Here is a 72,089-nt window from a genome sequence, read left to right on the forward strand (position 1 = left end):
GTATGTATGTGTGTGTGTGTATATATATATTTACCCTCATCAGACTATGGAGGATTACCAACTGAGTGGGAAGCAACAGTCTGGGCTCCAGAGTTGGCCAGACAAGGTGAAGTCTCATGAAGCTTCAGGGTGGTCTGGGACCCTAGCTCTTTTGTAAGAGTTGTTTTGTAAGAGTTGTGTGGCATAAGGCCCAGTGAAGAGGGCCATTCGTGACTTGCCTCAAGGAACACAAAAAGGTGAACTTGCTTTTGTGATTGTCTATTGCTTTTCAACAAATAATGTATAGGAATAGATTGAAATAGATATTTCTTTGATACAGGGCTGGATGAACACCTCAGGGGCTCACGGGACCTGTTCTGGGACTTGGTGGCAATTGTTTGTGTCCACGTTCAATTGAGTTCAAGTTTAACATTTAACTTTTCCTCCACAAATTTCCCTGTCTTGCTGAATCGGCTCTGTCTAGGCAAAGGGCAAAATGAACCCCTTGGGCCATTACACAACCTCCGCCTCATGGGTTCAAGTGATTCTCCTGCCTCAGCCTTCAGAGTAGCTGGGACTACAGATGTGCACCACCACACCCAGCTAACTTTTTATATTATGAGTAGAGATGGGGTTTCACCATATTGGCCAGGCTGGTCTTGAACTCCTGACCTCAAGTGATCTTAGCCTCCCAAAGTGTTGAGATTACTGGCATGAGCTACCTGTGCCTGCCCCTAAATGATTTCTTTCTACCTCCTATAGCAGTTTGAAATTACTTAAAGGTTGTTTCAAATTGAAAAAATAAAAAGAATGTGGATAAAAATAAAATATAAATAGATTAAAAAATTACAAGGATTACAAAATATATATGTAAATCTGGAGTGGTCAAAAATGACATATTTGATTTATTTATAAGATTTTATTAAAATTAGCTTTAATAGTTAATACACTATTACCAAAGTAAAAGTTGATTTTTTCTTGAACAAAAATTTTATGTATTATTAATATGATAGCAAAAATACTTCTGTTCATCTTTGGATACATTCAGCGAGAGAGGGTAAAGAAGAGATAGGATTTTCCCATACTCTGGGGTGAGCCTGGCTCAGCTCAGGAGGGAAGCCCTGCCTGAAAAGGCTGCAGCTTAGACTGTCACTCTTTCTTCACTCCGCCCAGCATCTGATCACATCTTCTGTCACTCAGGGCCTGAAGGGGCGGGGCCTTAAGCATTATCCAGTCAGGGACGCTGGGCTGGAAACCGACCAATAGGGCACGCAGCTGGAATGAACAGGACGGCTTCCGGATTTGGCGGGGTCCTTGTCTCTTGCTGCAGCTGGAGCTCCAGGTCTGGTCTTCACTGCTCTGTGTCCTCTGCTCTTAGAGGCCCAGCTTGTGTGGCCCTGTATCCTGCAGGTATTGGGAGATCCACAGCTAAGACGCCGGGACCCCCTGGATGCCTAGAAATGGTGAGAGTGCCGGTCCAGCGTCCGGATAGAGGGGAAGAGGCTATTGGCGGTACTCAGGCCTCCCCGCAGTCAGCTCCACAATCTGCACCCCGAATTCTTCTTACCCAGCTCCACCTCAGTCCCGTTCAGCCATAAGATGGCGGTACGCTGACAACCTGGCCCCGGGCGTCATGTCGCTTCCCCGCGCAGTGATTGTGCCCCTGGCCTGGAGCGCTCTGTGGGCAGCTCTGCGGGCAGCTCTGCACCCGCAGTGCTGCGTCTCTCCCGGATTGTGCAAGGACCACCGGAGGGTGTCAGGGAAGAATCCTGACTCTCGGTGCGGGTTCGTGAATGGGAAGAACTTTGATCTGTGGGGTTCACAGTTTCTCTTTTCTGCTTACAATTGTATGGGGCCGGGCTTGGTCAAAGTGCGGCCGAGGCGGGCGGATCAGTTGAGGTCAGGAGTTGAAGACCAAGACTGACCCAAAATGGGGAAACCCCTTGTCCACTGAAAGTACAGAAATTAGTTGGGTGTGATGGCGAATGTCTGTAGTCCCAGCTTCTCGGGAGGCAGAAGTGAGAGAATCGCTTGAACCTGGGAGGCGGAGGTTGCAGTGAGCTGTGATTTCTTTCACTCCAGCCTGGGCGACGGAGCAAGACTCTGTCTAAAATAAAAAAAAAATTATGGGAGTCACTGCAAAAATATCAAACAATTTAATCAGAGTGGGTCAAGAATTGTAGAGCACCCAGCTACAGTTTGTAGTTTGTAGTCCATGGAGGGGCTTGAAGAAGAGACATTTGTGAAATGCATGAGGAAGAAAACCAAATTCAGTAATTTATTAGGTTTAGTAATGTAGTTTCTTAAGTTGTACAATCAAGGTGGAAATTTCCTGGTTATGTAATTGAGCTTAACTGGCAGTTTATAGTTGCTTAAGCCTGAATTTTGTTTCCCCTAATGTAGTAATTTACCAAAAAATGCACTTGAGCTTAGATTTTTTTTTTTTTTTTTAAGAAATAGAAATCCGAGGACTAGGGCCTCTTCAGTCTAATTGCCTGCCACTCAATTATTTTCACATCCCACAGGGGACTGATTTTCCCTGGCACTTTTCACATGTGTCCCAAGCAGGGCCTCAGGTGTACCCCATGTTCCTCAATTAATTATTATTATTATTATTTTTTGAGACAGAGTCTTGCTCTGTCGCCAGGTTAGAGTGCAGTGTCAGATCTCGGCTCACTGCAACCTCCACCTCTTGGGTTCAAGCCATTCCCCTGCTTCAACCTCTGGAGTTGTTGGGACTACAGGCACGCGCCACCACTCCCAGCTAATTTTTGTATTTTTAGTAGAGATGAGGTTTCACCATGTTTCCCAGGAATCCTAGTTACCAAGGAAAAAAATAGGGAAAATCTCTCTTCCATTTTGGCTGTGGACAATGAATGTATTTCCACAGGAAAATGTGGTAGATAGTTGATGAGTTACATAGATTCATCAACACATTAGTTCCTCTTTTTGCAGGGTAAATTTGTGACAGTGAATATCTCAGTTCTATATCCTTTTTTCTTGAGTTCTGAGTTAAATGCTAAATTATAAGTGATGAAACATGGTACCTTCTAGAAGTGTTCCCATATGACTAATTTTTTACTACATTATTTTATTTATTTACTTATTTTTTTGAAACAGACTCTCACTCTGTCACCAGGTTGGAGTGCAGTGGCGTGATCTCGGCTCACACAATCTCTGCCTCCCAGGTTCAAGCAGTTCTCCTGCCTCAGCCTCCCAAGTAGCTGGGATTACAGGTGTGCATCACCACACCTAGCCAATTTTTTTGTATTTTTAGTAAAGACAGGGTTTCACCATGTTGGCCAAAATGTTCTCAATCTTCTGACCTTGTGATCCACCCACCTTGGCCTTCCAAAGTGTTGGGATTACAGGCATGAGCCACCGTGCCCGGCCTACTTCATTATTTTTAAGATAAATAATAAAATAATACATATATTGTCTGAAAGAAGTAGATATATATGTTTTTCTTATGGAGGTATAAAATGCAAGCATCTTAGCCAGGTGCAGTGGCTCATGCCTGTAATCTCAGCACTTTGGGAGGCCTAGGCAGGTTCATTACTTGAGGTCAGGAGTTTGAGACCAGCCTGCCAACATGGTGAAACCCCATCTCTACTAAATACAAAAATTAGCCAGGTATGGTGGCGTATGCCTGTATTTCCAGCTACTTGGGAGGCTGAGGCACAAGAATGTCTTGAACCCAGGAGATGGAGGTTGCAGTGAGCTGAGATCTTTCTAGCCTGGGCCACGGAGCAAGACTGTATCTCAAAAAAAAAAAAAGAACGTAAGAACCTTAAAATTTCCTTCCCTTATGTAAACCCTGCGTTTGAGTAATTTCCCTGGATTTTTCAAACACTTAGTTTCAAAAACCAAGTGACTAATTCTGATATGGAAATTAAAGCTTGAACCTAGTGACTCCAAGCTAAGGCTAATACTAAGCCTGCAACTGGATGTTATTACATACTCAGTTTTTTCTGGGGAGCCTCCCCTGCAGGTGTCACAGCCTAATCACTCCAGCCATAGAAGGAGCCTTTATCCTGAGAGAAGCTATAGAGCCCTGGAAAGCTGGGGATCCAAAGGCAGATGCATTTGAGGTTAAGATGAAAGGAAACTGAGAGGGTCTTAGTGATGATGAAGTCGTTACGTTTTGCGGCACTTTCTATACTTTGTAAAATAAAAACATTAGATTTATTTTTAAAAAATGAATTCCAAAAAATTATTGCAACAGGAGAAGGTACCAACTAAGTATAAGATCTTTATAGCTTGCAAAGATTTCGGCAGAAAAGGGCTTTCTTTTTTAGGGAGGAGTGAACATGGTTAGAAAGGTGGGAGGCGAATGGCAAATGGAGAGTGAAAAAGTCAGATTTTAGATGAGGATGTCTTACCCTGAAATCAGCATGTTCTTAGGAAGGATGCAAAATGGGGTTGTATGTTGACTCAGACTGAGGGTAGCTCAAAGTTCAGGGAGGGAAATAAACTTAAGTAAAGTTTGATTAAGAAATATTTTAGTCCAGGCCCAGTGGCTCATGCCTGTGATCTCAACACTTTGGGAGGCTGAGGCAGGTGGATCACCTGAGGTCAGGTGTTTGAGACCAGCCTGGCCAACATGGTGAAATCTTGTCTCTACCACAAATACAAAAATTACTGGGAGGCTGAGGCGGGCGGATCACCTGAGGTTGGGAGTTTGAGACCAGCCTGACCAACATGGAGAAACCCCATCACTACTTAAAAAAAAAAAAAAAAATTCATCAGATATGGTGGTGCATGCCTGTAATCCCAGCTACTCGGGAGGCTGAGGCAGGAGAATCACTTGAACTCGGGAGGTAAAGGTTGTGGTGAGCCGAGATTGTGCCAGCACTCCAGCCTGGGCAACAAGAGTGAAACTCCATCTCAAAAAAACCAAAAAAACAAAAATTCGCCAGGTGTGGTGATGGGCACCTGTAATCCCAGCTACTTCAGAGGCAGAGGCGGGAGAATTGCTTGAACTCAGGAGGTGGAGGTTGCTGTTCGCCAAGATTGCATCACTGCACTCCAACTTGGGTGACAATGTGAAGAAATGTTTTATTTTGACCACTGAAGACAAATTCAGCTGATTTTTTTTTAAATGAGAAAAAGGAGAAAATGTGCAGAGTGTGTGTCTTGCTGTGTGATACGTAAGAAAAGAGAGCACTATCTTAGTCATAACGGGAATAGTGTTTCTTTCCATAAATTGTTCCTGGAGCACACAAAGGATGGAGAATTTTATTAATCACAAATATTTCCCAGGATTATCTATGTGTTTCATCCATCTCCATTTCTTTTGTTTGTTCTATGCATTTCTTCCATTTGGCTTTTCCTGGGCTGCATCTCACATATGAAACTGGTAAACATAACTAGTGTTTTGCTGAGTTCTGTGAGTAGCTCTACCAAATTATTAAAATTCAGAGAGGTTATGGGAGTCTCAAGTTTTTAAACAGTAGCTCAGAAGCATAGATGGACCCATGGGTTTTTTGACTGGCATCTGCAGTGAGGACAGTGTGGTGGGACTGAGCCCTGAATCAGGGTCTGTGTTGACTCTGGGTGGCGTCAGAATTCAAATGTTAGACAATAAGGTCAGGAGTTCCCGACCAGCCTGGCCAATGTGGTGAAATGCCGTCTCTACTAGTAATACAAAAATTAGCCGGGCATGGTGGTGTGCACCTGTAGTTTCAGCTACTAGGGAGGCTGAGGCAGAAGAATCACCTGAACCCAGGAGGCAGAGGTTGTAGTGAGCTGAGATGGCACCACTGCACTCCAGCCTGTGCAACAGAGTGAGACTCCATCTCAAAAAAAAAAAAAAAAAAAAAAAAAAAATTCCCTAGAAAAGCTTAAATGATTTGTTTAAATTGCATATTAGTATGTAGCATAAAGTTGACAGGGCAGTGGCTAGAAAATATTAAAATTACAGAAACTCTGGGATTTAAAGTTTTTCTTTTAGGTAACCTTTGAAAAAACAAAACTGGTGGTACTACAGTGGCATAGAGAGCAGAATTCTACATAGTGACCCCACCCTGCCCCAGACCTGTTCAGATTCACCCTTTTTGGAGGCCTTATTTTGGTCTGACCGTACCTTGGAGTCTTGCCTCAGAGAACTGATTATAAGAGATCAGAGTTTTGGCTGTGAATCCTGCTGTCTTTCTAGAGCTGGTGCTCACAATTTCCTGAAACCCAAAAGCAGGTAAGTGGGATAAATAAAGTATGTACTTTAGGGTCTTAGATTTTAAATGTTCTATTAAACCCAGTGCTTGCAGAGACATTGTATTTAGAATCTTGTTTTCTATTCCTGCGGATCCAGTAGTTGCTCCATAAGTCACAGAAAAGTAAATATAAAGAGAATAAAATTTTGTCTAAACTACATTAACTTTTCTTCCTGTATCTCCTTCATCTGTCTATATTTAGCTTTTATTCTGTACAGTTTTTAAAAAAATTGATGACAGAGGAACAGAAGAAGACATAAAGATGCTGGGCCCTTTTTCTAAATCCTGGAAATTATTAAACCCTTAGTACCAACTCCCAGGGTGTTATGAGAATTAAATCACATAATGTGTTATGTCCAGCACAGTGCTGTGTATCATACTCTTGACCACATAGTACCTACTTAATAAACATTGCATTAGTACATGTGTACATGGTGTTTTTAAAATACAGACCTACTCAGACATTGCTGCCTTCTGTTTCCTCTGTAAACTTCAAAGAGCCAGCAAAGAATATAAAACTTCAGGATGGAGATGGGTTGTCCTTGTTTGTACCAGAAGTATTTGGTTGTGACAAGAGTGCTAAGCCTAAGGGATCCTGTGCTGTGCTGGGTTTAATAATTTCCAGGATTTAGAAAAAGGGCCCAGCATCTTTATGTCTTCTTCTGTTCCTCTGTCATCAATTTTTTTTAAAATTGTACAGAATAAAAGCTAAATATAGACAGATGAAAGAGATACAGGAAGAAAGGTTAATGTGGTTTAGACAAAATTTCATTCTGTTTATATTTACTTTTTTGTGACTTATGGAGCAACTACTGGATCTGCAGGAATGGAAAACAAGATTCTAAATACAATGTCTCTGCAAGCACTGGGTTTAATAGAACATTTAAACTCTAATGTTAATAATGCACCAAGGGGAAGCAACATGAGCATTGACGGGGGCTTGTTTAAAACACCCATTCATGGACCCTTTTCAAACCTGCAGAATTACATTACATAAAGTGGAGCCAAAATTATCAAGTGATTTATAAGCTCATTAAAGCTTGAGAGGCAATGCTTAGCTTATTGATTATCAGCCCAGGCCTCTTATTAGGATCACATGGTCAATTTGCAGAAATGTGTTGTGCCCTCCCCACAGGTTCTGTTTATTGTTCTGGGTGGAAGCATCCACGCTGTTTTAATGAAGGGCCTCCTGTGACTCTAAGATGAGGCCAGAATCAAGGATGAAGGCTTCAGAATACATTCATGAGAGTTAAGTTCCACCTTTGCACTAAAGGGTGGTCATAGGGCCTATTCTGTTTGGATTTGGAAGGGACTGGTAGTTCATGCATATTTCCATTACTGTAGCAGAAATTGCTGGTGTCTGTGGCAGGGGAGGGCACCTGAGGACAGGAAAGGAGAAACTTATATTTTCATCTTCATGGAGCAGCTCATTGTTCCTGAATCTCTTCTGTTTTAAAGGACAGAAATGGGTGGATATTTTTGTTATTCTGCCAGTTGATGTCATGCTAGCAGGTAAACATGTGGTACTGACACCTTTAAAGGCATATTCTCAAGACGCAGTTGTAATTTGTCCAGAGAATCTCGTCTGAGAAGGAATTCTATAGAAGGAGGAGATAGAAAAAAAAAAAAAGGATTTTCTTCAGGTAAACATGCCTCAGCTGAAAAGCTGTGTCCACTCTGCCTCCTGGACTGCCATGCATTTAGCACTTGAAAACCTTTACTTCTCTACTTGTGTTTTTCCTCCCTAAGGAGTTTGGTTTAAGTACTTCTTAAAATTCTTATGAGAGTCAAGGGTCTCTGAAAAGTATTTCTTTCCTGTATCCCAGAGCCTTCTCTACATTCTGTACAGAATAACTTCTTATATGCCATGCAGATTTATCAACAAGAATTTATGATCTGCAATATTAAAAATGTTCCCTTTGTGGCTATTGAACATGGAAAGATGTGGATACTCAGCATTTCTATTGGGGAAAACTGTGGTCCTTAGTAAAAGGTGGAGAAAATATAATGTTGAGGCTGCATTCGTGTATTCTGTTAGCTGTATGCCGAACAGGATTAAGAAATTGCTTATTTAGGTCGGGTGCGGTGGCTCACGCCTGTAATCCCAGTCCAGGCGGGCAGATCACCTGAAGTCAGGAGTTCGATACCAACCTGGCCAACATGGTGGAACCCCATCTCTACTAAAAATACAAAAGTTAGCCTGGTGTGATGGCAGGTGCCTGTAATCCCAGCTACTTGGGAGGCTGAGGCAGGAGAACTACTTGAACCAAGGAGGTGAGGTTGCAGTGAACTGAGATCATGCCATTGCACTCCAGTCTAGGGGACAAGAGTGAGACTTCGTCTCAAAAAAAAAAAAAAAAAAAAATTGCTCATTTAAATGTGATGGCATTTATTATGAGAAATTCTGAAAAAAATTGTTAGGAGATACCTTCTCTAGGGTGCTAAATGAAGCCTACTTAAAATTACTACTAGAAACTACAGAACATGGTGTCTGCATTTTGAGGTTTGCATAAAACTTATGATGATTCTTTTTGATTAAATTCAGATTTTATTTGCTTTTTTAAAGAAGAAATATTTCAACAGTGATACTGTGTTCTTCTGTGTGCATTAGGACATCATGAAAATTTCTCCTAGTGCAGTTAATGGTTAATGATTCACTTGCTTAAATAGCTGACGATTTTTTTTTTTTTTTTTTTTACTATATAGCTAATTATTTTTCTCTTCATTATTAAGTTTCATTATGCAGCTGATGTGCATAAACAATCATATTTAATCTGGCAGCTGTTCTTTTTTCTTTTTTTTCTTCATATTTTTCATTGGAAAATGAAGGCTCTTATCTTTGTTTACAGGCCAGAAAAACTGGAAAAAACCCAGACTCTTCCGCTTACTGGATATCTGACAAAATATCCTTCTTGGGCCAAAAACATTGACATTATTGGTGAGCTTGTTAGAAATTCAAAAAAAATCAGACTTTATTCCAGATCTTCTGGAAAAAAGGGTCTTCACCTTATTATACATACTAAAATTTGAGAGGTGCCTTCTAACTCAACATGTATTTCTCATCTGAAAAATATTCACAACTCATTCCATATGATATAAATATGCATTCAAAAATGTACATGTTTGTGTTCATGCCCTTAATTTTATACTTTATTATCTATAAAAATACATGAACTGATGTGGATCTTATGCTCCTCTTTTTTCTCAGAGTTGCAGAATACTTTAGAGAATATTTCTGTGTTGAAAATTATTTTATTGGATAATTTTAATCAATCCTGTAAGTCAGAACCAGTTGTATTCACTCTCTCATTTCACCTTAAGTCAAATTAAAAATTCTACCCATAATCACTCGGTGAAAATGTGTGCATGTGTGTGTTTCAGGGGCCATTGCAATTTAGAGATGTGGCCATAGAATTCTCTCTGGAGGAGTGGCATTGCCTGGACACTGCACAGCGGAATTTATATAGGGATGTGATGTTAGAGAACTACAGAAACCTGGTCTTTCTTGGTGAGAAAAACTTTAATACATAATTCATAATATACACAAAATGTTTTATTTCTCTTTTTTGTGGAATGTTTTTTAGTAATTTATTCTTTTTATAAAAGAGTTTCAGATCCAGTTTTTCAAGAAAATCTTCAGAATTTGTTCATTTAGAAAAGAATTACTTCAGTGCCTCATGCCTGTAATCCCAGCAATTTGGGAGGGTGAGGCTGGGGGATTACCTGAGGGCAGGAGTTTGAGACCAGCCTGGCCCACATGGTGAAACACCGTCTCTCTAATAAAAGTACAAAAAATTAGTTGTGGGCTGTGGCACGCACCTGTAATCCCAGCTACTCAGGAGGGTGAGGCAGGAGAATCGCTTGAACTTAGGAGATGAAGGTTGCAGTGAGTCGAGATCATGCCATTGCACTGCAGCCTGGTGACAGAGCAAGATTCTGTCTTGAGGAAGAAAAAGAAAAAGAAAGAAAATAAAAAAATTTCTTCAAGATATTTCATCTTAATACAAACTTGCCACATTTCTGAATTAAGTTTTTTTTTTTTTTGAGACAGAGTCTCACTCTGTCACCCAAGCTGGAATGCAGTGGTGCAATCTGGGCTTACTGCAACATCCACCTCCCAGGTTCAAGCAATTCTTCAGCCTTAGCCCCCTGAGTACCTGGGACTACAGGCACACATCACCATGCTCGGCTAATTTTTGTATTTTTAGTAGAGATGGGGTTTCACCATGCTGGCCAGGCTGATCTTGAACTCCTGACCTCATGATCCGCCCACCTCGGCCTCCCAAGATGCTGGGATTACAGGCGTGAGCCACCGCACCAGGCGAATTGAAAGTATTTTCTAAATATTTAGAAATTTCTGTTACAAATTTGTATTTTGGTATTAATTTACTAAAATATTTTATCACATCATCTTTCCTGAGCACATTACTAGCTTGTAATTGGAGAATATGCGCAAGATTCATGTTATTTATTTTTAATAAAACAGGTATTATTGTCTCAAAGCCAGACCTCATCACCCGTCTGGAGCAAGGAAAAAAACCTTTGACTATGAAGAGACATGAGATGGTAGGCAAGCCCCCAGGTAGGTGCGAGTGAAAGTGAATACAACAGACAACACGGATAAGAGGCCCAAGGTCAAAGAGAAAGCCAGTTCTTAAGGTGTGATTCGGGAAGCTGTGTTCCAAAGGAACTTCCTGGACAGCTGTTTTTTTTTGTTTTTTTTGTTTTTTTTCTTTTTTAAATTTTGCTCTCACAAAGGGGGCATATTGTCTTATGCTTTTAAATTCTCTAAAAATTCTCCTTTTCTTTTGGTAAGCCTCCTTCTTGTTCACAGTGAGAGCCAAAGTCGTCTTCATGGCATATAAGAGACTGCACAATCTGGCTGATTTTTCATTGTTTTGGGGACACACAAATATCTGACTTATTTTGAGAAACTAAAACTATTTTTTAGTTCTATTTTTGCATCAGGTCTGAAATGCGTGAGAGTAGTAGTTTCTGTTGCATTTTTTTGTCCATTTTTGTGCATGGTCCATTCTATTTTTATTACTATACAGTCTTAAAATATAGTTTGAAATTATAAGTATGATATCCTGCTTTGTTCTTTTTCCTTAAAATTGCTTTGACTATTTGAAATTTATTTTAGTTTCATGTAAACTTTAGAATTGTATTTTCCATTACTTAAAAAAGAAAAAAAAACACTGCAATTTTGATAGGAAGACTATTGAATCTATAGATCACTTTGGATAATATGACACTTTAATAACATTTATTCTTTCAATCCATAGACATAAAATATTTTAAAATTAATTTTGATTTTCTAACTTTTTTATTATAAACTTTTTTTACCTCCTTAGTTAATTTTTTCTCAGAAATTTATTTAATGCTACATTAAATAAGATTTTTTCTTCCTCATCAGATACTTTAAGTGTAAGAAACCATACGTATACTTGTGTGCTTAATTTTATATTTTGCTAATTTACTGAATGTATTTATTAGTTTAGACAGGTTTTAATGTACTGTTTATGGTTTTTTAAATATAAGATTGTGTGATCGACAAACAGCAACTTTTGACTTATTTTTCTTCAATTTCAATGGATTTTTTTTATTTCTTTTTTTTTTCTTTTGAGAGGGGATTTCACTCTTTTTGCCCAGGCTAAAGTGCAGTGGTGTGACTTTGACTCACTGCAACCTTCGCCTCCTGGGTTCAAGCGGTTCTCCTGCCTTAGCCTCCTGAGTAGCTGGGATTACAGGTACTCACTATAACACCCAAGTAATTTTTTGTATTTTTTTGGTAGAGATGGGGTTTCACGCTGTTGGCAAGGCTGGTCTCCAACCCCTGACCTCAGATGATATGCCCGCCTCTGCCTCCCAAAATCTTGGGATTACAGCCATGAGCCACTGCACCTGGCTGGATTTTTTTATTTCTGTGAATAATTCTTCTGCCACATACTTCCAGTACTACATTCAAGGAGAAGCACTGACAGTGGGCACAATATAGTTTTGTATTGGTGTCTGAATTTGATGGAGCAAACACCTCTTCGAGTTTTCATAAACTGATTTTAGAAGCATTTCCTCAGGGAACGGTGTGGGTTTCTTTTTTGTTTTGTTTTGTTTTCTTTTCTTTTTGAGATGTAGTTTTGCTCCTGTTGCCCAAGATGGAGTGCAATGGTGCGATCTCGTCTCACCACAACCTCTGCCTCCTGGGTTCCAGTGATTCTCCTGCCTCAGCCTCCCAAGTAGCTGCAAATACAGGCATGCACCACCACACCTGGTAATTTTGTATTTTTAGTAGAGAAGGGGTTTCTCCATTTTGGTCACGCTGGTCTTGAACTCCTGATCTCAGGCTATCCACCCACCTCAGTCCTCCAAAGTGCTGGAATTACAGGCACCACACCCTGCCCACCCAATTGCGTAGATTTCTATGTGGGCAGAACTGACCATAAACTGTGGCTCAGGTAACTGAAACTGTCATAGAACTGCTTCAGGGACCTCAGTAAAGGCCACGGTCTGCAGGCCTGCCTACATTGTTGTAAATGGGTGCCTTCTTCCAGGTCTCTGGAATGGCAGGACCTCTACCAGACCGTGGCTGGGAAGAGTTTGGGTTGGTTACAGAGTAAGTTCAGAATTCTCAGTGGGACCAAGTTGGGTGAACCCTATCCTGGTGCATAGCCATGAATGGGGGTCCTGTAGTTTTTCACCTGACTAAGGGCCTACCTTCTGAATAGAACACTTCTCAATCTTAAGCTTTAGCAAGATTTCACAACTCCCTCCCTGGATCTCAAATCTCCCTTAGAGGTGCTTATTTTGGAGATGGTGTCTTGCTACATAACCCAGGCTATTCTCAAAATCCTGGCCTGAAGCAGTTCTCCAACCTTAATGTACCATGTAGCTGTCATTACAGATGTGAGCTATAATGCCTGGTTCTCTCATAAAAGCATTTTTGTCAGAGAGGGCTGACTTTTTTTGCTGTAAGGGAATATGAAAATAGGGAATTTTAATCTTTTCCTCTTACTGATGTCACTTTCCCTATACATTTTTACTTTCTATTTTCTCTTTCAGATTTGTCTGTAAATTTTGATTCAGATATTTGGGACAATATGTTAGAATTTGCATGGTGTGCCTGAAGTAAATTAGATAATTCATAGGGACTCATATTTACTAAAATATTTACTTATAAATTTAAGTTTGCTGCAGGCAAAAAGGAATTAAAGGATTTTCGTCTACTTTTTTAGCCTATATATAAATAATAATGTAGTTTATTTCTCAATATTTGTTTTACGTATCAGAGGGCCTAACCCTATTCTGCAAATTATATATTTTTTTATTTAACAATGTAAGGCTACTCTTTGCTTCTAAAGTTGGATTACAGCAGTTTCATTTTGTGTAAGAGTACCATATATTTAAAACATTAAAAGTAACTCTAGTTTCTTTTAAATGCTAATTTTTAAAGTTTCTCATTAGAATCTTCTATTTATACCGCATATTCTCCAAAATTTTACTGCCACACAGTGCATGCCAATGATTCAAAATACCTGCAGTTCGTGAGTACACACTAGCAATTAAATATTTCAGTTATCTAGAAACTATTTTTTTTTGAGATGGAGTCATGCTCTGTCACCCAGCCTGTGGGGTGCAGTGGTGTGATCGTGGCACACTGTAACTTCCGCCTTCTGGGTTCAAGCAATTCTCATGCCTCAGTCTCTCAGGTGCTGGAGTTACAGGCATGTGTCACCACTCCTGGCTAATTTTTGTATTTTTAGTAGAGATGGGGCTTTTCCAAGTTGGCCAAACTGGTCTAGTTGTGAGCCACCGCACACAGCCTGATAATTTTTTTAATGATACATTAATGTTGCATACTAGGTTTTATGAGTAAACATTTCTTTTATTATTGTTTTGAAGTTTTATATTAGTGTGCTTTTTCAGTGTAGGGTTTTTTTCTTTTTCTTTTTTTTTTTTTTTTTTGAGACAGAGTCTTGCTCTGTCACCCAGGCTGGAGTGCAGTGGTGTGATCTTGGCTCACTGCAACCTCTTCCTCGAGGGCTCAAGGTATTCTTCTGCCTTGACCTCCTGAGTAGCTGGGACTACTAGTGTGTGCCACCACGCCTGGCTAATTTTTGCATTTTTAGCAGAGACGGGGTTTCACGATATTGGCCAGTCTGGTCTGGAACTGCTGACCTCGTGATTTGCGTGTCTCAGCCTCCCAAAGTGCTGGGATTACAGTTGTGATCCACTGTGCCTGTCCTCAGTGTAGGTTTATTACATTAGTTTATTGGGTGTTTTGGTTTTACTTAATGTATTATAATTTTAGATAATTTGCAATTCTGCTTGTACATTTTAAGTCAATTTGAGGTTTAAGAGATAAATTATGCATGTCTATCACAATTAGATTACATATGTATGTCTGTTTATCTATAAATATGACCCAAATTTTAGTTATGGCTTATCTTATATTCTTTCTTAGCTTATTTTCCATGGTAGTTTTATCTTGTCGAAGTGAGTACTCATGGAGATAGTCTTATTTTTACCATGTGTTTAATTATTAACATATATTTACTTTTGTGAGAGAAACACTTTTGTGATTTGAAGGTAATTTTCAAAACAATATGTAATTCTGGTTTTTTCTCAGTTTTTCTTTAAAAAAATTGTCTTAAAAACACATAACATAAAATTCACCATCTTAAATCTATTGAAGTTTACATTTCAGGGCCAGGCGTGGTGGTGGCTCGGATCTGTAATCCTAGGATTTTGGGAGGCCAAGACAGGAGGATCCCTGGAGCTCAAACAGCCTGGGGAGCATATGGAGACTCTCCACTATAAAAAAAATGTAATAATAGCCAGGCATGGTGGTTTGCAGCTGTGGTTCCAACTACTTGGGAGATTGAGGGGGAGTCAAAATTGTGCCACTACACTTTAGCTTGGGTGACAGAGTGAGACCCTGTCTCAAAAAAAGCTGTTCATTTCAGGTATGTTAATTATATTCGCCTTGTTATGCAAAATACTTCTAGAAACTTTACATCTTGTAAAACTAAAACTCAATGCCCATTAAGTACCAACTGCTCATTTTAGCCTCTCTCCAGCCCTTGACAGACAAACCTTCCATTTTCTGATTTCATGATTTTGACTACTTAAGATATCTCACATAATTGGAATCATACAATATCCATAATTTTGTTACTGGATTAATTCAGGTGACATAATATTCTCAATGTTCATCTTAAAATGTGATAAGATTGTTCTTTTTAAAGTGGAATAATATTCCATTGTATGTATGTGTTACATTTTTTTATGTGTTTATAAATCATGAGATATCTGGGTGGTTCAGCCTTTTGGCTTTTTTGAATACTGGTACAAAATACATGGATTTTCAATTATCTTCCAGGTCCTGTGTTGCATATTTTTTGTGTGTGATTTGTTTCCTTCCTTCCTTCCTTCCTTCCTTCCGTGGGTGGATCACAAGTTCAGCAGATTGAGACCATCCTGGTTAACATGGTGAAACCCCATCTCTACTAAAAATCCAAAAAATTAGCCGGGCGTGGTGGCAGGAGCCTATAGTCCCAGCTACTCAGGAGGCTGAGGCAGGAGAATGGCGTGAACCCGGGAGGTGGAGCTTGCAGTGAGCAGAGATCACGCCACTGCACTCCAGCCTGGGCAACAGAGTGAACCTCCATCTCAAAATAATAATAATAAAAATAAAAATAATTTTTTTTGTCCCCTGAGCAAGAATATGTTGAAGAGTGTGATCCATATTCACATTATTTGTGAATTTGCCCATTTGGCTTTTGCTTTTAATTCCTAGTTTCATTCAGTTTTTGTTAGAAAACACACAGTATATAATTTTAGTGTTTTTAAAGTGATTGGTGGTGGTTGTTATTGAGACAAGATCTTATCATCACCCAGGCTGCAGTGCAGTGGCATAATTGTGGCTCACTGTAGCCTCAGCCTCCTGGGCTCAAGTGATTATTATTTCACCTCAATTTTTTGAGTACCTAGGACTGTAGACATGTACTACCACGTCTGGCTAATTGGTTGCTTGTTTTTAGTGTTAGGACCTCACTGTTTTGCCCAGGCCGGTCTCAAACTTTTGACCTCAGTGGATCTCCCAAAGTTTTAGAATTATAGGCAAGAGCCATGACACCCAGTAGGTATTTTTAAATTTAATAAAGCTTGGTATGTGTCCTAACAGAATATAACAGATGCAAATAAGAATATTGTGTATTATCTTGGTTTTGACGGGAGAGTTTTTTATGTGTCTGTGAAGCCTAGTTGGTCTATAATATGGTTTGGATGTCCCTGTTGTCCAAACATCAAGCTGCAATATAAATCCTCAGTGTTGGATATGGGACCTGGTGGGACATGTTTGGGTCATGGGGGTGAATTTCTCATGAATGGCTTGGTACGTACCGTTGGTAACCAAAAAGATTAGACTCTATCAATTCAAATAAGAGCTGGTTCATTAAAAGAACATGGCTTCTTCACCTCACACTTGCTGTGTCTTATCATATAATATATCCAGTTACTTGTTACTTTCCGCCATGATTTTAAGCTTCTTGAAATCCTCATTAGAAGCAGATGCTGACACGTGCTTCTTGCACAGTCTGATGAGCTGTGAGCCAAATAAACCTTTTTTCTTTATAAATTATGCACTCTCAAGTATTCCTCTAATGCAAAATAATTAATATGGTCTATAATATTGTCTCAGTTTTCTCTTATTTTTTGTCTGAATTTTCTGTTTATTATTGCAAATGGGTTTTTGATGTCTACAATTATTATGTTGCTATGTGTCCCCCTTCACTTTTGTCAATATTTGCTTATATATTTTGGAGTCTTGATGCTATATACCCGTATACATATAGATAGATAAATATTTTAGATTCCTGCGAAATCAATTTACTTTATCATAATATAATATCAATTATTGTCCCATGGTAGTACTTGACTTAAAGCATATTCTGTCTAATATAATTATGATTATCTTAATTGTTGTTACTGTTTTAATGGAATATAACTTTTTTTCATTCTGTTACTTTCAGCCTATTTGACTCAATGCTAAAATGAGTCTCTTGTAGGGAGCATAGTATATGCTTTTTGAAAAAAACCACTCAGGCATTCTATATCTTTTTTTAATACAATATTATTTACTTATTTATTTATTTATTTTATTTTATTTTATTTTTTGAGATAGCGTTTCACTCTTGTTACCCAGGCTGGAGTACAATGGTGCAATCTCAACTCACTGCAACCTTCACCTCCTGGGTTCAAGTGATTCTTCTGCCTCAGCCTCCCAAGTAGCTGGGATTACAGGCGCATGCCACCACACCTGGATAATTTCTTGTATTTTTAGTAGAGATGGGGTTTTCCCATGATGGCCAGGCTCATCTTGTACTCCTGACCTCAGGTAATCTGCCTGCATTGGCCTCCCAAAATGTTGGGATTAGAGGTGTCAGCCACTGTGCCTGGCCTCATGTATTTTTGAGATAGGGTCTCACTCTGTCAACCAGGCGTACTTGCATGGCTCATGGCTGCTCGAACCTCCCAAAATCAGATGATCCTCTTAAGTAGCTGGATTACATGAATGTGCCCGCACACCCAGCTAGCTTTTTTTGTATTTTTTGTAGAGACAGAGCTTTGCCATGTTGCCCAGGCTGATCTTGAACTTGTGGGATCAAGTAATTGGCCCACCTTGGCCGTCCAAAGTCCTAAGGTTACATTTCATTTCATTAAATAGCTTAATGAGAGATCTGTATTTTTGTATCTACTGAATGATTTGGTGACAGAAATTTGCATTGCTTTTACCTATTACCTTTCAGTAACAATGCTGCAATAATTATGCAAAAGTTAATGAATGTGCTGCCTTCTGTTTCATTAGTCTACTTTTTCAACTTTTTACTCATAACAAATTATTTTAATTCTATAGCTTTTTGATGTGTTTTGAAATCAGAAATGGTAATGCCTCCAACATTGTTCCTTTTTTTGTAGATTGTTGGGTAGTTTATTGTCTCTTTAGATTCCATATACTTTTGGATTTGTTGTTTGTATTTCTTCAACAATGCAATGAGACATTTGAAAAACATTGCATTAAATCTGTAGATTAAACTGAGCAGTACAGACATCTTCACAATATTATTTCTTTTTCAATTGTTTGTTTTTGAGATGGAGTTAAATTCACCCATGTCGGCCTCCCAAAGTGCTGGGATTACAGGTGTGAGCCACTGCACACAGCTCAGTTTTTTGAACAAGTGCATGCTCAAGAGCGTGTTTTATCATTTCTATATATTTGTAAATTTATCAATTATTTATATTATTGTTTTACACTGTAATTCCATTTTTGTCATAGAAAGTAGTCTATAAAATTTCAGTTTTAAAAAATGTGTTAAGGCTTCATTTTTGGTCTAAGAGGTGGTCTCTATAGGAGAATTCTCTATGAGCTATTGAGAAGGCTGTGTATCCTGATGTTGTTGAGGATTCTCTTTATCTTCATTAGAAATAATGGTTTTTTACTGCCTTCTAGTCCTCTGTTCCCTTATTAATATTCTGTCTTGTTTTATTATTATTACAGAAAATGAAGGATTGAAATATCCTACTATAGTTATATTGCTGTGTGTATTCAATTTTGTATTTGCTTTATATATTTGAAACTCTAATATAAGATGCATACATGCAAATACACACATGTATAAACAAATTTGTCATAGATTCCCAGTGAAAGAATGCATATGTTGTTTAATGCCTTCTTTGTCTTCTTGAAGTTTTGACTTAAAGTACATTTTATAAAATATGACAGTTTCTTAGTTAAGATGTAGCTTGCATAATATTATTTTGAGCCCTTCTGCTCTCATTTGGTTAATATTTACATGAAATTTCTACTTCCGTCTTGCCACTTTCAGGCTTTTTTTAATCATTAGATGTCAACTGACTCTTGTAAAAAGGCAAGTTGAATCTTGATTTTTAAAAATTTTTAATAATCCTTTTTATTTAAAGTGTGTCTCTTAATTGGAGAGATAATTATATATATATTTAAATAGTTTTCTGCAAAAGAAAAACTTAAGTTATTTTATTGTTTTATTTGATTCTTGTGTCTTTGTCTCTCATTTTCTTTTTCTTTTTTGTTTTTTTTTATTTTTGTATTGACATGCTTTCAGTTTCTTTCTTATTTTCTTTTGTGTATCTGTACAGACATTTTCTAAGTGATACCTTCTGAGTTTACATAAAACCTCTAAAAGATCCAACAATATATTTAAATGTGGTAAAAAATCAACTTAAGTTTCATACAAAATATTTTCATCATTACATCTGCCTTCACTTTGTTATTGATTTGGCTAATTATATTTTTTATGTTTGTATATTCATTAACAGATGTTTGTAATAATTTCTATTTTTTTAATTAATAATTAAAAATGTTTTCTGCACCATTATGGTAATGTTAAGTAAGAAATTCCATTTTTGTGTATGTGCATATCTTTCCCAGAAAGTTACATGTTTTCATATGATTATGTGTTGTTTTCTTGCATTATGTTGTTTTCAGTGGAAGAAACTCCTTTCAGTATCTTTGATATATAGGGCATATGCAGTGCCAATGTAGGTTCTCAGGATTTGGTTATTTTGGAAGTACTTATTCTTATTTGGTAGTACAATTGTGGTGATGGTATTATTCTGACTTGACAGCTTTTTTAAAATTATTATTATTATTTTAACTTTAACAATATCACAGTTTCCTTCTCACCTGCAAAAAATATTTTTCTAACTTGACTTGTTATCTCATGAGACTATGCTTATAAATGACACATCATTTTTATCTTACAGCTCCCAAAATTCTCTAATCTGTGATTTTTGAAATTTTGCTTATATGTATGTTTGTTATAAATATCTTTGTGTGTATCCTAGTTTGTTCAGCTTCCTCATGTTTACCTCATTTTTAAAGAAATTTTCCAGTTTTTAAATATTTTTTATATCCACAATTTTTGTTTTTTGCTATTTAAATGTTTCTGGTTGTTATTCTCATTTTTCTGATCTTTGGTAGTTGTCTGTGTTCCTACTTAACTTGCTGAATATTCAACTTATTTTATTTATTTATTTATTTTTCTGAGACGGAGTCTCTCTCTGTCGCCTCGGCTGGAGTGCAGTTGTGCAATCTTTGTTCACTGCAACCTCCATCTTCCAGGTTCAAGCAATTCTCTTGCTTCAGCCTCTCAAGTAGCTGGGATTATAGGTGCCTGCAAACACACTCGGCTAATTTTATGTATTTTTAGTACATACAAGGTTTCACCATGTTGGCCAGGCTAATCTTGAATTCCTGACCTCACATGATCCACTCACCTCAGCCTCTCAAAGTGCTGGGATTACAGGCATGAGCCACCATGCCGGCCCTATTTTATTATATTTTTCAGACAGTCTTCCTCTGTTGCCCAGGCTGGAGTGCAGAGGTATAATCTTCACTCACTGATGGGGCCATGTTGCTCTAATATTTTGTATTCACTGTAATCTTTGATTGAGATTTGGACATTAACAAAAAGCTACCTGTTAGAATCTTTAAAATATAACTATCCTGACATAGTCTGAAATCAGTTGTCATGGCTAGAGATTTTGGGAATTTCTCAAACACGTTTTTAGGATGTGTCTTGTCTAAAATTTTGTGTTTATTGTTTAGTTAAATTGGCTTATTCATATTTCCTCTTAATAGTCAGTAATTACTTGCGATACCTATTCCCTGTTTGGGGTAGGGCCGTATCTCTGCTTCTGTAACATTTATCTTTAGACGCAGCAGACTCAAACTGTTAATCCAACTTATATCACCATTTCCTTCAGCATTTTATGTCATGGGAGACATTTACCAGTGTCTAGAAAAACCCCTAAAAGCCAAAAATAAAGATGTATGTGCCAATATTTTTCTTGTTTTTTTAAAAAGAAACCAGGGTTTGGCAATTTACATTTGTGTGTGTGTGTGTGTGTGTGTGTGTGAGAGAGAGAGAGAGAGAGAGAGAGAGAGGGAGACAGAGTCTCACCCTGTTACCTATGCTGGAATTCAGAGGCATGATCTTGGTCACTACAATATCTACCATTAGAGACTCTCACTCTGTCACCCAGGTTGGAGTGCAGTGGCATGATGTCAGCTCACTGCAACCTCTGCCTCCTGAGTTCAAACAATATTCTGCCTCACTCTCCTGAGTAGCTGAGATTACAAGTGCCTGCCACCACACCTGTCTACTTTTTTGTAGTTTTAGTAGAGACAGGGTCTCACCATCTTGGCCAGGCTCCCTTTGAACTCCTGACCTCATGATCAACCCATGTCAACCTCCCAATGTGCTGAAATTACTGGCATGAGCCATCATTCCTGACCAACAATTTACTTTTAAAGGCACAATGTTATACTGGAGAGCAGGAAGAGCTCTGTTGGGTAAAAGTAACAGGCTTTTCTTTTTATTCTATGTGGCTCTTTGCATTGTGCTCACCTGGGGCCCTTCACACACTTAATTATAAATTTTTTACAAATGTATTTTGGGCAGTATGTTTGGTTAAATTTATATGTCCAGGAAAAAATTACAGCTTGTGATATTTTATTATGTCATCTTGCTTATGTAGTATGTATACTTGTATAGGTTTGATTTATTAAGTATATTTATCTGAGTCTAGCAATTGAAGTAATATGTTTTTATTGTTTCTTTCAGTTTTGTGTTCTCATTTTACCCAAGACCTTTGGCCAGAGCAGAGCATAAAAGATTCTTTCCAAAAACTGATACTGAGAAGATATGAAAAATACGGACATGACAATTTACAGTTTAAAAAAGGCTGTGAAGGTGTGGATGAGTGTAAGGTGCACAAAAGAGGTTATAGTAGACTTAACCAACGTTTGACAACTACCCAGAGCAAAATATTTCAATGTGATAAATATGGGAAAGTCTGTCATCAATTTTCAAATTCAAACAGACATAAGACAAGACATGCTGGAAAAAAAGCTTTCAAATGTATAGAATGTGGCAAAGCTTTTAACCAGTCCTCAACCCTTACTACACATAAGAAAATTCATACTGGAGAGAAACCCTACAAATGTGAAGAATGTGGCAAAGCCTTCAACTGGTCCTCACACCTTACTACACATAAGATAATTCATACTGGAGAGAAATGGTACAAATGTGAAGACTGTGGCAAAGCCTTTAACCGCTCCTCTAACCTTACTACACATAAGCAAATTCACACTGGAGAGAAACCCTACAAATGTGAAGAATGTGGCAAGGCCTTTCAGCGTTCCTCTATCCTTACTACACATAAGAGAATTCATACTGGGGAGAAACCCTATGAATGTGAAGAATGTGGCAAAACCTTTAAGTACCTTTCTTCCCTTTCTACACATAAAATAATTCATACTGGAGAGAAACCCTACAAATGTGAAGAATGTGGCAAAGCCTTTAACAACTCATCTACCGTTACTAAACATAAGAAAATTCATAATGGAGAGAAACCCTACAAATGTGATGAATGTGGGGAAGCCTTTAAGTACTCCTGTTCCCTTACTGCACATAAGATAATTCATACTGGAAAGAAGCCTTACGAATGTGAAGAATGTGGCAAAGTGTTTAAGCGTTCCTCTCCCCTTTCTAAACATAAGAGAATTCATACTGGAGAGAAACCCTACAAATGTGAAGAATGCGGCAAAGCCTTCAGTCGGTCCTCTATTCTTACTACACATAAGATAATTCATACTGGAGAGAAGCCCTACAAATGTGAAGACTGTGGCAAAGCCTTTAACCGCTCCTCTAACCTTACTACACATAAGCAAATTCACACTGGAGAGAAACCCTACAAATGTGAAGAATGTGGCAAGGCCTTTAAGCGCTCCTCTATCCTTACTACACATAAGAGAATTCATACTGGGGAGAAACCCTATGAATGTGAAGAATGTGGCAAAACCTTTAAGTACCTTTCTTCCCTTTCTACACATAAAATAATTCATACTGGAGAGAAACCCTACAAATGTGAAGAATGTGGCAAAGCCTTCAACTGGTCCTCACACCTTACTACACATAAGAGAATTCATAGTGGAGAGAAACCCTACAAATGTGAAGAATGTGGCAAAGGCTTTAAGTACTCCTCTACCCTTACTAGACATAAGAGAATTCATACTGGGGAGAAACCTTACAAATGTGAAGAATGTGGCAAAGCTTTTAACCATCCCGCAACCCTTTTTTCACATAAGAAAATTCATATTGGAGGGAAACCATACAAGTGCAATAAATGTGGCAAAGCCTTTATTTCATCCTCAAACCTTAGAAGACATGAGATAATTCATATGGGAGAGAATCCCTACAAATGTGAAAATGTGGCAAAGCCTTAAACACTCCTCTACCCTTACTAGACATAAGATAATTCATACTGGAGAGAAACCCTATGAGTTTGATGAATGTGGGAAAGTTTTTAACCAGCTATCCACTTTTACTAAATATGAGAATTTATATGGAACATAAACCCTACAAATATAAAGAATGTGACAAAGAGGGAGTTCTCAACCCTTATTACACATAATTCATATTGGACAGAAACCTTAAAGAATGTGGCCCCTGAAGAATGTGGCAAAGCCTATAACAAGTTTTCAATCAATTTTTTTTTGTTTGTTTGTTTGAGATGAAGTTTCATGCTTGTCACCCAAGCTGGAATACAATGCCACGATCTTGGCTCACTGCAACCTCCGCCTCCCGAATTCAAGTCATTCTTCTGCCTCAGCTTTTCTAGTAGCTGAGATTACAAGTGCCTACCACCATGCCCAGCCAATTTTTATATTTTTAGTAGAGATGCAATATTACCATGTTTGCCTGGGTGGTATCGAACTCCTGACCTCAGGTGATCCACTCACTTTGGCCTCCTAAAGTGCTGGGATTACAGGCATGAACCATGATGCCTGGCCACCATTTCTGAATTCTTAAAAGAGACTTGGTGATAATTCATGCTGAAGAGGAACTCCACAAACCTAAAAAAAGTGACAGTGCTTTTACCAACCCCTCCAACTTCTCTATACATAACAATAATTATTCTGGTGTGAAACCCTAGAAATATATAAAATGTGACAGAGCCTTTATATGGTGGCCACACTTGATTGTGGGTAAGATAACTCATACTGGCAAAACTCCTACAAGCGTGAAGAATGTGGCAAAACTTTTAATCAGTACTTACACCTTATTTCACAAGAAAGCTATTATCCTTGAGAAAAATTGTACAAATATAAGGAATATGGAAAACCCATTAACTCCTACTCATATCTTAACATAAAAAGGTTCCTTTTAATAAAAGCATTAAGACATTAAGAGTGTAATTACTGTCAAAAAATATTTCAGAAAGTATAAGCCTTTAAACTGAAGAAATAAGAAGACTCCTTTTTTTTTTTTTTGAGACCGAGTCTGGCTCTGTCGCCCAGGCTGGAGTGCAGTGGCCGGATCTCAGCTCACTGCAAGCTCTGCCTCCCGGGTTTACACCATTCTCCTGCCTGAGCCTCCGGAGTAGCTGGGACTACAGGCGCCCGCCACCACACCCGGCTAGTTTTTTGTATTTTTTTAGTAGAGATGGGGTTTCACCGTGTTAGCCAGTATGGTCTCCATCTCCTGACCTTGTGATCCACCTGTCTCGGCCTCCCAAAGTGCTGGGATTAGAGGCTTGAGCCACCATGCCCGGCCTGAAGACAACTATTACAACTATAAAGGGGGTTATAGCACATTTACTTATATCAGAGATCTTATTGCACACATTTTGTACTAGAGGAAAACCCTGAAGCAGTTGCTCAAGCTTTGTTCAACATCAGGAAATTTATATTGGAGATGAGTCCTGTAAATGTAATACGTTTAGAAACACTTTTTTTTTTCCAGAAACTACATCTTAGAAAACACCAGAGAGTTTATACTAAAATATAGTTTTGCAGATGCAGTAAATATAAAAACATTTAATTCAAAATAGAATGTATATAAATATCAGAGAATCTACAGTAGAATAACTAAGGCACTGACACTTGAGTATAAAAACTAATCCACAACTACAGTTTTTAGATAAATGATTTGTATGTAACTTTAAAAAGAGATTTTTGGAAGCATTGTAATTACATTGAAAGTATACTTGTTTAAAATTTTTTGAAAACTGAATAGTGATGTAATACAGCTTTCAAATTATGCTATTATTCCTATTTTGTTCACATGTGAAAGCAAGTGATCAATTATACATCAGAAATATTAGAGATTTAAAAATTACTTGGACAGTATGACCTTTTCTATAAAAGAGTAAGGACATTAAAATGTAAGATGCATAATGAAAATATAAGTGGAGAGGTTCTTTGTAGTAAACCTCTATTAAGTAATGTATAAAGTAGATGTTTAGAGCAATACTTTTCTACATTATCGTGTCACAAAGAAATAGTTAAAATTATGTTAAAATAGTATATTGTTTTACTAATTGTACTTTTATGTAATAAAATACAGTAAATTTAAAAATTGTTAGGGCTGGGCTCGATGCCTGAAATCCCAGCACACTGGGAGGTTGAGGTGGGTGGATCACCTGAGGTGGTGAATTCGAGACCAGCCTGACCAACATGGAGAAACCCCGTCTCTATTAAAATTACAAAAAATTAGCCAGCCATGGTGGTGCATGCCTGTAATCCCAGCTACTCAGGAGGCTGAGGCAGGAGAATTGCTTTAACCAGGGAGATGGAGGTTGTGGTGAGCCGAGATCATGCCATTGCACTCCAGACTGGGCAACAAGAACAAAACTCTGTGCTCCCACCCCCGCAAAAAAAAAAAAAAAAAAAAAAAAAAAAATTGTGTGTGAAGTTAATTTTATTATTTTTTAACCATGTTAAGACTATTGTGCATTTAATGAAGCATTATCATGCCACTAACTTTAAACTATCCCACCTTACTCAAGGGTGCGGCTACAAGATGGTAGCAATATATGATTTGTTGTATAGTGGAATAACATCTCTAGTAATCACTTTGCCAGTGGCTTTAAACTGCAAATGAGTTAAAGAATATTGTTTCCAGGCCGGGCGCAGTGGCTCACGCCTGTAATCCCAGCACTTTGGGAGGCCGAGGCGGGTGGATCATCTGAGGTCGGGAGTTCGAGACCAGCCTGACCAACATGGAGAAACCCCGTCTCTACTAAAAATACAAAATTAGCTGAGCCTGGTGGCACATGCCTATAATCCCAGCTACTAGGGAGGCTGAGGCAGGAGAATTGCTTGAACCTGGGAGGCGGAGGTTGCGGTGAGCCGAGATCGTGCCATTGCACTCCAGCCTGGGCAACAAGAGTAAAACTCTGCCTCAAAAAAAAAAAAAAAAAAGAATATTGTTTCCACAGATTAAATTTTTACTTTTTTCTTATTGAAATTTGTTATTTATATTTGTGGTTATATAGTATGTGTACATATTTATGCCTTATATGGCATCTTTTGACTCAGGCCTACAATATGTAGTAATTACATTAGGGTAAATATGGTATCCATAACCTCTAGCATTTATCTTTTGTATTACCAACAGTGTAATTACATGCTTTTATTTATTTTAAAATGTAAAATTAAATTGTTACTACAGGTTTTTTTATGGTCACAATAATTATACAAAAATATAAATAAAATACGTCCACGTGCAATGGCTCACTCCTGTAATTCCACCACTTTGGGAGGCCAAGGCAGGTGGAATGCTTGAGGCTAGGAGTTCAAGACCAACCTGGCCAACATGGTGAAACCCCGTCTCTACTAAAAATACAAAAATTAGCCAGGCATGGTGGTGCAGGCCTGGAAGCTGAGGCAGAAGAACTGTTCAAACCTGGGAGGTGGAGGTTGCAGTGAGTCGAGGTCGCACCACTGCACTCCAGCATGGGTGACAGAGTGAGACTCCATCTCAAAAAAAAACAAAAACAAAAACAAAACAAAAAAAACAGAAGAAGAAATAGAAACAAAGTCCATATATTTCTGAGTCCTGAAAATTTATTAATAAATTTGTTATATAGCTTTCTTTGAATGTGTGGTCTCTCTGCCTGCAAGCATATAGACTTTTAGTTTTAATTTACATAGAGTTAAATATACTCATATTACTCTGAAGATAAACCATAGGTGTATGAAAATTATGAAGTGAGTGTTTTTGTGTGAGTACAAGTTTGCACATATTTTCAGAAGATCAATTATTGCCACAAAACTAATTAGGTGACTAACAAAACTAAACACTTTGAAAATCCTGAAAGCAAATTTATACTTACGGCTTTGTATTCAATTTATTAATGTAAAATATTACACCTTATGATTTGGATTCTCCCTGGAATCTCCCTATTAAAGCACAGGCAACTTTGTCTCCAGAAACAACACTCTTGAGTACAACCCCTCTTCAAACAGAAAAAAAAAAAAAGATTTTTAACACTTATTTTCATGAATATTCAACCAAAATTGAATAATTGGATATGTTTTTATTGTTCTATGTGTATGTGAATGTATAAAATGGTGCATACAGGAAAAATGAGCGAGAAAAACAGATGTTAAGATTTGTAGTGAATAAAACTGGAAAGTACTTAATTATTATATCCAGTTGATATCTTTGTTTATGTAGATAACAAAAGTAGCAGAAAGACTTTTTATTTTTTCAAGATGGAATCTTGCTCTGTCACCCAGGCTGAGTGCAGTGGTGTGATCTAGGTTTACTGCAACCTCCACCTCCTGGGTTCAAGCAATTCTCATGCCTCAGCCATTTTAGTAGCTGAGATTACAGGTGTGTGTCACCACGCCTGACTAATTTTTGTATTTTTAGTAGAGACAGGATTTCATCATGTTGGCCAGACTGATCTCAAACTCCTGACCTCATGATCTACCTGCCTCAGCCTCCCACAGTGCTGGTATTACAGGCATGAGCCACTGTGACTGGCGAAAGACTATTTTAAAAGTTTATTTAGGTGGGTAGACAACGTTCTAAGATAATACCCTAGATTCCCAGTCTCTTGCACACCTGCTGTGTAATACTTTCCCTTGAGTGTAGAAACGTGTGACTGTGCTGGGAAATCACTCATGAAATTAGGTTACTCATGTGTTGACTTTGTCTTTATCAAAATGGAGATTATCCTGATTGTGCTAAACTTAATCAGATGTGCTTTTAAGAGAAAGAGACACACCATAGAAAAACACCCCTGCTGGCCTAAAAGTAAGTGACTTCTTGGTGGAACATGTAAGCTGCTTATGGTGGCCACGTAACAGGAAACATGTTCGTATATTGTCTTCATCCTGCCTCCTACATGTTGGTTTCAGTAAGGAGCATAAGAGGATCTTATGGCAGAGGGTAAAAAAGGGACTGTCATTCATGTAAGAAATAATCACCTCTCATCTGGGATAGCTTAAGAGAAACAGGAGACCACAACAGGACCACATTAATGGGAGGAAAAGGGTAACCTGGGTAAAAGTGCTCACTGGCATTATGGAACAATATTTAGCAAGCTGTAGTGAATGATCAGCCTCTGGGATACTGCTAGTCTACCAACAATGCTGAACTTAATTCTATTTCAATCAGCATGTCTGTACCATTCTGGTGACCCAGGTTTACACTATTCATTACAGAAATACCATGAAGACCAGTGGGTAATGTACTGGAATTGAACTTACTTCAAAAAGCATACTTAATTGTTTTCACATTTGAAAAACCTTAACGATGAATTTAAAATTTACAAATTCTACTATACTGTAATACAAGATTAAACTGTAAACACCTTAATACGAATATTTTCTGAATGCATGATTAGTTATGTAGATAGTTTCTTTCAGAGTCACAGGACCAAAGTAACAACTAGAGAAAACATTTGAAATGGGATAAAATTAACCAAAACCACATCTTTTCAATGGCTTGGTGTAATTGCCATACTTATGGAAATGGCCAGATGACTAACAAGAAACAGAAAGATTTTGGCTTTTCTCAGTGATTGTTTTTGGACTTTTGAAATAAGAAATCCTGGCTAAACTATTTTTTTTTTTTTTTTTTTGAGACGGAGTCTCGCTCTGTCACCCAGGCTGGAGTGCAGTGGCCGGATCTCAGCTCACTGCAAGCTCTGCCTCCCGGGTTCACGCCATTCTCCGGCCTCAGCCTCTTGAGTAGCTGGGACTACAGGCGCCCGCCACCTCGCCCGGCTAGTTTTTTTTGTATTTCTTAATAGAGACGGGGTTTCACTGTGTTAGCCAGGATGGTCTTGATCTCCTGACCTCGTGATCCGCCCGTCTCGGCCTCCCAAAGTGCTGGGATTACAGGCTTGAGCCACCGCGCCCGGCCGGCTAAACTATTTAAAGGGAATATTTTATAGGTGGCTTCCCAGGGTTTCCAAGTAAATGAAGGATGGATTCTCTCTGTAACCCAGGCTGCAGTGCAATGGTGTGTTCTCAGCTCACTGCTAACCCTGCCTCCCTGGTTCAAGCGATGAGTATCCGGGATAACAGGCACCCACCATTATGCCTGGATAATTTTTGTATCTTTGGTAGAGATGGGATTTTACCATGTTACCCAGGCTCATCTTGAACTGCTGACCTCAGAGTGCTTGGATTAAAGGCTTGAACCACTGTGCCCAGCTGGAAGAATTTTGATAGGCAGAAAATGCACCTCATATACACACATTGCTCTACTCTGATTTACTTCAACACTGAAAAATTGAAGGTTGTAAATGTAGTCTCAATTTAGAGTGAATTAACAAAAGATTTGTTTTTCAAACAAGCATATCTATAAAATTAATGGGTAACAGATTCCATTAGCTGATAAAAAATAGTATGACTAAATTTAGTAAGTATCTAGCTATGCAAATAGCAGTCCAATTAAGTTAAGACCCTAATAGCTGCATGTGGAAAGCATTGCTGTGCAGTGTGGTGCACCTCCACTCAGCATTTTCTTCTGCCTCTTTGCAGACATACCAATTCTTTCTGAGTTACTCAGGGTCCATACTGCTGTTAGAAATGCTTGTTCTCTGGAGCCATAAAGAAATGGCACTTGAACATAAATTTAATTTTCTTAGCAAGGCCATTTTTACTTTTTTCAGAAACGGTACACTCGCCAGCAGTTTTGCCACAAGAATACACCGAAAAAAGGAGACAGGGTCATTTATAACCTGATGCATCCTTTCTACTGATGCGTCCGGTTTTCATTGGCTGAAACAGGACCTCACATTCTGTATTTCTCCCGATTGTTTAGCAACTTAGAACTCTTTTTAAAAAGCAAAGGCAGAGGAGAACAAAGGAAGGAGGAAGTAACTTGTGGAATGCTGAGAAAGGTAAAAGCACCTTCAAATAAGGAAGAGTAACATGCTATGACCTAATGCTTGCTTGGACCAGTATAAGCATGCCAGGGCAAATATTTAGGCTAAATTGTGGGGGCTAAGAACATAAAGTACATTAATTTATTTTTATTTTTATTTTTTAAGTCTTTTTAAAATTTCTTATTTATTTTTTATTTTACTTTAAGTTCTAGGGTACATGTGCACAACGTGCAGGTTTGTTACATATGTACACATGTGCCATGCTGGTGTGCTGCACCCACTAACTCGTCATTTACATTAGGTATATCTCCTAATGCTATCCCTCCCCCGTCCCCCAACCCATGACAGGCCCCGGTGTGTGATGTTACCCACCCTGTGTCCAAATGTTCTCATTGTTCAATCCCCAACTATGAGTGAGAACATGCAGTGTTTGGTTTTCTGTTCTTGCAATAGTTTTGCTGAGAATGACGGTTTCCAGCTGCATCCTACAAAGGACATGAACTCGTCCTTTTTTATGGCTGCATAGTATTCCATGGTGTATATGTGCCACATTTTCTTAATCCAGTCTGTCATTGATGGACATTTGGGTTGGTTCCAAGTCTTTGCTGTTGTGAATAGTGCCACAATAAATATACGTGTGCATGTGTTTCTATAGCAGCATGATTTATAATTCTTTGGGTATATACCCAGTAATGGGATGGCTGGGTCAAATGGTATTTCTAGTTCTAGATCCTTGAGGAATTGCCACACTGTTTTCCACAATGGTTGAACTAGTTTACAGTCCCACCAACAGTGTAAAAGTGTTCCTATTTCTCCACATCCTCTCCAGCACCTGTTGTTTCCTGACTTTTTAATGATTGCCACTCTAACTGGTGTGAGATGGTATCTCGTTGTGGTTCTGATTTGCATTTCTCTGATGGTGAGTGATGATGAGCATTTTTTCATGTGTCTGTTGGCTGCATAAATGTCTTCTTTTAAGAAGTGTCTGTTCATATCCTTTGCCCACTTTTTGATGGGGTTGTTTGATTTTTTCTTGTAAATTTGTTTGAGTTCTTCATAGGTTCTGGATATTAGCCCTCTGTCAGATAAGTAGATTGCAAAAATTTTCTCCCATTCTATAGGTTGCCTGTTCACTCTGATGGTAGTTTCTTTTGCTGTTCAGAAGCTCTTTAGTTTAATTAGATCCCATTTGTCAATTTTGGCTTTTGTTGCCATTGCTTTTGGTGTTTTAGACATGAAGTCCTTGCCCATGCCTATGCCCTGAATGACATTTCCTAGGTTTTCTTCTAGGGTTTTTATGGTTTTAGGTCTAACATTTAAATCTCTAATCCATCTTGAATTAATTTGCATATAAGGTGTAAGGAAGGGATCCAGTTTCAGCTTTCTATGTATGGCTAGCCAGTTTTCCCAATACCATTTATTAAATAGGGAATCCTTTCCCCATTTCTTGTTTTTTTCAAGTTTGTCAAAGATCAGATGGTTGTAGATTTGTGGTATTATTTCTGAGGGCTCTGTTCTGTTCCATTGGTCTATATCTCTGTTTTGGTACCAGTACCATGCTGTTTTGGTTACTGTAGCCTTGTAGTATAGTTTGAAGTCAGGTAACGTGATACCTCCAGCTTTGTTCTTCTGGCTTGGGATTGTCTTGGCAGTGTGGGCTCTTTTTTGGTTCCATATGAACTTTAAAGTAGTTTTTTCCAATTCTGTGAAGAAAGTCATTGGTAACTTGATGGGGATGGCATTGAATCTGTAAATTACCTTGGGCAATATGGCCATTTTCATGATATTGAATCTTCTTATCCATGAGCATGGTATGTTCTTCCATTTGTTTGTGTCCTCTTGTATTTCAATGAGCAGTGGTTCGTAGTTCTCCTTGAAGAGGTCCTTCACATCCTTTGTAAGTTGGATTCCTAGGTATTTTATTCTCTTTGAAGCAATTGTGAATGGGAGTTCATTCATGATTTGGCTCTCTGTTTGTCTGTTATTGGTGTATAAGAATGCTCTGATTTTTGCACATTGATTTTATATCCTGAGACTTTGCTGAAGTTGCTTATCAGCTTAAGGAGATTTTGGGCTGAGACAAGAGGGTTTTCTAAATATACAATCATGTCATCTGCAAACAGGGACAATTTGACTTCCTCATTTCCTAATTGAGTACCTTTTATTTCTTTCTCCTGCCTTGTTGCCCTGGCCAGAACTTCCAACACTATGTTGAATAGGAGTGGTGAGAGAGGACATCCGTGTCTTGTGCCAGTTTTCAAAGGGAATGCTTCTGGTTTTTGCCCATTCAGTATGATATTGGCTGTGGGTTTGTCATAAGTAGCTCTTATTATTTTGAGATACTTTCCATCAATACGGAATTTATTGAGTTTTTAGCATGAAGGCTGTTAAATTTTGTCAAAGACATTTTCTGCATCTATTGAGATAATCATGTGGTTTTTGTCTTTGGTTCTGCTTATGTGCTGGATTACATTTATTGATTTGCGTATGTTGAACCAGGCTTGCATCCCAGGGATGAAGCCCACTTGATCATGGTGGATAAGCTTTTTGATGTGCTGCTGGATTTGGTTTGCCAGTATTTTATTGAGGATTTTTGCATCGATGTCCATCAGGGATATTGGTCTAAAATTCTCTTTTTTTGTTGTATCTCTGTCAGGCTTTGGTATCAGGATGATGTTGGCCTCATAAAATGAGTTAGGGAGGATTCCCTCTTTTTCTATTGATTGGAATAGTTTCAGAAGGAATAGTACCAACTCTGCCTTGTACCTCTGGTAGAATTCGGCTGTGAATCCGTCTGGACCTGGACTTTTTTTGGTTGGTAGACTATTAATTATTGCTTCAATTTCAGAGCCTGTTATTGGTCTGTTCAAGGATTCAACTTTTTCTTGGTTTAGTCTTGGGATAGTGTATGTGTCCAGGAATTTATCCATTTCTTCTAAGTTTTCTAGTTTATTTACATAGAGGTGTTTATAGTATTCTCTGATGGTAGTTTGTATTTCTGTGGGGTCCGTGATGATATCCCCTTTATCATTTTTTATTGCGTTTATTTGATTCTTCTCTCTTGTCTTCTTTATTTGTCTTGCTAGCGGTATATCAATTTTGTTGATCTTTTCGAAAAGAGCTCCTGGATTCATTTGATTTTTTGAAGGGTTTTTTGTATCTCTATCTCCTTCAGTTCTGCTCTCATCTTAGTTATTTCTTGCCTCTGCTAGTTTTTGAATGTGTTTGCTCTTGCTTCTCTAGTTCTTTTAATTGTGATGTTAAGGTGTCAATTTTAGATCTTTCCTGCTTTCTCTTGCGGGCATTTAGTGCTATAAATTTCCCTCTACATGCGGCTTTAAATGTGTCCCAGAGATTCTGGTATGTTGTGTCTTTGTTCTCATTGGTTTCAAAGAACATCTTTATTTCTGCCTTCATTTCATTATGTACCCAGCAGTCATTCAGGAGCAGGTTGTTCAGTTTCCATGTAGTTGAGTGGTTTTGATTGAGTTTCTTAATCCTGAGTTCTAATTTGATTGCACTGTGGTCTGAGAGACAGTTTGTTATAATTTCTGTTCTTTTACATTTGCTGAGGAGTGCTTTACTTCCAACTGTGTGGTCAATTTTGGAATAAGTGTGATGTGGTGCTGAGAAGAATGTATATTCTGTTGATTTGGGGTGGAGAGTTCTGTAAATGTCTATTAGGTCTGCTTGGTGCAGAGCTGAGTTCAATTCCTGGATATCCTTGTTAACTTTCTGTCTCGTTGATCTGTCTAATGTTGACAGTGGGGTGTCAAAGTCTCCCATTATTAACAGTGGGGTGTTAAAGTCTCCCATTATTATTGTGTGGGAGTCTAAGTCTTTTTGTAGGTCCCTAGGGACTTGCTTTATGAATCTGGATGCTCCTGTATTCAGTGCATATCTATTTAAGTTAGTTAGCTCTTCTTATTGAATTAATCCCTTACCCATTATGTAATGGCCTTCTTTGTCTCTTTTGATCTTTGTTGGTTTAAAGTCTGTTTTATCAGAGAGTAGGATTGCAACCCCTGCCTTTTTTTTGTTTTCCATTTGCTTGGTAGATCTTCCTCCATCCCTTGATTTTGAGCCTATGTGTGTCTCTGCACATGAGATGCATCTCCTGAATACAGCACACTGATGGGTCTTGACTCTTTTTCTAGTTTGCCAGTCTGTGTCTTTCAATTGGAGCATTTAGCCCATTTATATTTAAGGTTAATATTGTTATGTGTGAGCTTGATCCTGTCATTATGATGTTAGCTGGTCATTTTGCTTGTTAGTTGATGCAGTTTCTTCCTAGCATCGATGGTCTTAACATTTTGGCGTGTTTTTGCAGTGGTTGGTACTGGTTGTTCCTTTCCATGTTTAGTGCTTCCTTCAGGAGCTCTTGTAGGGCAGGCCTGGTGGTGACAAAATCTCTCAGCATTTGCTTGTCTGTAAAGGATTTTATTTCTCCTTCATTTATGACACTTAGTTTGGCTGGATATGAAATTCTGGATTGAAAATTCTTTTCTTTAAGAATGTTGAGTATTGGTCCCCACTCTCTTCTGGCTTGTAGTGTTTCTGCTGAGAGATCCGCTGGTAGTCTGATGGGCTTCCCTTTGTGGGTAACCTGACCTTTCTCTCTGGCTGCCCTTAACATTTTTTCCTTCATTTCAACTTTGGTGAATCTGATAATTACGTGTTTTGGAGTTGCTCTTCTCAAGGAGTATCTTTGTGGTGTTCTCTGTATTTCCTGAATTTGAATGTTGGCCTGCCTTGCTAGATTGGGGAATTCTGGATAATATCCTGAAGAGTGTTTTCCAACTTGGTTCCATTCTCCCCATCACTTTCAGGTACACCAATCAGATGTAGATTTGGTCTTTTCACATAATCCCATGTTTCTTGGAGGCTTTGTTCATTTCTGTTTACTCTTTTTTTCTCTGAACTTCTCACTTCATTTCATTCATTTGATCTTCAATCACTGATACCCTTTCTTCCAGTTGATCGAATCAGTTACTGAAGCTTGTGCATTTGTCACATAGTTCTTGTGCCATGGTTTTCAGCTCTATCAGGTCATTTAAGGACTTCTCTATATTGGTTATTCTAGTTAGCCATTCATCTAATCTTTTCTCAAGGTTTTTAGCTTCTTTGCGATGGGTTCGAACTTCCTCCTTTATCTCGGAGAAGTTTGGTCATCTGAAGCCTTCCTCCCTCAAGTCGTCAAAGTCATTCTCCATCCAGCTTTGTTCCAGTGCTGTTGAGGAGCTGCATTCTGTTGGAGGGGGAGAGGAGCTCTGATTTTTAGAGTTTTTAGCTTTTCTGCTCTGTTTTTTCTCATCTTTGTGGTTTTATCTACCTTTGGTCTTTAATGATGGTGACGTACAGATGGGGTTTTGGTGTGGATGTCCTTTCTGCTCATTAGTTTTCCTTCTAGCAGTCAGGACCCTCAGCTGCAGGTCTATTGGAGTTTGCTGGAGGTCCACTCGAGACCTTGTGTGCCTGGGTATCAGCAGAGGAGGCTGCAGAAGTGTGAATATTGCTGAACAGTAAATGTTGTTGCCTGATCATTCCTCTGGAAGCTTTGTCTTAGAGGGGCACCTGGCTGTGTGAGGTGTCAGTCTGCCCCTACTGGGGTGTGCCTCCCAGTTAGGCTACTTGGGGTTCAGGGACCCACTTGAGGAGGCAGTCAGTCCATTCTCAGATCTCAAACTCCATGCTGGGAGAACCACTACTCTCTTCAAAGCTGTCAGACAGGGACATTTAAATCTGCAGAGGTTTCTGCTGCCTTTTGTTTGGCTATGCCCTGTTCCCAGAGGTGGAGTCTACAGAAGCAGGTAGGCCTCCTTGAGCTGTGGTGGGCTCTACCCAGTTTGAGCTTCCCAGCGCTTTGTTTACCTCCTCAAGCCTCAGCAATGGCGGGTGGCCCTCCCCCAGCCTCGCTGCCACTGTGCAGTTAAATCTCAGGCTGCTGTGCTAGCAATGAGGGAGGCCCCATGTGCGTGTGACCCTCCGAGCCAGGCGTGGGATATAATCTACTGGTGTGCCATTTGCTAAGACCCCTGGAAAAGTGTAGTATTAGGGTGGGAGTGACCCAATTTTCCAGATGCTGTGTGTCACGGTTTCCCTTGGCTAGGAAAGGGAATTCCCTTCCCCCTTGCACTTCCTGTGTGAAGTGATGCCTTGCCCTGCTTTGGCTCTCACTTGGTGGGCTGTACCCGCTGTCCCGCACCCACTGTCTGACATGCCCCAGTGAGATGAACCCAGTACCTCAGTTGGAAATGCAGAAATCACCTGTCTTCTGTGTTGCTCATGCTGGGAGGTGTAGCCTGGAGCTGTTCTTATTCGGCCATCTTGGAATGACCTCTGTTTTTTTTTTTTTTCATTATGGCTAGCAGATATTTAGGAATGTTAGCACAGGACTTTGAATAAACTTTGCTTCTAAGAGAAGTTACTATTCCTAATTAGATGGGGAGGAAACTCTTTGAAGAGGAACCTCTGCTTTACTTTTTACCCTGGGAACTGAGAATGCTGTGTTCAGAGTGATTGCTGAAAACATGGCTAATACACATCTTCCATATGATAATAAAATGTCATAAATATTACTCTGCCTCAGAAAAGCTTTTACTAAAAGATTATCTATAGTAACCAATTTGAGTTCATGGAAAATTTCAATATTCCAGATAATTCAGACAGTTAAATGTCAATAAAATCTCAAAACATTTGAATAAGATAAAGTCTTCTTAGTGAAGAATTTTGTATTACTGGTAAATTTGGAAAAAAAATAGAAAACCAGGATGACTGCAGTGGCTCATGCCTGTAATCTCTGCACATTGGGAGGCTGAGGCAGGTGGATCACCTGTGGTCTGGAGTCCAAAACCAGCCTGGCTAACATGGTGAGACCCCATCTCTACTAAAAGTACAAAAAATTAGCCAGGCATGGTGGCAGGCACCTGTGATCCCAGCTACTGGGGAGGCTGAGGTAGAAGAATTGCTGGAACCTTAGGGGCAGAGGTTACAGTGAGCCAAGATTGTGCCATTGCACTCCAGCCTGGGCAACAAGAGCAAAACTCTGTCTCAAAAAAATAAAAATAAAAAAATAAATAAAAACCAGTACCTCAAGCCAAATAACATCGTTTCACACATGAGTAGCAACCAAACAAGTGCTATTCATGATTACATAATCAGTTTTTTGTTTGTTTGTTTGTTTGAGTCTCATGTCACCCAGGCTGGAGTGCAGTGACGTGATCTTGGCTTACTGCAACCTCTAACTTTCAGGTTTAAGCAATTCTCCTGACTCAGCCTCCCTAGTAGCTGGGAGTACAGGCACCCAACACCACACCCAGCTAATTTTTTTTTTTTTTTAGAGGAGTCTCAGTCTGTCACCTTGGCTGGAGTGCAGTGGCACAATCATGGCTCACTGCAACCTTGGCCTCTCAGGTCCCAGCAATTCTCCTGACAGCCTCTTGAGTAGCTGCGATTACAGGCACCTGCCACCACACCTGGCTAATTTTTTGTATTTTTGGTAGAGACCAGATTTCACTATGTTGCCCAGGCTGGTCTCAAACTGCTGACCTCAAGCAATCCACTGCCCTCTGCCTCCCAAACTTCTGGGATTATAGGCATGAACGATTGTGCTCCTCAATTTTTGTATTTCTAGTAGAGGTGGGGTTTCACTATATTGGTCAGGCTGGCCTCGAACTCCTGACCTTGTGATCCACCCACTTCAGCCTCTCACAGTGCTGGCAATACAGGAGTGAACCACCATGCTCGACCTGATCATTGTTAAAGTAGCAGTAGCACCATGTGCTTTCCTAGGACTTGCTGGCCTGTTTTTCACTGATACAAAGTGAAGAAGGCATTGAAATATTGCTGAGAAGTGGCTGTCCTGCCAGAAAATTGCTCTTCTCAGCTGTACCCACATTGACTAATAGTGAGTGGAAGTGAAGTGGATAAAAGGCAAATGTGTCTTCTCTGTATCTTTTTTCATCCATTGGCTAAAGAACAGGAGAATGCAGAAAATAAAAAATAATAATAATCCCTGAAAGGTCATGAAGAAACTCTCTTGACCAGACAAAAAACGTCATAGGGAATTTTTTGTTTGTTTGTTTCATTATTGTACTGTCTGCTTCTATGATTTTAAATTTTTTGTTTACACTTTACATAGAAATAGGATTATGTGGGTCGGACACAATGGCTCATGCCTGTAATCCCAACACTTTGAGAGGCCGAGGTGGGTGGATCACTTGAGGTCAGGAGTTTGAGACTAGCCTGGCCAACATGGGAAAACCCCATCTCTACTGAAAATATAAAACTTTGCTGGATGTGGTGGCATGTGCCCCTAGTCCCAGGTACTGAGGAAGCTGAGGCAAGAAGATCACTTGAACCTGGGAGGTGGAGGTTGCAGTGAGTGGAGATGGTGCCACTGCACTCCAACTTGGGTGACAAGAGCAAAACTCCATCTCAAAAAAAAAAAAAAAAATTAGGATTATGTTTTCCGCTTTTTTCTGTGTTGACTTATTTTACTTAGCATAATATCTTTCAGGTTCATGAATGTTGTTGCAAATAACAAGACTATCTTATTTTTAAGGGCTGAATAGCATTTCATTGTGTACATATTTTATTTTTCCATTCACCTATTGATGGACATTTAGGTTGATTTCATACATTAGTTATTGTGATAATGCACTTCCTTCCTTCTATTTTGTTTTTGTTTTTGTTTTGTTTTGTTTGAGACAGAGTCTCATTCTGTCGCCCATGCTGGAGTGCAGTGGCGTGATCTCTGCTCACTGAAAACTTTGCCTCCCTGGTTCAAGTAATTCTCATGCCTAAGCCTCCTGAGTAGCTGAGATTTCAGGTGTGCGTCACCACACCAGGCTAATTTTTGTAATTTTAGTAGAGGTAGGCTTTCACCATGTTCACCAGGCTGCCTTTTATTTGTTTGTATATTTCTTTCTCCCTTTCCTTTATTTCCAGAAGTATTTTAATTTTAATATATAAATTATGACTGTTAAAAACCTTCATTTCTCTGTCTTTGCATACTATTATGGCTGATTAAAAAATAAGTTTTTTGAAATTTCCTGTATAAAGTTTATTACTTCATTATTAACATAACTTGAGACAATATAGAAATGAAAATCAACATTTGTTAGTAAAATGGAAGTTATCTAGCTACTGGTAGTCATTTAGTCTCTCATTCAACATGAATGCTACATCTTGGTGTCATCCCTCCCAGTTGTATGAAAGAGGCTACTGATCAAATTGGTCAGAATAAAGTTTTGCGAAGTTTAACATATTTGTTCTGAAATTTAAGCTGATCTATTACCAGAAAAGTAGATTTTTTGATGTGTATAATTTTACTCTATTTAAATTCTTCAGAAAAATAAAACAGACAATATTTATGTAAAAGATTTTTGGAAATTAAAAATGTTTAAGAAACATTTATAGAAACTAAAAGTAAAAATAATTTTAGATTCTTAGAGAGCATCTTTAAAATACTTCAAGTTATCATCCTCTGATGGTATATATATATATATTTTTTTTCTTTTTTTTTTTTAGACAGAGTTTCACTCTTGCTCAGGTTGGAGTGCAATGGCCCAATCTCGGCTCATTGCAACCTCCACCTTCTGGGTTCAAGTGATTCTCCTGCCTCAGCCTCCCCAGTACCTGGGATTACAGGTGCCCACCACCACACCTGGATAATTTTTGTATTTTTTTACTATAAATGGGATTTCACCATGTTGGCCACACTGGTCTCGAGCTCCTGACATCAAGTGATCCCCCTGCCTCAGCCTCCCAAAGTGCTGGGATTACAGGCATGAGCCACTGGCCCGGCCAAGTGTTAAACTTTTCTGAATAAATTATCTCAGCTCGATAATTTAAATCAACCAATTAGCTTACCTCAGGGGATTCCAAGCAGCCTATTAGCACACTCCAGGAGAATCCAATCAGCAAATTAGCCTATCCCAGCTGATTAGCCCAGGTAATTTCTAACAGCCAGCTAGCTTATTCCAGGTGATACTAATCAGTCAGTTAGCTCAGCTGATGTGAATCTTATATGCCAATTACTTTAGCACAGGTGATTTTAAACCACCAAGCCTCTCAGCCCAGGTGATTTCATTGAATTAGCTCAGCCCAGGTGATTTCAATCAGCCAATTAATCAATCCAGGTGAATTTGATTAGCCAGTTAGTTCAGTACAGGTGATTCCAATCAACCAGTTATCTAAATAGCAGCTACCGATTCATTAAGGTATGCCCAAAATGGTAAATGTAAATAGCCCATGCACAGCAAGAAGAAATGCAGGGCCCTCTATGCTAACCTGGACAGTATGTACCACACAGCTTTACTGTCAGCTTATTTACTAGGCCTGAAACCTGAAGCTGAAGCTTTATGTTTACATAAACAACATTGTATGGCTATGTTTTATTCTGATATGCTATTGAGCAAAACAGAAGTCAATTAATTCTACATCTGCATTCTTAGTATAGGCTCTATATTTTAAAAAGTGGGAAAATATTGTCTGTATACATTAATATTTACATATACACATTCATATGTTTGTGTTTATCTACCATGTGTGTGCATATATTCATATATTTACCTGAGTATATATAAATATATATATATCTCTCTGAAGCTGTAACAAACTTTGTATTTATATTCAAACAGAATAAAGATGTTGAAAGTGAAAGTATTGATAGTTATTGCTACAAACAGTAACACAAAAGCTTCCATACATGTATAAAAATATTTTCCCTATAGAATACTATATCTAGAATAGTACAGAAATAGAGGAATGCTCTGATATACATTCTGCTGCACTTAGTATATTCAAAGGAAGCACTGGGCTTTGTTGTGCACTTCTGGAAGATGAAAATTTACTAAGGCCACTGGAGTTATTTACTCTATGTCAGGGTTGACTTTTCTTTTATTGTTGTACGTAGGGTCGAGATAATCCAGCCCCAGTCCAAAAGTTCTAACCTAAATATGAGAATACTTATTCTTTCTTTTTAGAACTTCCATCAAGACAAGAACTGTATGTATTTCCAAGAGTGTGTGATGTAAAATCACACTCCTGTCTTTTTGTCTTTGTGGCAGAAGTCGGGTACTTACGGTAACAAAAAAATTAGTCTAGGTCTCTTTTTAGAAGACAGATGTTGATAATGGAAGCAAATATGGTACATGGTAGTTGGCCACATTTCAAATGGGTGATAGTGAACAATCACTGAAGTGCCATAGGTGGCTCTTACTTACCGGTTAAAATCTTCTTTGTGAGGGAGGCTCAGCCCACTGATGTCAAGCATTTCTGGCAGTTCCTAGATAGATGAAAAGAACCTCAATGGGCTAGTTTAATGAGACCAGAATTAAAAACACCCAGATGCCAGGTTATTAAAGACACTTTTACATTTCTTTTAAAAAATATGATGTGGTGTGTGGCTTGGTTTGAATAAATCTTCAGAGCTCAGTAGCTGATTGAATTTACCTAACCTGTAGGGAAAGAAAATGGAAATAACCTCTGATCAAGTTTATTTTATAGGCTTCTTTCTGTACATACAGATATAAAATAGGTGGCTAGATAAATATATACACAGAAAATGAGTCACATGGGTATGTCTATGAAATGTTTATTTCTGCATATAACGTTAAAAAAAAAAAAAAGCCACAGAAATAAAGTAGGTGAGAGGACATCTCTGTATGCTACCCCTGAAGCCGAGATCAATTAAATAAGCAAATTAGCAGAAACCAGGTGATTGCAATCAGCCAATTTGCACAGCCCAGGTGATCCCAACCAGACAGGTAGCTTAGCCCAGGTGGATCCAATCATCCAATTATCTAAATGGTGACTGTGGCTTTGTCAAGACAGGCACCAAATGGTGCATGAGAACAGAACATGTACAGACATGCAGGGCGCTGAGATACTGTCCTGGACAGATGTGTTACATGACTTTCCTTTCAGCTTATTTCTGTGGCTTTGCCCTTGAAGATAGAGCTTTGTTGATATTTACATAAACAACATTGTATAACTATGTTCCATTCTGACATGCTATTTAGCAAAAGAAGAAAAAAGTAATTCTACATCAGCATCTTTAGAGCATGCTAAAAGATTAAAAATGTCTCTTGGGGAACATGTTTTGTATATACAAATATTTAGATAGAAATATTTATATAATTCTCCATGTGAGCGTTGGTCTTGCTATGTATATTTATATCTAGATGTGTCAATCTTTGTATTGATATGAAAGGCTGTGAATAGTAAGTTAAAAAGTAACTTCTGGCCGGACACTGTGGCTCACACCTGAAAGCCCAGCACTTTGAAAGGCTGAGGTGGGTGGATCACCTGAATTCAGGAGTTCAAGAACAGCCTGGCCAACATGGTGAAACCTTATCTCTACTAAAAAATACAAAAAAATTATCCAGACTTGGTGGGAGGCATCTGTAATCCCAGCTACTTGGGATACTGAGGCAGGAGAATTGTTGAACCTGGGATGCAGAGGTTGCAGTGAGCCAAGATTTCACCACTATCCTCTATCCTAATCAATAGAGCAAGATTCAATCTCAAAAAAAAAAAAAAAAATGGTACATAAAACCGTTAAAGTACTTTTATAGAATATGTAACTCTGCATAAATCTGTTAATAGATACACCATATAAAATAATTTTAATATCAATAACAAAAATATAGAAGCATAGTTTTATATTCAGTTGAAGTTATGAGAATTATATTGCTTTAACTTTAAGATGGTTGTAATCTCCAGCTATCAAGATGATTACAAAGATAATATTTATAGAAAGTATGCAAAAGGAAATCAAAAACAATCAAAGCATGCCAGTACAAAATTAAATTAAATTTAAGAAAGTAAAAAAGGAATTGAGAAAAATATACTACTAAAAACACATAAAACAAGAACAGTATAACTGGCAATAACAACTTCATTTCTTTAAGCAATCATTTTGAATATAACTTAATTAAACTACTTAATAAAATGAAATGTAATCTTAGGACTTTGTAAGGCCAAGGTAGGCTGATCAGTTGACCCCAGGAATTCAAGAACAGAATGGGCAATATGGCAAAACTCTGTCTCAACAAAGAATACAAAGAAGGTAGCTGGGTGTGATGGCACATACTTGTAATCCAGCTACTTGAGAGGCTGAAATGAGAGGATCATCTGAGTTTGGGAGGTTCGGGCAGCAAATCATCCTGGTTGACAGACTAAGACCCTATCTCCAAAATACACAAGGCTGGGTGTGGTGGCTCATGCCTGTAATCCCAGCACTTTAAGATGCTGAGGCAGGCCAACCACCTGAGGTCAGGAGTTCAAGAGCAGCCTGGCCATTATGATGAAACCCGGCCTCTACTAAAAATAGAAAAAAATTAGCCAGGCATGGTGGCAGGTGCCTGTAATCCCAGGTACCAGGGAGGCTGAGGCAGGAAAATTGCTTGAACCTGGGAGGCAGAGGTTGCAGTGAGCTGAGATTGCACCATTGCACTCCAGTCTGGGCAGCAAAAGCAAAACTCCATCTGGAAAAAGAAAAGAATATATAAATAAATACAGTTATATGAAGAAAAAAATAGAATGCCTGATTGGTTTTTTTATAAAGCAAACAATATGCTCCCTACAAGAGACTCATTTCAGCATTGAGGTTAAAAGTAATATAACAAAAAAAGTATATTCCATGAAAATACTGCCACAATTGAGAAAAGTGGTCATAATTATATTAGATATAATATGCTTTAAGTATGGCCATGAGACAATGACTGATATTATATTATGATAAAGTGAGTTGATTTAGCAGGAATCTATAACAATAATATTTATCTATCTGCATATGTGTATATAACATCAGGACTTTAAAATATATGAAGCAAATATTGCCAAAAGTGAAGCAAGACATACATAGCAACATAATAATTGCAGACATCAAGACCCCATTTGCAGTAATAAAGAGAAAATTCAGATAAAAAATAAGAAACAGAAAACTAAGACATTATAGACTTTATTAACTATTTTGCATATAGAGGAATACTTGAGAGTGCATAATTTATAAAGAAAAAAGGTTTATTTGGCTCACAGTTTGTCAGACTGTATAAGTGTGTGCCAGCATCTGCTTCTGGTGAGGATTTCAGGAAACTTAAAATCATGGTGGAAGGTAAAGAGTAACCACACATACTATATGAGAAGAGACAGAGCAGGTGTAAGGTGAAGGAGCTGAGTTCTTTTAATGAACCAGTTATCATTTGAATTAATAGAGTGTAAACTTTTTGGTTACCAAGGGGTTGTACCAAGCCATTCATGAGAAATTTGCCCCCATGACACGAACATGTCCCACCAGGTCCCATATCCAACACTGAGGATTTATATTGCAGCTCGATGTTTGGACAACAGGGACATCCAAACCATATTATAGACCAACTAGGCTTCACAGACACAAAAAAACTCTCCAGTGAAAACCAAGATAATACACAATATTCCTATTTGCATCTGGTGTATTCTGTTAGGACACATAGCAAGTTTTATTAAATTTAAAAATACTGACTGTGTGCAGTGGCTCTTGCCTATAATCCTAACACTTTGGGAGACCAAGGTAAGAGGATCCATTGGTGCAAAATGTTTGAGACCAGCCTGGACAACATTGTGAGATCCTAACACTACAAACAAGCAAACAATTAGCCAGACATGGTAGTGCATATCTGTAGTCTTAGCTACTCAGAAAACTGAGTTGAAAGGATCACTTGAGCCCATGAGGCTGAAGCTACAGTGAGCCAAAATTATGCCACTGCACTGCAGCCTGGGATGCAAGATCTTGTCTCAAAACAACAACAAATACGTTAAGAAGATTAAAATTATACACTGTGTGTTTTCTAACAAAAGTTCAATGAAACTAGGAATTAAAAGCAAAAGTCAAACTGGCAACTTCAAAACTATGTGAATATGAAGCACATTCTTCAACACATTCTTGCTGTGGTGTCAAAAAAATGTCATTTTTCAAAGATGTCAATACAACCTACCATTAAAAGCTACAGAACATAAACAGTGTGATACTGACACAAAGATTAACAGATGAAAGAACAAAATAGAGAGTTCAGAAATGAGCCCTTCTGTATATGATCAAACGATCTTCCACAAGGTTGCCATGAGCACAAAATAGAGAAAAATAATCTTTTCAAAAAATGATGTTGAAAACCGAATATCAAAACTGATAAAATAAAGTTGGATTATTTCCTTGAATAAAAAAAATATATATATATATATATATATATTTTTTTTTTTTTTTTTTTTTGAGACGGAGTCTCGCTCTGTCGCCCAGGTTGGAGTGCAGTGGCCGGATCTCAGCTCACTGCAAGCTCCACCTCCCAGGTTTACGCCATTCTCCTGCCTCAGCCTCCTGAGTAGCTGGGACTACAGGCGCCCGCCACCTAGCCCGGCTAGTTTTTTGTATTTTTAGTAGAGACGGGGTTTCACCGTGTTAGCCAGGATGGTCTCGATCTCCTGACCTTGTGATCCGCCCGTCTCGGCCTCCCAAAGTGCTGGGATTACAGGCTTGAGCCACCGCGCCCGGCCAAAAATATATTTTAAATAAAATACTTAGACATAAAAGACTAGAAAATCTTTTAGAAAAACTACAGGAAAAAGACATGACATTGGTCTTGACATCATTTTCTTAGATACAAAATGAAATGCATGAGCAGCACATGAAATAACAGAAAACTTTAACTACACTAGACTTCAAAATTTCTGCATATCAAAAAAAAAATTCAAGAGTAACAACGTCCCTTAGAAAATGGATGAAAACATTTGCAAATTACATGTGAAATAAGTTAATATTCAAAATATACAAACAACTCTAAAAACTAAACAATAAAGTTGAATAACTTGATTTAGATATGGACAAACAAAATTTTCATTTAAAAAGTACACAGATGTGAAAAAGCATTTGAAAAGACACAAAAAATTACTAACTTGTAAAGAAATGAAACATAATAATTAAAAAAACACTGACAAACAAAATCACCTCGCACCCATCAGAATGGCCACTATCTATTTTTTAAAAACAGCAAATCTGTTGATGATGCAATAAAAATGAAACCAATGTTAAACGTTGGTGGAAAACAAGGATGCAACCATTATTTTAAAAAGTCATAAATGTTCCTCATTTATAAATCTATATCCAAAATATGTAACAAAGGCCAGGCACAGTGGCTCAAACCCATAATCCTAGCAATTTGGGAGGCCAAGGGGGCAGATCACCTGAGGTCAGGAGTTTGAGACCAACCTGACCCCCATCTCTACTAAAAACACAAAAAATTAGCTGGGCATGGTGGTGTGCACCTGTAACCCCAGCTACTCAAAAGGCTGAAGTAGGAGAATTGCTTGAACCTAGGAGGCAGAGGTTGCAGTTTACTGAGATCGCAACACTGCTCTACAGCCTGGGTGACAGAGCAAGACTCCATCTGAAAACAAAAACAAAAACAAAAAAAAACCACAGGACATGGGAGGCATATTTGAAAATCCATGTCTATTGCAGCAGTATTCACAAAAGCCAAAGGGGCGAAGCCATTCAGATGTCTCTTGATTTATAAACATATCAAAAAAGGTAACATATACATACAATAGATTATTATTCCACCTTAAAAAAACCTTGTTCTATTTTAAGATGAACATTGAGAATATTATATCACCTGAATTAATCTAGTAACAAAATTATGGATACTGTATGATTACACCTATACTAGAGTCAAAATGATAAAAACAGAAAATGGAAGGTTTGTCTGTCAAAAGCTGGAGAGAGTTGGTAAAATGAGATGTTGTTACTTAATGAGTATTGAGTTTTAGTTTTGCAAGATGTAAAGTTTCTAGAAGTATTTTGCATAACAATGTAAATATACTTAATATGCCTGAAATGAAAAGCTTTTTTTTTTGAGACAGGGTCTCACTCTGTCACCTGAGCTGGAGTGTAGTGGCACAATTTTGACTCCCCCTCAATCTCCCATGTAGCTGGGACCACAGCTGCACACTGCCATACCTGGCTATTATTAATTTTTATATATATATAGAGAGAGAGAAGGGTCTCCCTATGTTGCCCAGGCTGGTCTCAAACTTTTGGGCTCCAGGGATCCTCCTGTCTTGGCCTCCCAAAATCTTGGGATTACAGATGAGAGCCACAACCATGCCTGGCCCTGAAGTATACACATCAATAAATTTAAGATAGTAAATTTTATGTTATGTGTTTTTAAAGCAATGTTTATAGAGAAAAACTTTTTTAAAATCCAGAATTATAAATCTTTTTGAAAATTGACTTTGAATCACAAAAGGGTTTCTCTCACAAAAAGAAATATATATTAATCACTAAACACATGATGAAAGTAAGACTATCTCCATGACTACTCACTTAGACAAGATAAAACTACCATCGAAAATTAGCTAATAGAGAATATGAAATAAGCCATAACTAAAATTTGGGTCATATTTATAGATTAGCACACATACACATGATTGTGATAGACATGCACAATTTATTTCTTAGTTAAAACTAAATTGACTTAAAGTATACAAACAGAATTGCAAATTGTCTAAATTATATTACATAAGTAAAACCAATAGACACAATAAACTGATGTTAGGAAACCTACACCAAGGCTGGACTCGGTGGCTCATGACTGTAATCCCAGCACTTTGGGAGGTTGAGGCAGACATATCATGAGGTCAGGAGTTTGAGACCAGCCTGGCCAATATGGTGAAACACTGTCCCTAATAATAATACAAAAATTATCTGGGCTTGGGGGTGCGTCTGTAGTCCCAGCTACTCAAGAGGCTGAAGCAGAAGAATGGCTTAAATTCGGAAGGTAGAAGTTGCCATGAGCTGAGATTGTGCCACTGAACTTTAGTCTGGGTGACAGAGACAGACTCCCTCTCAAAAAAAAAAAAAAAAAATAATAATAATAAATACATCTACAGTGAAGAAACTCGCTAACGCAGAATTTCAAAACAATAATAAGAGAAATGTTTACTCATAAAATCTGGTATACTACATTGACGTATCATCAAAAAAAATTTGTCAGGCAGGGTGTAGTGGCTCACGCCTATAATCTCAGCACTTTGGGAGGCCAAGGGGGACAGATCATCTGAGGTCAAGAGTTTAAGACCACCCTGGCTAAACTGGTGAAACCCCATCTCTACTAAAAATACAAAAATTAGCTGGGCGTGGTGGCACATACCTGTAATACCAGCTACTTGGGAGGCTGAGGCATGAGAATTGCTTAAACCCAGGAGATGAATGTTGTAGTGAGCCAAGATCACACGACTGCAATCCAGCCTGGGTGAGAAAGTGTAACTCTTCTCAAAAAGAAGAAAAGAAAAGAAAAAAATTATCTACGTAACTGCAGTATTTAACTGTTACCATGTACTCATCATATACAAACATTTTAAATCATTGGCATGCGCTCTGTGGCAGTAAAATTTCAGAGAATATGTAGTATCATTATAAATAGAAGATTCTAATGAGAAAGTTAATAAATTAGCCTTTTAAAAAAACTAGAGTTGCTTTTTATGTTTTAAATATATGCTATTCTTACACAAAATGAAACTGCTGTAATCCAACTTTAGAAGCAAAGAATAGCCTTACATTGTTAAATATAGGAAAAGATATATATTTTGCAGAATATGGTTAAACTCTCTGATATGTAAAACAAATATTAAGAAATAAACTGTTATTATTTAGACATAGACTGAAACAAGTAAATGAAAATCCTATAATTCCTTTTTGCCTGCATCAGACTTAAACATATATGTAACTATTTTAGTAAATATGAGGTGCCTACTAATTATCTCATTTACTTCTGGCATACCATGCAAATTCTAGCATATTGTCCTAAATATCTGAATCTAAAATTAGAGACAAATTTGAAATAGAAAATAGAAAGTAAAAATGTATAAGGAGAGTGACATCAGCAAGACAAAAAGATTAAAAGTACCCTATTTTCATATTCCCTTACAACAAAAAAAAAATGTCAGCCATCCCTGACAAAAATGCCTTTATGAGAGAACAGGGCATTATTGCTCACATCTGTAATGACAGCTACGTGGTACATTAAGGTTGGAGAACTGCTTCAGGCCAGGATTTTGAGACCAGCCTGGGTTATGTAGCAAGATGCCATCTCAAAAATAAGCGCCTCTAAGAGAGATTTGAGATCCAGGGCTGCAGTTGTGAAATGCTGTTAAAGCTTAAGTTTGAGAAGTGTTCTGTTCAGAAGGCAGGCTTTCATTCACTTCGGATACTACAGAACCCCTGTTTTGGTTACAGACCAGGATAGGGTTCACCCAGCTTGGTTCCTCTGAGAATTCTGAACTTACTCTGTAACCACCACAAACTCCTCCCAGCCACAGTCTGGCAGAGGTCCTGCTATTCCAGAGACCTGGAAGAAGGTGCCCATTTACAGCCATGCAGGCAGGCCTGCAGACCTTGGCCTTTACTAGGGTCACTGAAGCGGTTCAATGACTCAGTTTCAGTTACCTGAGCCACAGTTTATGGCCAGTTCTGCCTATATAGAAATTCACACAGTTACCTAAAGAAATGCTCTCTGGTACTCACTGAAAGCCATACTCATCTGCATCCTGATACAAGGCCCACCATATGCAGGCCCAGCTGCAAAAACTTGCCCTAGTGTCTGCCCTATGGAGCAAAGTCCTGAAGGACATTCAGTCTGTCCAAAAATAAAATGGGGATTACAACTACCCAAGCCCGTAACAAGCCAACTAAAGGTGGACCCTAGTGCAGACCCAGCAGCCTTGTGACCAAGCTACAATCCCTCTTCACTACAAATTCAGACGGCATCTCATCACCCTAAGGGCCCAACAAAAAGAATCTTTACCTTCTGAAATCAGTTTATGAAAACTCGAAGTGGTATTTGCTCCATCAAATTCAGACACCAATACAAAACCATATTGTGCCCATTGTCAGTGCTTCTACTTTAATGTAGCACTGGAAGTATGTGGCAGAAGAATTAGTCAAAGAAATTTTAAAAATCCATTAAAATTGAAGAAAAATAAATAAAAAATTGCTGCTTGTAGATCATATAATTTTATATTTTAAAACCCATAAAGAATACATTAAAAGCTAACTAAACTAATAAATACACTCAGTAAATTAGCAAAATATAAAATTAACATACAAGTATATGTACGGTTTTATACACTTAAACTATCTGATAAAATAGAGGAAGAAAAAATCTTATTTACTATAGCATTAAATAACAAATTTATGAGAAAAAAATTAACCAAGGAAGTAAAAAATCTTTACTAAAAAAAGAAAAAATTAGAAAAGTTGTAAATAAATTTTAAAATATTTTATGTCTATGGATTAAAAGAATAAATATTATTAAAGTGCCATGTTATTCAAAGTGATCTATAGATTCAATAAACTTCCTATTAAAATTGCAGGCTGGGCACGGTGGCTCAAGCCTGTAATCCCAGCACTTTGGGAGGCCGAGACGGGTGGATCACGAGGTCAGGAGATCGAGACCATCCTGGCTAACATGGTGAAACCCCGTCTCTACTAAAAAATACAAAAAACTAGCCGGGCGAGGTGGCGGGCGCCTGTAGTCCCAGCTACTCGGGAGGCTGAGGCAGGAGAATGGCGTGAACCCGGGAGGCGGAGCTTGCAGTGAGCTGAGATCTGGCCACTGCACTCCAGCCTGGGTGACAGAGCAAGACTCCGTCTCAAAAAAAAATAAAAATAAAAATAAAAAAAATAAAATAAAATAAAATTGCAGTGGCATCTTTCTGACAGTAATGAAAAATACAATTCTGAAATTTACATGAAACTATAATAAGCTTTGAATTGCCAAAGCAATCTTGATGAAAAGAACAGAGCAGAAAGGTATCATACTTATACTCTTGAACTCTATTTCAATATTATATAGTCATAAAACCAGAATGGACTGGGCAGAAAACTGAGCAGAAAAAATTCAACAGAAACTACTACTCAGACCTGATGCAAAAAGAGAACTTTGGGAATAGTTTTAGTTCCTCAAAATCATGCAGAGATTTGTGTGTCCCCAAAACACTGGAAAAGCAGCCAGATTATGCAGCCACTTATATGCTATGAAGTGGACTTTGGCTCTCACTGTGAACTTGAAGGAAGCTCACTGAAAGAAAAGAAGAATCCTTAAAGAATTTAAAAGCATATGACAGAAGATGTCCCTTTGTGAGAGAAAAATTAAAACAAAAATAAAAACAAAAACAGCTGCCCAGGAACTATTTCCTTTGGAATACAGCTTCCCACTTTAAGGACTGACTTTCTCCTTAATCTTGGGCTCTCTTATCTGTGTTGTCTGTTGTATTCATTTTCACTCACACCCAGCTGGGGGTTTGGCAATCATCTCATGTCTCTTCACAGTCAAAGGTTTTTTTTTCCTTACACCAGACGGGTGATCAGGTCTGGCTTACAAACAACAATACCTGTTTCATTAAAAATAAATAACATGAGGCCAGCGTGGTGGCTCACACCTGTAATCCCAGCACTATAGGAGGACGAGGAAGGCGGATCACGAGGTCAGGAACTCGACACCACCATGACCAACACGGTGAAACCCCGTCTCTACTAAAAAATACAAAAAATTAGCCGGACATGGTGGCGGGCGCCTGTAGTCCCAGCTACTTGGGAGGCTGAGGCAGGAGAATGGCGTGAACCCGGGAGGCGGAGCTTGCAGTGAGCTGAGATCTGGCCACTGCACTCCAGCCCGGGTGACAGAGTGAGATTCTGTCTCAAAAAAATCAATCAATCAATCAATCAATAACATCAATCGTGCTCATATTCTCCAATTACAAGCTAGTAATGTGCTCAGCAGAGAGGATGTAATACAATATTCTAGTAAATTAAGACCAAAATGCTAAGTTATAACAGAAATTTCTAAATATTTAGAAAATGCTTTCAACTTGTAGGTTTCTTTTTCTTTTTCTCTTTTTTTTTTTTTTTTTTTTTGAGACGGAGTCTCGCTCTGTCGCCCAGGCTGGAGTGCAGTGGCGCAATCTCGGCTCACTGCAAGCTCCGCCTCCCAGGTTCACGCCATTCTCCTGCCTCAGCCTCCCGAGTAGCTGGGACTACAGGCGCCTGCCACTGCGCCCGGCTAATTTTTTCTATTTTTAGTAGAGACGCGGTTTCACCATGGTCTCGATCTCCTGACCTTGTGATCCACCCGCCTCGGCCTCCCAAAGTGCTGGGATTACAGGCGTGAGCCACCGCGCCCGGCCTCTTTTTTTTTTTTTTTTTTTTTTTAGGCCGAGTTTAGCTCTTGTTGTCCAGGCTGAAGTGCAATGGCGTGATCTCGGCTCAGTGAAACCTCTGCCTCCCGGATTCCACCAATTATCCAGCCTCAGCCTCCGGAGTAGCTGGGATTTCAGGTGTGCGCCACCATGCCTGGCTAATTTTGTATTTTTAGTAGAGATGGAGTTCCTCCATGTTAGTCAGGCTGATCTCAAACTCCTGAACTTCGGTAATCTTCCTGCCTCAGCCTCACAAGGTGCTGGCATTATAGGCGTGAGCCACCGTGCCAGGCCCTGCATGCAGGTTTTTAAATTTTACTACCTGATACTACTGAATCAAAACTTGGTGCTAGCAGTTAGATTTTCAGGTGGGGGCAACAATATTTTATGTCAAAATTTCTGGAATTACCACAAGTTTTCAGTGAAGAATAAAACTCAACTCAGGAATGTGGAAAGTGTGGATTAAGATGAAACATCTTGAAGAAATTCTTTTCTACATGAACAAATTCTGAAGATATTCTGGAAAAAAAGCATTCTGAAAGTCTTTGATGCAAAGAATAAATTACTAAAAAACATTCCACAAAAAGAGAAATAAAACCTTTAGGGTGTATTATGAATTTTGTATTAAAGTTATCCTCAGCAAGAAAGACCAGGTTTCTGTAGTTCTCTAACATCATATCCCTATATAAATTCCGCTGTTCGGTATCCAGACAATGCCACTCCTCCAGAGAGAATTCTATGACCACATCTCTAAATTGTAATGGACCCTAAAACACACACATTTTTACCAAGTAGCCGTGGGCGGAGTTTTTATTTTGTCTTAAGGTGAAATTGGAAAGTAAAGAGAACCGGTTCTTACTTACAGGACTGACTAACATTATCCAATAAAATAATTTTCAACACAGAAATATTCTCTAATGTATTCTTTAACTCTGAGAAAAAAAAGCTGTGTAAGATCCACAACATCAGTTCATATATGATATTTTTCTAGGTAACAAGGTATAAAATTAAGGGCATGAACATGTACATTTTTGAGGGCAACCTCCACCTCCTGGGCTCAAGTGATTCTCCTGCCTCAGCCTCCCGAGTGCTGTTACTACAAGCTCATACCACCATGCCTGGCTTTTTCTTTTCCTTTCTTTCTTTTTTTTCTTTTTTTTCTTTTTTTCTTTTTTTTTTGCATTTTTAGTACGGACGGAGTTTTACCATGTTAGCCAGGATGGGATGGTCTCAATCTCCTGACTTTGTGGTCCACCAGCCTCCCAAAGTGCCGGGATTACAGGTGTGAGACACCGCGGCCGGCCATAAGCATTTTCTTAATCCTGCTCTGCATAGAGCTGACGGAACACACAGATGGAGCCTGGACATTGCATGTTTTCCATCTTTACTAAGGACCACAGTTTTTCCCAATAGAAATCTTGAGTATCGACATCTTTTCGTGTTCAACAACCACAAAGGGAACATTTTTAATATTGCGTGTTGGAAACAATTACTCGGAGTCTCAGAGAAAACGAGCACTCAAACAGAGAACATCTAAGCAAGGCACATTTACTCCTATAGAAAGGGGCGTCTCACAGATGGAGCAATAGCAAGGGCACAACTGGACAAGGGAGGGGAAGGGGGTTTTACCCCTTACGTCTCTAGTCCCTACTGCTGTATCTTTCTCCTATTGGCTAGGGTTAGACTGCACAGTCTTAGCTAATTCTGATTGGCTATTTTAAACAGAGCAAGGGTGGCCCCGTCAGCAGTTTCAGCAGGAAGTACGGTTCCAAGGCACGTGACTAGGGGTGAGTCAGAATAGAGCAGGTAACTAGGGATGGCTCAGAGCAGGTGACTAGGGGTGACTCAGAACAGATTAGGTGACTGGGGATGAGTAAGGACCCTAAATATGTGAGCTAGAAGGGGGTCATTTACTGAAACTAGGGGCAAGGAGACATAAAGATAGAGGAATTTAAACATTAGAATGGAGAACAAAGAATAGGGAAGCTGAAAATACTGAAATATTTGTTCTTTGAAGAGGACTTCAGAACTCATTGTACTTAACGATTTTCCTCTCTTGGATTTTAAAGGAAATTAACAAGCTGAAACTATTAAAGAGATACTTACTGTATCCTACATTTCAGACCGTAAATTCTTGCTGAGAATTCTGCATGGCTTATAAGAAGCTATGACGTATAAAATGTAGAAAAGGCTCTGGGATATAGGAAAGAAATATTTTTCAGAGACCCTTGACTATCATAAGAACTTTAAGAAGTACTTAAACCAAACTCATTAGGGAGGAAAAACACAAGTAGAGAAGTATGTTTACCTGAAGAAAAGCCATTTTTTCTTTCTCCTTCTTCTCTGGAATTCCTCCTCAGATGAGACTCTCTGGACAAATTACACCTGCATCTTGAGAATATGCCTTTAAAGGTGTCAGTACCACATGTTTACCTGCTAGCATGACATCAACTGGCAGAAAAAGTCCACCCATTTCTGTCCTTTAAAACAGAAGAGATTCAGGAACAATGTACTGCTCCATGAAGATAATAGCATAAGTTTCTCCTTTCCTTTCCTCAGGTGCCATCACCGGCCACAGACACCAGCAATTTCTGCTACAGTGATGCAAATATGTGCCACACGGACCTGTCCCTACCAAATCCAAACAGAACAGGCCTTGTGACCACCCTTTAGTGCAAAAGTGGAACTTAATTCTCATGAATATATTTTGAAGCCCTCGTACTTGATTCTGGCCTCACCTTAGAGTCACATGAGGCCCTTCATTAAAACAACATGGATGCTTCCACCCAGAACAATGAACAGAAGCTGTGGGGAGGGCACAAGAGGTTTCTGCAAATTGACCATGTGATCCTAATGAGAAGCCTGGGCTGATCACCACTAAGCTAAGCATTGCTTCTCAGGCTTTAACGAGTTTATAAATCACTTGGTAATTTTGGCCCCACTTTATGTAATGTGATTCTGCAGGTTTGAAAAGGGTCCATGAATGGGTGTTTTAAACAAGTTTGCTGTCAATGCTGATGTTGCTTCCCCTTGGCTCATTATTAGCATTAGTTAGAGAAGCAGGCACAGCACAGGGTCCCTTACACTCTGCACTCTCATAACAACCAAATACTTCTGGTACAAATAAGGACAACCCATCTCCATCCTAAAGATATATTCTTTGCTGGCTCTTTAAAGTTGACAGAGAAAATAGAAGGCAGCAATGTCTCAATAAGTTTGGATTTAAAAACAGCTTGTACACCTGTACTAATGCAATGTTTATTAAGCAGGTACTATGAGCTCAAGAGTAGGATACAGAGCACTGTGCTGGGCATAACACATTATGTGATTTAATTCTCATAACACCCTGGGAGCTGGTACTAAGGGTTTAATAATTTCCAGGATTTAGAGAAAGGGCCCAGCATTTTTATTTCTTCTTCTGTTTCTCTGTCATCAAAGTTTTTAAAAATTGTAAAGAATAAAAGCTAAATATAGACAGATGAAAGACATATAGAAAGGAAGAGTTTAATGTAGTTTACAGAAAATTTTATTCTGTTTATGTTTACTTTTTTGTGACTTGTGTAGCAATGGCTGGGTCTGTAGGAAGAGAAGGCAAGTTACTAAATAGAATGTCTCTGCAAGCACTAGTTTTAATAGAAAATTTAAAAACTAAGACCCAACAATACATGCTTTATTTTTCCCATTTATCTGCTTTTGGGTTTCAGGAAATTGTGAGCACCAGCTCTAGAAAGGCAGCAGGATTCACCAGCCAAAACTCTGATCTCTTCTAATCAGTTCTGTGAGACAAGACTTCAGGGTAGGGTCAGACCTAAATAAGGCCTCCAAAAAGGGTGAATCTGAACAGGTCTGTGACAGGGGGAGGACCCTATGTAGAATTCTGTTCTCTATGGCACTATGGTACTTCCAGTTTTGTTTTTTCTAAGCTTACTTAAAATAAACTTAAATCCCAGAGTTTCTGAAATTTTAGACTCTTCTAACCACTACCTTGTCAACCTTACACTGTATACTAATATGCAATTACATAAATCCCTTAAGGTTTTCTAGGGTAATTTTATTTTGGCGTGGGGACAGAGTCTCGCTGTGTCACCCATGCTGGAGTGCAGTGGCATGATCTTGGCTCATTGCAACTCTGCCTCCCTGGTTCAAGCAATTCTTTTGCCTCAGCCGCCCGAGTAGCTGGGATTACAGGTGTGCACCACCACGCCTGGCTAATTTTTGTATTATTACAAAACCATATATTTGCCAGGCTGGTCTTGAACTCCTGACCTCATGATCCACTTGTCTCAACCTCCCAAAGTGCTGGGATTACAGGCGTGAGCCACTGCGCCCAGCCTTTCTAGGATAATTTTATTAGAAAATAAATATGTACACATAGCAAGGTAAAAGAAATAAAAATTATACAACTGGGCACAGAGGGTCACTCCTGCAATTCCAGCATATTGAGAGGCCAAGGCAGGTGGATCATGATGTCAAGAGTTCAAGACTAGCCTCACCAAGATGGTGAAATACAATGTCTACTAAAAATACAAATGTTAGCCGGGTTCGGTGGCAGCCGCCTGTAATCCCAGCTACTCAGGAGGCTGAGGCAGGAGAATCACTTGAATCCAGGAGATGGAGGTTTCAGTAAGCCAAGATTCTGCCACTGCACTCCAGCTTGGGTGATAGAGTGAGACTCCATCTCAAAAAAGAAAAAAATATATAATAACAATTCTTCTGTTCATAAATCTCCCTTCAGGTGTAGACAACAGAAGTCACAACAATATAAAGAAAGTGGCCTAAATAAAGCCCAAGATTCTGGACACATCTATTTGGTACACCAACCATATGATGCATAATTTAATTATTTACCCAGTTGCTAGTCTAGACTAAAAGTTTCTGGATTGTAGGAACTATGACTGTTTCATTTTTTTGTTGTTTTGTTTTGTTTTGCTTTTGTTTTTTAATGGCCATATGAAATGGAAGCAACTAGTTTATCTATTTGGGTCTCCAGATCTTTTCCTTGTTTATTATCCAATGACCAGGAAACTGGAGAAACTCTCATCTGGGTACCAACCAAAGACACTTCTTGTATGAGGGGATGAACAAATACAGGATGACACTTCTCTTACACTGAGACAGAAGCAGAATTAACCACTCTTGTCAGCCTGACACAATTCTTCTCTGGACATCCTTAAATGCCTCAAAGGCACCTAAGTGATTATAAGAGAATTCCCAGTGACCCAGGGCTGATGGCTCAATAATAAGCCAGGCTGGAGAAACTCAAGCTGATTCTAAGTAAAAAAAAATGGAACTGCATGGCCGAGCATGGTGGTTCCTGCCTGCAATCCCAGAACTATGGAAAGCAGGTCTAATTAGATATTCATCTAATCTGTTTTCAAGGTTTTTAGCTTCCTTGTGATGGGTTCGAACATCCTTCTTTAGCTCAGAGAAGTTTGTTATTACTGACTTTCTGAAGCCTACATCTGTCAGCTTGTCAAAGTCATTTTCTGTCCTGCTTTGTTCCATTGCTAGTGAGGAGCTTCGATACTTTGGAGGAGAAGGGGTGCTCTGTTTTTCAGAATTTTCAGCTTTTCTGCTCTGGTCTCTCCCCATCTTTGTGGTTTTATCTACCTTTGATCTTTGATGATGGTGACCTACAGATGTGGTTTTGGTGTAGATGTCCTTTTTGTTGATGTTGATGCTATTCCTTTCTGTTTGTTAGTTTTCCTTCCAACAGTCAGGTCCCTCAGCTGCAGGTCTGCTGGAGTTTGCAGTAGGTCGTTGCCAGGAGATGCACAAAGGAGCAGCAACAGGGATAGTGGTTTGAGTCGTAAGGGGTCCAAAAATGGGGGGAGTGGAATTAATGTAACGAGGAAGATTTTTTAAGTAGGTGCAGAGAAGGGTGTCAGCCCACTGATATGAAGTGTCTTAAGAGGCTTTGCTGGACCTATCCAGAAAATAAAGAAATTCTTTTTTTTTTTTTTTTTTTTTTTTTTTTTTGAGACGGAGTCTCGCTCTGCCGCCCAGGCTGGAGTGCAGTGGCCGGATCTCAGCTCACTGCAAGCTCCGCCTCCCGGGTTCACGCCATTCTCCTGCCTCAGCCTCCCGAGTAGTTGGGACTACAGGCGCCCGCCACCGCACCTGGCTAGTTTTTTGTATTTTTTAGTAGAGACGGGGTTTCACCGTATTAGCCAGGATGGTCTCGATCTCCTGACCTCGTGATCCGCCCGTCTCGGCCTCCCAAAGTGCTGGGATTACAGGCTTGAGCCACCGCGCCCGGCCAAATAAAGAAATTCTTTAGGAGACTAGAGATGAGGGCCATTGAAAGAGGTTCAAAGATGTAAGGAGACAGGAGATGTTGGAGAAGCAGGATAGCGTCCTGCTGGGAAGACTGGTAAGAGGGGCTGCAAAGAAGAAGGTCATCAACATATTGAATAAGGTGGGAGGCAGACAGCAGAAAGAAAGTCAGTCATGAGAGAGGACCCGACTAAAGCAGTGTGGGCTGTCCCTGAAATCTTGGTGTAGAACAGTCCAGGTGAGTTGCTGGGACTGGTGGGTGTCAGGGTCATTCCCAGTAAAGGTGAAAAGAGGCTGGGAGGAGAGATGCAAGGGGATAGTAAACAAGACATCTCTGAGGTCGAAAACAGAATAATGAGTTGTGGAGGGGGTTATTGTGGAGATGAGAGTATAGGCGCTTGGCACAACAGGATGGATGGAAAGGGCAATCTGATTTATGAGGCAAAGGTCTTGAACCAGCCTGTAGGACTTATCCGGTTTCTGGATGGGTGTGATAGGGGGATTTTAGGGAGAATTTATAGGCTTTAAAAGGCCATGCTGTAACAGGCAGGTAATAACAGGCTGTAGTCCCTTTTTCTTTTCTTTTTTTTTTTTTTTGAGACGGAGTCTTGCTCTGTCGCCCAGGCTGGAGTGCAGTGGCCGGATCTCAGCTCACTGCAAGCTCCGCCTCCCGGGTTTAGGCCATTCTCCTGCCTCAGCCTCCAGAGTAGCTGGGACTATAGGCACCTGCCACCTCGCCCGGCTAGTTTTTTTTTTTTTGTATTTTTTAGTGGAGACGGGGTTTCACCGTGTTAGCCAGGATGGTCTCAATCTCCTGACCTCGTGATCTGCCCGTCTCGGCCTCCCAAAGTGCTAGGATTACAGGCTTGAACCACCGCGCCCGGCCCAGGCTTTAGTCCCTTTAAAGCCTGCTGTGGGATGGGACACTGGCGTTGAGCAGGGTAAGGGTGATTAGGTTTTAATGGGATAGTAATGGGCATGTGATTGGTTGCCAGAGAGGGAATAGAGGTGTCCCATACTTGTGGGCTAAGGTGGGGGGATACAAGAGGAAGACGTGAAAAAGACTTTGGGTTGGGAAGAAAGGCAGCAAAAATGTGGCTGTAGTCCAGGAAGAGTCAGGGTAGTGGATAATTTCGTTAAAATGTCTCGACCTAATAAGGGAACTGGGCAGGTGGGGATAACTAAAAAGGAGTGCATAAAAGAATGTTGTCCAAGTTGGCACCAAAGTTGGGGAGTTTTAAGAGGTTTAGAAGCGGCCGGGCGCGGTGGCTCAAGCCTGTAATCCCAGCACTTTGGGAGGCCGAGACGGGAGGATCATGAGGTCAGGAGATCGAGACCATCCTGGCTAACACGGTGAAACCCCGTCTCTACTAAAAAAATACAAAAAAAAAAACTAGCCGGGCGAGGTGGCAGGCGTCTGTAGTCCCAGCTACTTGGGAGGCTGAGGCAGGAGAATGGCGTGAACCCGGGAGGCGGGGCTTGCAGTGAGCTGAGATCGCGCCACTGCACTCCAGCCTGGGCGACAGAGCGAGACTCCGTCTCCAAAAAAAAAAAAAAAAGAGGTTTAGAAGCCTGGCCGCCAATACCCGTAACAGTTAAAGGGGCAAGGGAAACAGGCCCTTGAAAAGAAGGTAATGTGGAGTGGGTAGTCCCTGTATTGATTAAAAGGGGGACAGACTTACCCTCCACTGTGAGAGTTACCTGAAGCTTGGTGTCCGTGATGATCCAGGGGGCTTCCAAGGAGATTGGGCAGCTGCAGTCTTCAGGTGCTAAGCTGAGCAGATCTGAGAAGGAGTCAGTCAGAGAGCCTTGGGCCAGAGCTTTACAGGCTCTGTGAGTGGCTGCCAGGTGAGCTGGGCAGTCTGATTTCCAGTGAGTCCCTTCACAGATGGCTCGTGGCTTGGGAGGAATCCCAGGCTGCGGGCGTTCCTTGGCCCAGTGGTCAGATTTCTGGCACTTGAAGCAAAATCCTGAGGGAGGAGGTCCTGTAGGAATGCCTGACCACTGCAGCTTAGGCATTTTGAAGTTCTTGTGTGCTGGAGGTGTGGCTGTGTTTTGTCTCACAGCAGAGGCAAGTCATTATAACTCAGAAATGACTTGTCACTTGGCAATTGTAACTCCGAAATTGTACACCTTGAAGGCGAGGATGATTAATTCATGTTGTGGGGTCTGGGGACCAGATTCCAATTTTTGAAGCTTTTTTCTAATGTCAGGAGCTGATTGGGTGATAAAATGCATATTGAGAATAAGACATCCTTCTGGTCCTTCAGGGTCTAATGCTGTAAAGCGGCTAAGGGTAGCCACCAAATGGGCCATGAAGTGGGCCGGATTTTTGTCTTTACCTTGGGTAGTTTCTTTAAGTTTGTTATAATTAACAGATTTGTATGCTGCCTTTTAAAGCCCTTCAACTAGGCAGGAAATCATGTAATCTCACCTAGCTATACCTGGGGAACCTGCCTGATTGTGCCATTAGGGATCTTCTCAGCAAACTGCTCTTATGCCTTCCTGGAGGCCTGGCTTCTGATGGGTGGGTGTCTGTGTGAGTTTGGGCTAGAGAAAAAACTGTTTCCCATTCATCTGGGAAGAGGGTAGAATTTAAGATGACATTTAAGTCGCTCCCGGTTAAATTGTAGGACTGGGTTAAATACTGGAATTCCTGTATATATTTAGTGGGGTCTGACGAGAAGGAGCCCAGACACTGACTGATTTGGGAAAGGTCTGATAGAGAAAAGGTACATGAACCCTTACTGTGCCCTCAGCTCCAGCCACCTCTCTAAGGAAATTGTTGGGCAGGTGGGGGAGAGCTAGTCGCAGAATGAAACTGTAAGCTGGATAGAGTGTGAAGAGGGGAGGTGATAGAAGGGTTGTAGGGTGTGGGAGTAGAGGCCAAAGTAGAGTTGGAACCTGATTCAGCCTGGTGGGGGAGTGACCTGAGGAGAAGCAGTCTGGGGAGGAGGAGAGGGGTCAGATGGGTTGGTAGAAAAGAAAGATTCAAAAGACTCAGTGATGCTTGGGGTTGGGACTGAAGGGGTAGGCAGGAGGAAAAGAAGGAAGACTTGGGATGAGTTGCATTGGGAATAGACATTAGGGAGGGAACAAATGGTAAAAAATGCCTGGACATAGGGCACCTCAGACCATATGCCCGTTTTATGACAAAAATTATCTAGATCTTGTAAGATGGTTAGGTTTTCGGTCAGGTGAGAGTTGAAGAGGTTTTAAGTTTTTGAGAACACAGGCTATGGGGAAAGAAGGAGGAATGGAGGGTGGAAGGTTGCCCATAGTAAAAAGGTAAGTTTAGAGAAAAGAGAGGGTAGAGACATGGAAAGAGAGGGGTCGTACTTGCCACCCAGGGGAGGGGGTACTTGCCACCAAGGTGGAGGATCAAGGCAGGCATCCCCGTGGTCATTAGAACACCCCTGGAATGTGGGTGAATAATCAGGCAGCCATCCCTGCAGTGATTAGACACCACAGGAAGACTGTTTTCCAGAGTCCATGACCAGTGCCAGAGTTTTGGGTCCATGGATAAAATGCATCTCCTTTGTCTCTACTAGAGAGGAAAAAGAACTGGAATTGGAAGAACAGGGAGATTGAAGGGTAGTGAGAGAGGCTGGAGAAGAGAGTTAGGAGACCGCTTACCTGACTTGAAATTGGTGAGATATTCCTTGGGCTGGTCTGAGGACCCGTGGTCATAGGTGGATCTCCTCATGGAGTGAGGGTGAGGACAGCAGGCTGGTCTTCTGAAGGAGTACCCATGTCCCAGGTTTTGACACCAACTGTCACACATGTTCATGTGAAGAGACCACCAACAGGCTTTGTGTGAGCAACAAGGCTGTTTATTCACTTGGGTGCAAATGGGCTGAGTATGAAAAGAGAGTCAGTGATGGCAGATGGGGAAGGGGTTGCTTTATAGGAGTTGGGTAGGTAATGGAAAATTACAGTAAAAGGTGGTTATTATCTACTGTTAGCAGAGGAGGGGGTCACAAGGTACATGGTGGGGAGATCGTAAGACTCACTGTCCAGAAGAAGAATGCCACAAGGTCAATTGATCAGTTAAGGTAGGGCATGGATAAGTCACAATGGTGGAATGGGGTAATGTTGGTTAATCAGTTAAGGCAGGAACTAGCTATTTTACTTCTTTTGTGTTTCTTCAGCTGCCCCAGACTACTTGGCTCCTGCAGGCCATCTGGACATATATGTGCAGGTCACAGGTGTTACAATGTCTGACCTTCAGCCTGACAGTGACTAAGCCTCATGCCAAACAACTTGTTACAAAAGACCTAGGGTCCCAGACCATGCCAAAACTTCGTGAGACCTCTCCTCATCTGTGCACAGAAGGGTGTCTGACTCTGGAGCCCAGGTTGTTTCTTCTAGTCTGCTGGTAAATTGTCCATAACCTGGTGAGTGCAGTGTCCGACTCTGGAGCCCAGGCTGTTTCTTCCCACTCTGGTGGTGAATCCTCCATAGTCTGGTGAGTGTAAAGATATATATATATACACACACACACACACACATATATATATATATCTTTTCCCTTCTCCTCTTCCCATTGCAATTTGCTTATTATGTCAACCTGCTTATTAGATTGATTTGCTTGAACCCAGGAGGTGGAGGTTGTGTAATGGACCAAAGGGTTCACCTTGCCCTTTGCCTTGCCAGAGCCCGTTCATCAAGACATGGGAATTTATGGAGAAAAAGTTGAATATTAAATTTGAACTCAATTGAACATGGACACAAACAATGGTCACCAAGTCTTGGAACAGGTTATGTGAACCCTTGAGGCATTCATCCAGCGCTGTTTTGGAGAAATCTCTATTTCAACCTATTCCTATACATTAGTTATTGAAAAACAAGAGACAATCACAAAAAAAACAAAGTTGACCATTTTGTGTTCCTTGAGCCTACTTGCGAAGGGCCCCCATGACTGGGCCTCATTTCAAAGAATTCGTTATAAAAGAGCTAGGGTCCCAGACCACGCTGAAGTTTCCAGAGAACTCTCCTCATTTGTGCACAGATGGGTGGCTGACTGTGGAGCCCAGGCTGTTGCTTCCCAGTCTGGTGGTGAATCCTCCATCGTCTGATAAGTGTAAATATATATATATATCTTTTCCCTTTTCCTCTTCCCATTGCAAATTGCTTATTGTATCATTTGCTCATTATATCATTTATTTATTATATCTGCATTGCCATTTACATGGAATGAAGCTTGTTTACCCTTAAAGGTATTGTGTGTGTGTCTTTTCTTCTCCCCTCATGTATTTCCCACAGAGAACATTTTTGATGTCAAAAACAGAACTCGAAAACAAAAGTGTGCTACTTCTTGGCCACAAGGAAATGACTGGAGGCTCTGGGGCTTCCCATATCCTAGGTTGGGAACTCCCACAGTTCTCCACTTGGAGATTGAATGGGCAAGGGAAACTAGCCTTTGTGAGAATTGGGAATCTAAATTAGTACAATTTAAACCTTTCAGTGTGCATGAAGCACTGCAGGGGATTCCAGTCAGCAAAGGAGATGCTGAGGAGATCTCCTGGAATGGATGGTGTTCATTTACTGCTTATAGGTTAATGTGTCAAGACAGGGGCTGGTTGCTACAAGAGAAATGTAAGCTGGAAAAGGAAAATGCTAATCTGACTTCCAGACTGACCCTTCCAGACTGACCCATAGGCCCAATGCCAGGTCTATGTTTTGACTGATCAGGCTCAAAGCTATCAGCCTATTGCTGAAAAAAGCAGCTGTCTGAATGGCCTGGTCAGGGTAAACCTGAAGAACTAGTTAGCCAGGGCTTGGAGCAGATAAAAACCCAGCTCCTGTCTCAAGGATGGGAAATTAACCTTGGTAAAATTCAAGGACGTGCACAAACTGAAATTCCTTGACATCCTATGGAATGCAGAGAAATAGTCCATTTCACCAAAGGCTAAGGCTAAAATACTAGAACTTGCAACCCCTATCACTAAAAAGGAGACCTAGAAACTTATTGGATTGTTTGGATTCTGGAGACATAATACTCCCCACTTGGGTAACATTTTAAAACCACTGCATGCAGTCACTAGAAAACACTATGACTTTCATTGGAGAGAGAAAGAGAGCATGGCTTTTGAATAAGCTAAACAAGTGGTGCAACTTGTTTATTCTCATTTCCTGGATCTATGGCCCATGCAGGATGGGCCAGTAGAACTGCAAGTAACTGTCCTAAATCAACAAGCTAATTGGAGCCTTAGGCAGAAACAAGATGGGAAGAAGGTACCTTTCTGGTTTTGGACCCAGAAACTGCCAGAGGCCAACAAAGCTTATACCCCTTTTGAGAAGTGATTGTTAGCTTGCTATTGGGCTTTGTGAGAAAAAGAACACCTCTGCTTCAGCCATGATATTTTTATGAGGCCTGAAATTCCTATTATGACTTGGATCATGACTTCCCTCAAAACCCACCAGACAGGGCACACCCAAGAAAGTAGCAACGTAAAATGGAAATGGTACATACAAGACCGGGCTAAGCCAAAACCAAAGGGTGTATCAATTTTACATGAGGATGTACAAAACTTGCCAGCTTGAAATACCATTGAGCAACTCCTGCAGATAGGGAAGGAAACCACATCACCCCACCCAATGGGGCAAATCCTTTAAAGAACTAAGCCCAAGGATCAGAAACAGGCTTGGTTTACAGATGGATCTGCCAAATACATTGGTGAGACCTGATCCTGGAAGACTGTGGCTTATAATCCTGTTAAAAACATAAGCATTTCTGGCTGGGTGCAGTGGCTCCTGCCTGTAATCCCAGCCCTTTGGGAGGCCAAGGTGGACGGATCACAGGTCAGGAGTTCAAGACAAGTTTGGACAATATGGTGAATCCCATCTCTACTAAAAATATGAAAATTAGCAGGGTGTGGTGGCGTGCCTCCAGCTACTCAGGAGGCTGAGGCAGTAGAATCACTGGAATCCTGAAAGGTAGAGGTTGCAGTGAGCTGATATCGTGCCACTGCACTCCAGCCTGTGCGACAGACTGTGACTCCACCTCAAAAACAAACAAACCACCAACAACAAGAAAAGCATTTTTGATGAAGGAAGTGGTGGAAGTAGCCTGTTAACTGAACTAGTAGCCATGCTCTGAGATACTCAGGAGGAGGCCAAAGGGATTTGTCATTTGTATACCAACTCTTGGTCAGTAGCAAAAGGTCTTACCACCTGGATGCCCCAATGGCAACGAAACAAATGGTTAATTGGGAACAAAGAGGTTTGGGGAAAACAATACTGGGAAGATATCTGAATCTTGGTGAACACTACCATTATCACTGTTTTCCTTTTTTTTTTTTTTGAGATGGAGTCTAGCTCTGTTACCAGGCTGGAGTGCAGTGGCACAATCTCAGCTCACTGCAACCTCCCCCTCCTGGGTTCAAGCAATTCTCCTTCTTCAGCCTCCCGAGTAGCTGGGATTACAGGCACACACCACCATGCCCGGTAAATTTTTGTATGTTTGTGGAGACGGGATTTCACCCTGCTGGCCAGGATGGTTTCAATCTCCTGACCTCATGATCCACCCACCTTGACCTCCCAAAGTGCTTGGATTACAGGTGTGAGCCACTGTGCCCAGACCTGTTTTCCATGTTGATGTTCATGCATCTCTGATTTCCCTTGTCAGACTATTTATTCAGCAGGAAGATCAACAGGCCGAAATTTTCACCGTAGCTATAAACTTGAGTGCAGGTAAATGGATTACAACATGTTCAAGCCTTGCAATGAGAGACATTATAGTATATGGTGGTATAATTGATAGCGATTACTGGGGATAGTTAAAGGAATAGCACTCCAGATTCCTTTTTTTTTTTTTTTTTTTTTGAGATGAAATCTCACTCTGTCACCCAGGCTGGAGTGCAGTGGCATGATCTCGGCTCACTGTAAGCTCCGCGTCCCGGGTTCACGCCATTCTCCTGCCTCAGCCTCACGAGTAGCTGGGACTACAGGTGCCCACCACCGTGCCCGGTTAATATTTTGTATTTTTTTAGTAGAGACGGGATTTCACTGTGTTAGCCGGGATGATCTCGATCCCCTGACCTTGTGATCCACCTGCCTTGGCCTCCCAAAGTGCTGGGATTACAGGCGTGAGCTACCGCACCTGGCTGTACCACTCCAGATTCTTTCGTTATAAAACCAGAGTTGCAGGTTGCTCAATTGTTAGTGGAACCTTGTCAACAACTAACTCCTGAGGAAATCTCTGCCCCAACAGAGCCTACATACAGAACTGGGAAATTCAGATCCACTGGTACAGTTAGCTGAAATCCTGGAGACAATATATGGGTACAGCATCCATCAGACCCTGCCCCTAATGCTGGTGACCTTGTAGCTATGAAAACAGAAAATCAAGGCAGAGTACAATTTCCTAGAGAAGAGAAACAATATTACATTCCCCTCTGTTTTTGTTATTACAGGGAATAACCAATCTACTAATGGTCAGAACCTGTGTCTTTGTGTCTGAGGCCAAGAATAAATTTATCAACTGTGTAACCACTGGTGCCACTGAAGCCAACAACAGACAGTGTTGGCTATATGTTGAGTTGCCAGAGGCCGCCAGGAATGGGCTACCTTGGAGAATCACCCCGACAACATTTCTGAATGGCTATGTCATTACCAATGGGGCCACAACAACAACACTTACAATCCAACCTGGACTTCCTTTGACCACAATAAGCAATCTATCTTTGCCCAAGTCAGACAAAAGGTGAACTCCATCCTCACCTTCTGTCAAAAGCCTTGATATCCTGTGCACCCTTCTGCAGAAGTAAATTTGCCTTGCTGAGAACTTCCTTGTTTGAGTGCTCATTTTCCTTGCAACCCCAAGAAGCTCTTGTTTTCAATAGTCGGGACCTTAGGCTCTGATGGTGTGGATTCATGAGTGGAACCTTCTGATCCATGGGTCACACAGTTCCACAGAAAAAGCACAGGTTCCTGGGATGGTTAACATGCTCACTCACCATCTTCCTTGGCTGGGGAGTGGGGGCTCCCCAGCCCCATGTGGCTGTCAAGTGGTGTCCAGCATGACACTGCTCTTCCTTCCTCTCCAGGGGTCACATCAGCCACCTAGTTAGTTCTGATGAGAGAACCTGAATACCTCAGGTGCTGTTAGAGGACTCACATGCTATTATGGTTCTTTTCTATGGTATGCTGCTTCTAGTCAGCCATCTTGGCCCCACCTCCACCAATTTTTATTTGAATGTCTGATAGAATTCAGCTGTGAATCTACCTGGTTCTGAACTTTTTTATTGGTTGGCAATTTTAAAAAATTATTATTTTAATCTCACTGCTTGTTATAGTCTGTTCAGTGTTGTTGTTGTTTTTTAATCTAGGAATTGTACATTTCCAGGAATTTATTCATCTTTAGGTTTTCTAATTTGTGCATGTAAAGGTGTTCACAGTAGCCCTGAAGGATCTTTTGTATTTCTGTGGCATCGGTTACAATATCTTATGTTTCTTTTCTAATTGAGCTTATTTGGATCTTCTCAATTCTTGGCTAATGCTGGTAATGGTCTATCAATTTTGTTTATCTTTTCTAAGAGCCAGCTTTTCATTTCATTTATCTTTTGTATTTTTGTTGTTGTTTCAGTTTCATTTAGTTTTGCTCTGATCTTTGTTATTTCTTTTCTTCTGCTGGGTTTGGGTTTGGCTTGTTCTTGTTTCTCTAGTTCCTTAAGGTGTTATCTTAGATTGTCTACTTATGCTCTTTCAGACTGTTTGATGTAGTCATTTGACGCTATGAACATTCCATTTTGCGCTGCTTTTGCTGTATCCCAGACGTTTTGATAGGTTGTGTCATTATTATTGTTCAGTTCAAAGAATTTTTAAATTTCAATCTTGATTTCATCCAATGATCAGTCACAAACAGGTTGATATTAAATTTATTTTTTAATTTAATTTCCATGTTTTTATTTAATTTCTAGAATTTATTTAATTTCCATGTATTTGCATGGTTTCGATGGTTCATTTGGAGTTGATTTTCAACTTTATTCCACTGTAGTCTGAGAGAGTAGTTGATATAATTTTGATTGTCTAAAATTTATTGTGACTTGTTTTGTGGCCTATCATATGTCTATCTTGGAGAATGTTCCATGTGCTGACAAATAAAATGTAGGGGTAGAATGTTCTTTAAATATTTGTCAAGTCCATTTGTTCTAGGGTATAGTTTAAGTCCATTGTTTTGTTGTTATTGTTGACTTTCTGTCTTGATGACTTGTCTAATGCTGCCTGTAGAGTATTGAAGTCCCACATTATTATTGTGTTGCCATCTATCTCATTTCTTATGTCTAGTAGTAATTGTTTTATACATTTGGGAGCTTCAGGGTTAGGTGCATATATACTTAGGATTGTGATATTTTCCTGTTGGACTAGTCTTTTTATCATTATATAATGTCACTTTTTGTATTTTTTAAAACTGTTTTTGCTTTAAAGTCTATTTTATCTGATGTAAGAATGGCTACTACTGCTTGCTTTTTGGGTACATTTGCATAGTATATCTTTTTCCAACTCTTTACCTTAAGTTTATGCGACTCCTTACGTGTTGGGTGAATCTCTTGAAGACAGCAGATATTTGGCTGGTAAAATCTTTATTTTTTTTTTCTTTTAGTTGATGTTTCACTCTTGTTGCCCAGGCTGGAGGGCAATGGCGTGAACTTGGCTTACCTCCACCTCCACCTCCAGGGTTCAAACAATTCTCCCACCTCAGCCTCCCAAGTAGCTGGAATTATAGGCATGCACCATCATGTCCAACTACATTTATTTGTTTTTTTTCAGTAGAGATGGAGTTTCTCCATGTTGGTCAGGCTGGTCTTGAACTCCCGACCTTACATGAGCCACCAGGTTTGGCCTCCCAAAGAGCTGGGGTTACAGGCATAAGCCAGCGCGCCTGGGCTGGTAAACTCTTATCCATTCCACCATTCTGTATCTTTTAAGTGGAGCATTTAGGCCACTAAATTAGTAGCATTTAGGCCAATAATCACTATCAATTATACCACCATACATTATAATGCCTGTCATTGCAAGGTTTGAACACACTGTAGTCTATTCATCCTTATTCAAGTTTGCAGTTATGGTAGAAATTTTGGACTGTTGATCTTTTTTTGTTGATTAAGCAGTCTGTCAAGAGAAAGTAGAGATGCATGAGCATCAACATGGAAAACAGTGATAATGGTAGTGTGCACCAGGATTCAGATATCCTCCCAGTATTTTTTTCCCCAAACCTCTTTATTCCCAATTAACCATTTGTTTTGTTACCATTGGGGTATCCAGGTAATAAGACCATTTGCTACTGATCAAGACTTGGTATACAAATGACAAATCCCTTTGGCCTCTGCTTGAATAGCTCAGAGGATGGCTAGTAGTTCAGCTAACTGGCTGCTCTCACCCCTTCCTTCATCAGAAATGCTTATGTTTTTAATAGGATTAAAAGCTACAGCCTTCCAACATCGGGTCCCACCAATGTATTTGGTGGATCCATCAGAAATCAAGCATGTTTCTGATCCTCTGGGCTTAGTTCTTTAAAAGGTTTGTCCCATTGTGTGGGAGGGGAGGTTTCCTTCCCTATCTGCAGAACTTTCTCAGTGGTTTTATGAGCTGGCAAATTTTGTACACGCTCATGTAAAAGTGATACCCCCTTTGGTGTTGACTAAGCTGGACTTGTATGTACCATTTCCAGAAAGGACTTGGGCATGCCCTCTCTGGTGAGTTTTGGGGGAACACATGATCCAAGTCATAACAGAAATTTCAGGCCTCATAAAGACATTATGATTGAAGCAGAGGTGTTCTGTTTCCAGTAAAGCCCTATAGCACGCTAACAATTGCTTCTCAAAAAGGGTATATGCTTTGCTAGACTCTGGCAGTTTCTGGGACCATGATGTTGGAAATAACACTTAAAATCCTAAATATGTTGAACACTCAAAGGATTCTTAGCAAAGCAATTTTACTTCTGTGCAGAGGGGTGCTTCTCCTTGGCCAGTCGCCGTAAGAGCACACCTGAACAAAGGGGTATGAGAGCCTTTATTCCTGGTGCAAGTCCTGTCCCTGTATCCTTTCCCCATTGGCCAGGGTTGGGCCGCACAATCTAAACTAGTCCCAGTTGGCTAAACATTTGAACTTTCTTTACATAAGGCGGTCAGGGAGAGAGGGGAAAGGGGAAAGAATGTCGGCAATGAGCTAGAGAGATAGTCTTCTTTCCAAATAAGGAAAGGAATGTGAGCTGGTATGATAACACCTGGTACTGTTGAGTGTCTGGGCATGTAACAAAGGCAGAAAGAAAGAAAAAAAGGAGAAAAAGGAAAAAGGGGTGGGAGTATTATGAATTAAAGAATAAAGGATTAATCAGGCTATTTGAAGAGAAACCTCATTATATCCCACAGACTTCCCCTTCTAACTCTTTTCCTTCAAAAAAATTTTTTAGCATAATTTGGCTCCGTTGTTCTACTTGGTGCTCTAGAAGGAGAAGCTCATTCAAATAAGGGGGAAGAGGATTGTAAGAGGTTTCACAAGAGCTGTTTCAATAAGTCTTTGTATTAGTCCTCGGGCACAGGGTATAATACAGCATCCTACAAGAATAAGCAACCCTATTCCGATGGCCAGAGAGATGAGGATTGAGGACATAAGTCCCTTCCATATCTACTGAACCAATTTCCCATTACATTTGTGAAGGGATCATTTAGTCCAGAATTTTTGCCTAGCTCATTTGATAAGGCAGTAAGACTTTGTAATGCTTTAGTTTTGGTCCCACCAGGAGCAGTATTATTATGGATATAAGTACAGGATTGGGTCCCGATTATGACACAAACTCCACCCTCCTTTTCTAGTATCATGTCTAATGCTATACTATTTTCCTAGGCCATTTGACTGGTGGGTCCTAATTGTTCAGCTATCCCTTTAATAGCATCTCTAGTATAAGTAATAAACCGTTGTTGATTGTAATAAATGTAATTTATCCAATTCACATTTTTATTTACAGTTAACCACCAGAAGAATGTAGATTCGAATCTGTCAGTTATTTGATATGGGGCCTTAGATTCATTTGGCACTCCTCTTGGGACCCCAATGGCATCTATGTAAATCTGAGAATCGAAGGACCCATGGGGGTCCTCTCTTGTTTGACGATGTTTGGTTTCTACCCTTTCTGGTTGATGAAATGCCAGGGTG

At 39.7% G+C, this 72,089-nt stretch overlaps 1 protein-coding gene across 1 annotated transcript; it reads left to right on the top strand.

The window, feature by feature from the left end:
• The first annotated feature begins 1,236 nt into the window (after positions 1 to 1,236).
• Positions 1,237 to 24,481, top strand: LOC102136174 (uncharacterized). The gene is given in 5 exon segments (XM_015440391.4): positions 1,237 to 1,442; positions 9,573 to 9,699; positions 10,678 to 10,773; positions 21,854 to 23,510; positions 23,512 to 24,481. Coding segments are annotated over 5 exon segments (2,199 nt in total). The 5' UTR covers positions 1,237 to 1,259; the 3' UTR covers positions 23,648 to 24,481.
• The last annotated feature ends 47,608 nt before the right edge of the window (positions 24,482 to 72,089 follow it).

The sequence above is a fragment of the Macaca fascicularis genome, chromosome 19, assembly GCF_037993035.2.
Source record: "Macaca fascicularis isolate 582-1 chromosome 19, T2T-MFA8v1.1".
In the NCBI taxonomy this organism is placed as follows: domain Eukaryota; kingdom Metazoa; phylum Chordata; class Mammalia; order Primates; family Cercopithecidae; genus Macaca; species Macaca fascicularis.